The 72,089-nt window shown below is 42.4% G+C and overlaps 1 pseudogene; it reads left to right on the top strand.

Moving 5' to 3' along the window:
• Window positions 1-15,194: 15,194 nt before the first annotated feature.
• LOC148119957 (uncharacterized) lies at window positions 15,195-68,545 on the top strand (annotated as a pseudogene).
• The last annotated feature ends 3,544 nt before the right edge of the window (window positions 68,546-72,089 follow it).

Below are 72,089 nucleotides of genomic sequence, written 5' to 3'. Positions count from 1 at the left end.
AATGTCAGAGGTATACGTTGGTGGTAGAGTGCTTGTCTTCCATGTATAAAACTCTGACTTCAATCTTTAGTGCTCTTTTTAAAACATACTCCTTAAATATGTAATAAAAAATTAAATAATACATGTACTAATTACCATGTATTATTACCCTGTTTGTACATTCAGGGGAAGATTTAACATTAGTAACAGGGGATATGAACTCATATTTAAAAATAAATGTCTTGATTGCAGCATTGTGGCCAGCCTTGTGATGGATGATGATCTCACACTGTGTTTGTCTCAAGAGACACTTGACAGAGAACTTGCACAGGAGCAGAAATGTGGTCCCCACTTGCCTCTGCAGTTTCCTGTCTGTGCTAAGTGCCATCTTCAATCCCGAGCTGCATCTCGGAACCCTTTAAGCCATTTGCCCATTTCGTGCATGTTGAGTGAGACATAACCGTAGTAATATAATCTGCAAATCCACTTCATCAGGCAAATGTTCAGAAAACAGCACACTCGAAACCAGCAGAGCAGGGCTCCTGCTGTTAGCCACCAGGAAGCCTCTGTTCATGCCTCAGGATGGTAAGCCCTGTGTGACAAATGGACCATGATATGGTCTGTGGGGGGCGGGAGCGGGAATGTAGCTTCCCTCCAGATAAACTCCAGTGAATGTTTTATTCACTTTTAGGTTATAAATAAATAAAAGAGAAATTTTACTGTTTTCTACCATCTGACAGCTCATTTGGCATGACTCCACTCCTTCTAGAGGCCTGGTGATAGATACCAATGGCTTACACTCTGCCAGTAGCTGGGTTCCCTGGCACTTTTTTCCTCTCCCATCTCCTTACAGCTGGAGAAACTGAACTCCAGTTCACTGCTTAGCATGATACAGAGACCTTGCACCACACTCTTGCATCTTCCCAGCTTTATCCTTTCGCTTTCTCTCTCTCTCTCTCTCTCTCTCTCTCTCTCTCTCTCTCTCTCTCTCTCTTTCTCTCTCTCTCACTCGCAAAAAGGACCCCCCCATCTCCTTTCCCGCATGCAAGCACTGCTCCACCAGGCCAGAGTCGTTCAGGTCTTTGCAGTTTCTCTGGTCTTTGCAGGGACTGTCTTAGTTTTGTGCTGCCTTCCTGTGAGTCTACCTCCTGACCTTCAATCAAATCCTCCCACTCTGTAGCCCAGCCTCCACCAACTCAAGATAAAATGGCAGTCACCACTTCTTTTGCCAGCCAATTATTTCAACACTCACCTTTCCCTTGAGACTTCATCACAACCTGGAAATATCTTCCAATGAATCTAAAGGGCTTAACAAACTCTGAAAGCATCAACCCACTGCCTCATCAAGCATAGTGATGGAGAATCAGATTTTCCCTCCTGTTACATTGCCTGGCCTTGTTCCACTGTCTGAAACCTTGAGCATTCGCCTCTGAGAACACAGTCGATAGCCCCATAAAAACATGTACACTCTGCTGAGGTGCTCAGACTGGCCCAAGAGGCTCCACAGGTACCACACTTAGACCCTAATACCCCTTATGTCCAAACACAACTTAATTCCTCAAAGGCTGGTGTTCCCAAAAGACTTCCAAGTTTAGTCGCACCGTAGCTCAAATCAGACAACCGTCAAAAATACTTGGCTGAAATCTGATCAATGGGATAGTGGTTCATTTGAGGAGGTAATTAGCTATTCTTGCTAGCACTACTGCTTTCCTAACCACCACAGATTCTCCAGCAACTCGCCACATCCACTCTGCTAAGTCACCACAGAGCACTGATCATCTTTAAGACTGATGGGAGCTCTTGATTGCATCAGACTGGGCTTCCAAACAAAATACGCAGAGAGGTCAGCTTAACAACAGGAATATGCTTCCTCACATTCTGAAGGTGAGGAGGTCAAGACTGTGGTGCTTGTACATTCATTTTCTGGGAGCCTCTCCCTCTGTCTGTGGAGACACGTACACATGGACTCCTCTCTGGGCGTGTAGAGCAGTCTCTGGGATCTCTTCCTCTCCGAAGAACAGCAGTTTGATCAGATTAGGGCTCTGCCCTGCTGATGCCATTGAGTTCTTCTTTCCTAAAAGCCTCAGTTCTACATATGCTTATTCTGAGAATGAAAGGCTCAACATAAGAAGGGGACAATCCAATCCTAGCAGCCATCAATAGCTCCATCAACTTCCGCTTATACTGAGAGTAAATTCAACTCACTAGACTGAGTCAAAGAGGAACTAATCTTCCAGAGGTCCGCAGGCCCACCTCAAGTGTGTAAGCTTCCCTGGACACCCTCACCATGCAACCCACGAGGAATTGGATGCTTCAGTTTCCATTTGGCCATAGCATTTATTTCACACTGTAGCCTTCACTACATCCCCACAAAAGTTCATGCTGGTCGAGTCTTGACCCAATGACATTAAAGTACAAATGTTTTTTTGGAAATGAGGTTTTCCTGAAGATAATCAAGTTATAGCAAGGCCATGTGAGTAGTTCTTAGTCCAATATGACTAGTGTCCCCAGAAGAGGAAGTAACAAGGACGCAGGTGTGTACAGGGTGAAAACAGGGCACTGGGAGAAGACAATCATCTGGAAGCAGACAGAGAGATGACATGAACCTGGCAATACCTCGACCTCAAATGTCAAGCTTCCAAAGCTGGAAGGGGGGGAAGCTGCACTGTAAGGGGAAAAGCCATCTAAACCATGTCACATACTTAATGCAAGCTTAGAAAAACAGATCAATCCTTTAGGGAGCGTCTGTAATAATGGGTACCACTCACTGTTAGACTTACACTTAGACTGTTCTAAGTGTTCCTGGCATCTGTTGATGAAGCAGGGAACAAAGCAAGGGATGGGCAGAGGGGAGGAGAACTGATGGAACTCTTCCTTGTTCCTGTAACTTGTCATCCTTTAAGTCCATCGTCTGAGTTTTTAAAGCTACATTCAACTCTTGCTAGAAGGGAGTTCTTGGAAATTTATCTTATCATCACATTTCATCTTTAGCTTCTCGTGACAATTTGAATAAGGTGAGCAGAGCTGGCTGAGGGCTTGCTCGGAGAACTGTGGCAGAAGCACAGAGGGTCAGCGACAGCCTGGTGTCAGACAGAGTCCTACAGAAACATAGCACAACTTCATACTCCTGACAGTCACCGGGGATTTATTTAAGAAGAAATAGATGAAATTATTTTAGTAATGCATATTTTATTTCACAGTTTTAACATATCAAAAATCTTAGGTATTTTACACTGTTTAGCACACTGTCTTCAAAATCAAATGTATCTAATGTCGTTCTGACTGGCCTCAGTTTAACTGTTCAGTAATGACACATCACTAGAGGCTGCTGTATTGAACAGTTCCGGTGCTGGTGCTTTATGATTTCAGAATTAGAAAGACATGAGTTTGTGTCTTGCCCCATCAATGCTTTCCTTCCATTCTGCATTTCTCTAATGCTGGCAATGTCACTGTCTCCCAAGCCTAACACGAAGGTCCAGTAAAAATTTCCAGGCAAAGTGTCTGACACTTTGGCAGCATAATCACCAGGTGCTAAGCTCTGGGTCATGTGACTTACATGGTAAATACTCAGTAAATTGGAGCATACATTTTTAACAACCAGAACTGACACAGTTTCTGTCTGGTAAATAATATTCTTCTAGGTCATTTTTTTAACTATAAAATGAGAAAATGAATGGGTGCCCTCACTAAAAATAAAAATAGCCTTCTGATCAATCTGCATGATGCCTCACAATAGCCATGTCACTTTGGCTTATAGCATAGACCACATCAGTAGAGACAGAGGACCTCGGCCTTCTCTCATTGACATGTGCTTTCTGATTATTGACTTCAACACTCCCCTTGGAAGAGAAATTGTTCTGAGCATCCAAATTCCCAAACTGCCTGAGTCCTATGCCGCCTTTTATTTTTTAAGAGAGAGAAGATTCTCCAGATTCATTCAGCCACTATTTCTGAATTATGAGTTCATAAAAAGAGAGACACCTTTTCTGTGAGATCTCATAATTCACCCTCATATAACACAGGCAATAAATGAGAGTGGATGGCTCCCTGTAAAATATGTGCAATAGATATATTACTGTATCTACTTTATACTTCCATGTTGGCATGCAATGAGCTCCCCTACACCTGCTGATAGTAAATTGCATAACCTTAGCCATATCAGAACATTAAATAACAAGGCACAAATCGTTGTCACAATATGTGATGCCTTATAACTCTTTTCAGTTTGGGATCTCAAAGCCCTTTAACAAAAACAAATTGATTAGCTCAATATTTGTATGTTATTCTAATACACTGTTGGAAATCATATGTGGTGCTTAATTCTAAGCATCAACTTGATGAGTTCTAAAATTAAAAAAAAAAAATAGCCTCTGGGCATGTCTACGAGAGATTATCTAAACCAGGTTAACAGAACAGGGCACAGCTGTCCTAAGTGTGGGCAGCAATCACAGACAATAAAGATTCAATGGGCTGAGACCATAGACAGCATAGAATGAGGCTACTTGAGAAGAAACATTCACCTTTCCCTGCTTCCTGACAGCAGATGCAATAGGATAAGCTACGTCAAGCTTCTGCTACCATGGCCCAGGATCCATGGGCCAAAATCAGTCCTTCTCCCTTAAGTGACTTTTGTTGAGCATTTTTATCACAGATACGAGGAAAGTAACTAATATATTATAGCACAAATGTCAGATAATTTGTCATTCACAGTCATCTTCTTCAAGATTCGAAGCCTGGGAAACAGTGGCTCTCAACAGGAAGTGGCCAGGTTTGTCTGAGTATACTTCATCTACAGATAGCCTTGATAGACTCAGCTAGAGCAGAGAACAACAGCACTGTCCTCTCCTGGGTGTAGACCAGGGCTGCTGGTGAGCATTCTTCAGTGACCAGGACAGCACGCTTAATGAAAAATTATATGGTACAAAAGGCCAATAGTGCCAATTTCAAGAAACCCTAATCCAAAGAAAAATGTCCCTCCTCCAAGGAGGGCTGGGGATCTCTTTGTTTTCCACTTTGCTGATGGTTTTTCCCCAGTGCATGAGCAAAGTAAGGAAAAGTGAACTCCCACCTCAGTTCCTACTGAGAAGAAACCTAATCAGATCAAAGTGTCGACTCATTAACTAGGACATGGTGATTGCAAAGAGCTAACGTGCAGATAGCAGGTCCCTGGATAAAATGATCCCAAAATCAACAAGTAAAGGAGGGAATACTTCTCTTTCCCGCACCATTCACCAGCACCCAAAAAGGAAGGAAGGAAGGAAGGAAGGAAGGAAGGAAGGAAGGAAGGAAGGAAGGAAGGAAGGAAGAAAGGAAGAAAGGAAGGAAAAGGGAAAGGGGAAAGGAAGGGAAGGGAAGAGAAGGGAAGAAGGGAAGAAGGGAAGAAAGGAAGAAAGGAAGGAAGGAAGAAAGGAAGGAAGGAAGGAAGGAAGGAAGGAAGGAAGGAAGGAAGAAAAAAGAAAGAGAGAAAGAAAGAAAGAAAACTGTGACTCCCTGACTCCACCTAGGAAATAGTTTCACTCCGCTTCCATGTGGCATCCCTGAGAACAGACAAGGATCTCAAAACCTGTGTTAGTGTCAAGTGAAAATGAGTGGCAGCAGTTGGGCGGGGCTGATGGAGGACTAGCAAGTCTTTGCCGAGGTCCTGACCCCTGGGAGGCCTCTATCTGGCAGAGTGGAGAGTGTTGGTATGGATGTGGATGTCTGCATGCGTGTGTGAGTTTCTGATTTCTTCCTGTGTGTCAGATTTGCTCAACATCCTGCTAGAGGATGTGGAAGTTTCTTTCTCATGTAGTAGCAAATCACTCACCTCCCACGCACTTTTCAGCATTCCTCTTTGATTACATGAGGAAATGCATGACTTGCTTTGGAAGCAGACTGTAAAGAAAAAATACAGTAGTAGCAGGAGACTTCAGTTATTTAGAAAATGGAAACCTTTCTGAAATAAAAAACAGAGTATGTGTCAAGTGCGGTGGCACATGACTTTCATCCTAGTACTTGGGAGGTAGAAGCAGGTGGATCTCTATGAATTTGGGGCTGCCGTGGTCTACAAAGTGAGTTCAAGAACAGCTAGGGCTGTTACACAGAGAAACCATGTCTCTCTGTATATTTGAGATTATTACTCTGAAGATAAGGGAAACTACTAAAGAAACATCTATCCTGAACTGAATTCTGATCAATGAATAAATAGAAAGCAACTGGCAGAAACTATGGGTAGTACTGCAGTGCTGGGGAATTATCCTATCAAATATACATATACAGAATTAGAAGGTAGGACCCACATATGAGAAAGAGCATATGCTATCTGTCTTTCTGATCTGAAGTTTTATCATTTAATCTATTTTCCAGCCCCATCCATTTTACTGTAAACTTTATAATTTCATTTTTTTAGAGCTGAATAAAATTATGTTATGTGAAAATAATTTTAAATGTTGACAATGGAATAATACACAGTTTTACTTTGCAAGGAAATAAGTCAAGGTAAGTATATCTCAGAAACAATATGGAACAAAAAAGGAAAAAGTGAATAAATAAGATTTCATCCAAATTAAAAGCTTTGAGATCCAATAATTCCACTAGTGTGTATATATCCAAAGAAAATGAAATGAGCTTGTCACCTACCTGTATGCCCATACTTAGAGCAGAGCAATTCACTAAATTCAAGATTTAATCCAAAGTTTAGAATAAAATGTCCATCAATGAATGGATAAATGGAAGATAGAAAGATAGACAGACAGACAGACAGACAGACAGACAGACAAATAGATAGATAGGGTGCTGGCTAGTTTTATGTCAAATTGACACTAGCTAGAAAGTCCATTGAGGGGGGAGCATCAATTAAGAAAATGCCTCCGTAAGATCAGGCTGCAGGCAAGCCTAAAGGGCAATTTCAGAAAAATGAAAATCAAAAGCATAATGGCGTACATTTCATATGCTCTACACCAGTTCTAATAAAGAGTCAGATAGCAAATGCTGGCGTGGGTATTGAAAAGTTGAATCCCTTACACACTGTTGGTGAGAATCTCAAAATGGCCGCTCCTTCTGATAAACACAGCATCCAAGAGACCCAGCAATTCCACTCCTATATATGTACTAAAGAATAGTAAGAACACACATTTATACAAAACCTTCACTGTGTGGCCCTGGGAACGTTAATTACCACACCGAAACACAGACACACCGTCTATCAGCTGATAGTGACCAATGCAGCAAAGAGCCATCCAAACACAAAAAGAAGTGAATTATTAGTCTATGGTACAAGATAATCCTAAAAGCATTAGGACAGTGACGACAATTACAAAAGACAGCATAGTATATGATTCTCTCCATATGTATAACCCTACATGGGCAAATCTGTACAGGCACAATAGTTGCACAGAGCAAGGAAAAAATGGGACAGGAATGCTAGTCACAGCAGAATGTCTTCAGAGAGTAATTGTCTGTTCTAAAGTTGATTGTAAATATATAAGAACCACTGAGTCGATTGAAAAATGTGCAACACATCTCAAAACATGGAGAGAAATAATTTAGTTAAATACATTGTGGTTTATTTCTGGATTGATTCTCAAAACAGAAAAGGAGCATTACTGGGGAAAATAGCAAACTGTAAATAAAACCTGAAAATTAATAAGTAGTCATAATAGTTTGTGTCTTGACTTTGACAAATATTCACAATAATGTAAGCTGGAAACAGTTAAAGGAAATCAACTAAACGTTAAATCAGTTCGAAATAAACATTTTAACACTAAGTAAAAGAGCATAGTGATAATTCCATCATAATAATGTTGAAGAGATGTTTATAAACAGAGAAAACCACAATGTCTTATTTGTAATACATGCAAGGAACGGGGTAAGAAAATATTCCTGAGCAGGATAAACCAGATTGGGGACAGTGACCATCTCTGGGAAGGAGGACAGTGGGAGGGAAGTAGAAATCACTGTAATAGATGCCTCTCCAATCAAATTCTCTAGCAGTACAGCAAAATGCTAACATGAGCTAAACTAGTCACACAAAGTCGGATATTTAGTGCTGCTTGTCACGTGGCTTAGCATGTTTGAAATCTTGTTATTTTGTAGGACGGTGTGGATTAGGAATCATCTGAACACGTCTGTACCTCAAGTAGCAATGTCTGTGGAGTAAAAGGCATGCTAAAACTGTTGGTTCTGTGGTCAAGGCAACACACATGACTAGGATTTGTTTAGCCAAGGTAGCACATGACTGCCCCTGCCTGAGTGGTCACTCACTGACAGAAAGTGTACGGGGAGTTTTCAATCAGTACCACCAGTCAGCTCCGTCCTGCCAGTCACTCCCAAATAACCACACAGAGACTTAATATTAATTATAAATGCTCTGCTGATAGCTTCGGTTTGTTACTAACTAGCTCATGCAATTTAAACTAACCCATATTTCTTATGAACACTCTGCCACATGGCGGTACCTTTTTTTCCACATGGTAAGTTTCATCTTGTTTCTCTCTTGCGACTCCTGAGCTCCTCCCTCCTTCCTATGCTCTCTTTTTGTCTGCAAATCCTGTCTAAACTCTACCTGTCTAGCTATTGGCCAATCAGCTCTTTTAATAACCAATGAGAGTAATACCATTTACGTTGTACATGGATTGCTCCACAGCAAGGAAGAGCGTGGAATTTGTCATAACAGACCACTTAGCTGTTTGGTTAGCCCATCAGTGCTTAAACTTCTATTATCTTGGCCAGAATAGCAAACCTCTTTACCTTTAATTATTCATAGTGGCTAAATGGGGATGATCATAGTGTCTCTCACACAGTGGAGTTCAAACAAGGTGATCTCTTAGACTAATAATGCACCCTTCTGAGGATAACTGGCAACATCTGGAGATATCTGGGTTTACCACACTGTGAAGAACAGGGTTGTCTCCGGCATTTAATAAGCAAAGACCAAGGATACTGCTGAACATTTTACAACCCCCTCCACACAACAAAGAATTGCTCTTTGTTCATCACTCTGGTTGAGAAGCCCTAACATGAAACCTTTAACACAGCACCTGGTGCTCAGACAGCACTGGGAGGCTGGCTGTGATGTTACTGTTTTCATTAAAGTCGGAATGTAAGCCCAGGAGAGAGCAAACTATAACAGCACCTAGACTGACCTCCTAGTAAGGATTTAAGCAGGCCCAACACAATGTGCCCTGTAGCCAAATGGCTTGAGTGCTTTTAAAAACAGACAAGATGTTTTCTCTCTTTTGTTTCTGACTCCAAGCAGCTAGCTCTTCCCTTCCTCTCTGCAGCCATTTCTTATTTCTCTTGTGTAGCTGTGTTAATTAACCCTGGCATGATTTCAGGCACCAGTGATAGAGAAGAGCATACACCTTCAAAGATAAAGCTATATCCTTATCAAGCCTCTCTGCATAGTCCAAGAAAAGAGCCTTCACAGGAAGTCACTCCGGGCAAATGCAGCAAATCATCCATTCTTAACCTTGAGTTGCTCTCAAAAAAAAAAAAAAAAAAAGTTGAAAAGGAAAGGAAGGCAGAGACAAGACCAAGAGACCAAGAGAAGCCAGGTAAATTCTATGACCACTTATAAGGTCTGCACATAAGTGTGTCCTCTTTCACGCCCTGTATCTGAACTGCTGAGCTAGTGCACAGTAGGACTACCAAACATCACATTTAAAGGATATGGAGGTAGGGATTCTGAATCAAATGGTTCCACTATTTTTATAAAGAGAAATTCTTCTATATACAGCAACAAATCTTACAAACACCTTTATAAACCAAAAAGGACAAGCCAGGTGGAGTGATACATACCTGCAATCCCATAGTGGCAATCCAGAACTCAGGTAGCTGAGCCCAGAGACTACAAGTTCAAGGACAGCTGGAGCTATGTACCCACATAGAGAAGGTGTTAAATGATGAAAATGGAAAGATTCATGATCCTAAGAGAAAATGTCCATCTCTTGCTCCCTGCCTTCTCTCGCAGACCACAGCAAGAACCTGCCCACCAGGCTTGAGTCTATGAATTTTGATTAAGTAATTTTCCACTAAGAAACATTCATAAAATATGCGCTTTAAACACAAGCTGCAGGATCACCTTCATTGCCAAGCATCTTTGGATTCTGTGACACACATTGTCCCTCTATGTCTCCCTTCTCATTTCTAGAGCTGGGTGCTGGGAAAGGATCCCTGGAGAAAGGCCACATCAACTGTGACTCTTATGGAGCAGAACAGAATTTCCAATGAGTGTACACAGGGCAGAGGTTGGATACACACAGCAAGGGGAACGCCACAATTCTACTCACAATGAGAAAAGTAGAGAAGGGCAGAGTGGGGAATTCGAATGGAGCTGAGGTCAAGTCTAAGGTGAGCGCTGTTAACTGCTTCTCTCCAGCTACAAGTTTTCCCCACTCTCTGAAGTGAAGGCAAGCTGGCGACCTTGGGGTGTTTGTTAGGTTTCGTCAAGATTGCCATCCAGGATGCTGGGAAACGGGGAGTCAGTTTTCTTCAGCAATGCGATTCCTGAACGGCTACGCAGCTCCCAGAGATCCCCCCACACCCAGGTACATACTGAAAGCACAAAGGAACTCAGTAGGTTTTTGGGGTGGTTTGAAAGAAAGTAGACCCTAAAGCGAGTGGCATGATTAGGAGGTGTGGCTTGTTGGAGAGGGTGTGGCCTTGTTGGAGGAAGTGTGTCACGGTGGGGGGTGGACTTTGAGGTCTCTTTTGCACAAATTTTCTCCCAGTATTTCACTGAGATTATTTCCTGTTGTCTTCCCATCAAGAAGGAGCCAGCACCATGCCATGCTCTCAGCTACTTCTCCAGCACCCTATCTGCCTGCCCAATGTTTCCTGCCCTAACGATATGGACTGAACCTCTGAATCTGTTAGCTGCCACCTCAATTAAATGTTTTTCCTTTATAAGAGTTGCCATGGTCATGGTGTCTCTTCACAGCAACAGAAACCCTAACTAAATAGTTTTAAAAAACACACACACACAAACACGCATGATATTGGGAGGAAGAGGTAGAAGGGTAGGAAAGAACTAGGAAGAAGGAATGGAGATTTGATCAAAACACATTATATGAATTATGAAATTCTCAAACAATAAAAAAAAAACATTGCCATCAAATCAAGCAAGTAAGTCAGAGGTTGCTCCTTACTTCTGGAGTAAGATTAGAAGAGACTCGTGATGCCTGCATTCCTCTCTCTACCGACTCATGGATATCTTAGATAGATCTGATGATCCAGATCTCCTGTCTCTGCCCCCCTCTGATCTCTCCCTCCTGACTTCTCTCTTCCATGAAACCTCTATACTATCTTAATAACCATTCTTGGGTACCAACTTAACTACATCTGAAATTAATTCAAATGCAAATAATTGGCCTCACCTGTGAGGGGTTTGTATCAAGGAGGGAGCCACTTGTTTGTCCTGACCTTTTTCTTTTTTTTTTTTTTTTTGGTTTTGTTTGTTTGTTTGCTTGCTTGCTTGATTTTTTTTGTTTTTCAAGGCAGGGTTTCTCTGTGTAACAGCCCTGTCTGTCCTGGAACTAGCTCTTGTAGACCAGGCTGGCTTTGAACTCACAGAGGTTGCCTGCCTCTTCCTCCTGTGTGCTAGGATTAAAAGCATGTACCACCACTGCCCAGCATGGGGGTTTTTTATTAATTAAATTATTTGAAGTGGGAGTATGCACTTCTAATCCATATCTTGGAGATGTAAGATACCTTTCATGCAAATCTTTTGAGGTGGGCTACTCCTTCTGCTGCAGCCTACATAGAGGACATGGAAGAAGGAAGATTGCTTTTTCTTTGCCTGTTTGCTCTTACTCTCACTATCAAGTCCACTCCTTCACTGATATTAGAGCCTAATTCTTTAGGATTTTGGTGCATATTGAAGACAAGCTGAGACGTTTAACCTCATGGATCAAACAACTACTGGATTCTTGGCCCTTTTGTTGGCAGACAATCATTGTTGGACCATAACCTGTAAGCCATTCTAGTAAATCCCATATAAGTATAGTCTTTCTATGAGTTCTATTTCTCTAAAGGACCATGACTAATACAGATAGGAGAAGATGAAAAGAAAGGAGGACAGGAAAATATGTGATGTGAAGATAGGGAAAACTGGAACTCTGTGCTCCATTAGTGGACTATAAAATCCTGAATGCCCTCTGGAAACCTATGGTAACTCCACTAACAATAAAACCAGAATTGTTACATTATCCAGCAATTCCTTTTCTGAATATATGCACAAAAGAAATAAAACAGGAAAATAAACATACACTGAATGTCATTTACAATAACCATAACCCAAGTGTGTCCAACAAAAAATATATGAAACAATGTATATGGATACAACAGGGCATTGTTTAGCTCAAGAAGAAGAAGAAGGAGGAGAAGGAGGGGGAGGGGAAGGAAGAAGAAGAAGAAGAAGAAGAAGAAGAAGAAGAAGAAGAGAGGAGGAGGAGGAGGAGGAGGAGGAGGAGGAGGAGGAGGAGGAGGAAGAAGAGAAGGAGGAGGAGGGAGGAGGAGGAAGATGATGATGATTCTGATATAAAACGTGGCATGAATGAACCACAAAGACAATGTGCTAAGTGAAACAGGCCAGTGGCAGATGGGACAACTTCTGTATGGCTCTGCTAAGAAGACCTCATTCATGGTCTACAGTGACCACATTCATGGGGACAGATGTAGAATGGCAGTTGCCAGAAGTCAAAAATGGAGAAACAGGTAGTTTTTGTATAGTGAGCAGAGGAATTCAGCTTTACAAGGTGAATGGAGCTCTGGTATAAATACTCTTTAACAGCATAGCGATGTGACTGTCCTTCATACTATGAAATTTTGACCTGAGGGTCAAAATGACAAAGCTCTTAACCTGTGTACTTGATCACAATTGTAAAAGGGTTTTAGGGCTGGGGAGGTGTCTCAGTGGGTAGAGCACTTGCCACACTCAAGACCAGCAGAGTCCTGACACCTGGAGCCTGCACATAAAATCCCAACATAACACAAGCAACTATAATCCCTGCACCTACAGGAAATGGGAGGCAAAGGCCTAAGGTCCAGAAGTTTCCAGGTCACCAGCCTGGCATACGCCAGCAGCTAAGAGACCATCTAGAACAAGACAGACAGCAGAGACCAGTACCCCAAGTTTCCTCTGCCCTCCACCTATGCACCACAGGGAGGGCATGCACATGTGCTCACACACAGATTCTGAGACGAAGACATGGGAAAAGTTGTTAGTTGAGTAATAATTCAAAGTAACATAAGATGCAGCAAGTCTCAAGTCATCCATTCTGTCCTTGTGTCACTATCATCACCCAAAGTCAGGGACAAAATGTCCTGTGTCTCTTGTCACCCTCCTCATTCAGCTCCGAGTTGTGAGCTGTTGTCATCTCCAGGAGCGAGTGTTCCCCACTGCAGCCTCCTGCTGTGTAGACACCGTGCGCATATGCCAAGCTTGTAACCTTCAGAAGCATCAGACACCCTGAGGAAGTGTAGGGCGTAACACTGAAGGGCACCATCACCTTTGCATTCACCCACGGGCGCGCTTGTAGACTCCTCCCTCCTGCTTTCCAATTAACCTCTTAACCTGCCGAAGTTAGGGGACAAATTTACTCAAGCTCCAGGTAGAGAATGATACACCTGTTTAATTAGACATTTTATCTGTTGCCTTCAGTGAGTTTATCCCGGCGGAGAAGAGCTGTTAACCTAATCACATTTCCCCAATCACAACCACGCACAGAATTTAAGTGGTTTGGGCACGTAAATCTAAGGAAAGGGGAAATCTAATCTGTAAGTTACAGGTCTATAAATACCCACTGTTCCTTTCAATCAGCAAAGGAGGGAAAGGGCTGAAGGTCAGCTGAGCTACCGCTGCCAGGTCATGCTTAGAGTGACAGGGTTTGTGACATTCTCCCCAGCACACTCCACACTCTCCTTCCTGAGCCTGCGCCATGCTGCTGTATTCCTACACAATGTCTGAGCACTGAGACAGTTGGAACCCCTCCTTAGACTCTGTCGCTGTCAGAAGGGCCCTTGCAGACACTCTCTGCACTGTTACGTGCAAAGCCCAGAAGCAGCCTGCTCCTTTCCAAAAAGCCAGACACACTCATCACAGTACTCGGGCCAGGATGCAGAGACCCAGTGAATACCCAGCATCATCTTCTACCTCACAGTCCACCCCCTTACCACACATCACACCCTTCCCCTGTGTACTTCCAAGAGCATCTAGTAATAGTCCCCTGTGTGAGCCAATCCACAACAGCCGTTGGTCCACTCACTGCCATCTTCATGACTTTCTTCTCAGCCATTGGCCTGGCTGCTTGTTTATAGATCTTACTGGACTCACAAACATGTCCCACGTTGGGCATGATGCTTGAGTTCCAGAGGTACCAAAGAACCAGATGTAATAAATCCAAGACTGTAGAATGAACAACAATTCCTTTTCCCACTTTGAGCATAGAAAGAATACAGCACCCGCTGTGTTAAATACCTGTTTCATGATCATGGAGAGATCACCACCTTCTTGGATTGCCCTCAGTAGAGATGGAGAAATGGGCACGGACCATGTGCTTCCCTCAAAATCGGGAAGCATCTCTGATCACAGAAGAGCAGACGCTTGGTGTGAAGGATGTAGGGTCACCAGAGAGGCCCATTGTTGCTGGGGGTGGGGGGTCTAGTTACCACTCATCAGCCCAAAATCAGACAGGCCAAGCAATTGCTTTTCTGGGGTTCATTTCAAAAGAGCTGATTTCTTAAGATAATTAATAGTTAGAGAGAGTTAGTGTCCAGAGAATAGGAAAGGGAGAGAGGGAGAGAGACAGAAACAGAGAGAGATAAAGAAAAATAGACACAGAAACAGAAGAGGGAGAGAGAGAGAGAGAGAGAGAGAGAGAGAGAGAGAGAGAGAGAAGAGGCTTCTAAAAAGCCCACACTAGGTGCTAACTCACTGGCCTGAATCAAATCCTAGTGATCAAAGGGAACCCCTGAGAGTGAGCTCACACAGTTAACCAGAAAGTCAGAACTTAAGGCCTATATTACAGCCTTCACTCATCATTCATTTAATGCTTCATTTTCAGTTCCCCCTTAGTCAATATACTGTGCAGCTTAAATGAGATGAGTGGAACTTGGGAGATTAAACTGATGCAGTCGGCTAGCAAAGCTTTCAGAAGTTTAATAGGATGATCATAGGAAATAAACTGGCCTATGTACAGTCAGGCTGTACCAAGCCTGTATGGTCCAAAGCATGCAGCATGTCGGACTCCGGGGACATGGGTAAGTTTAGAAAACCACTGTGCTGTGTCTCACTCTCGTCTCACTATACGGCCAGCTTTCCCAGAGCCGCCCAGAGTTCCTCATGAATCTGATGTGGGGGCTATATGCTTACTTGTTCATGCCTTTACTTTGGCGGAGCAACTTTCAAGACTGGCTTTTCCTCTCTCAAATCACTTCAAGTTCGTCTGACTCATTTTTTCTGAATTAGCAAACAGATAATTCTTAGTGAGAGAACTACTTTGGTTTTTTTTTTTTTTTGGTTTTTTTTTTTTTAAGTGAGTCATTTGTGAACGACCTTTAATCTTGGAATGGTGCACAGGACCAGTGTCAAAGACATGGATTCCCTTCCAACTGCCCATCTTACAGGCCGAACATCTTGTAAGAAGTTACTTCACTGAAGTCAAATTATGCAGTCATTCATGCAGCAAATATTCACTGCACACCTGGCATAGCAAAGAAGGTATCCCATGGGAGGGCACACAGCTCTACAAAACAGAGTCCCCATGGAGACCAAAGCGCAAAGCTCAGTGTCTGATGTGTTCTCAAAGTCAAAGACAAGTAAAGTACAGCAGAACTGCGAGGAGAAATCTCTTAGATGAAGATAGATTCCCAAAGGACCTATTGAAGGCAGCCCAGTTGAGCAGGACTTTGAAGGATACATAGATTATACATAGGACACAAAGGAGTGGAAGACCAAAGGGAAGCCTCCAGCAAGATGGCATAAGATAAAACACCTTCAGGACGTGCGGGCCTATCTGACAGGCTAACTGCACAGCAGGGAAACCTCTCAGACTCAGGTTGAGAGGCTGAGGTCATTCTCCCAGTAGGTCTCTGCTCTCCGGAAGCACACAAAAGTCAGGGCATGGTGGAGCAAGCCTCTAGTCCCAGAATTCAGAAGGCTGAGGCAGGAGGACTGTGAATTTAAGGCTAGCTTGGTCTACATAGAGAGACACTGTCTCAAACAAACAAACCAAACCAAAGCAAAGCAAAACAAGGCAAAGAAGAGAAGAGGAGACCTGTCAGAAGACTAACACATGAACAAGCATCGTGACTATATGGAGGAGGCAGCTGGCTGAAACAAGAACATAATGTGTTTATGGAACATAAACAAAAGAAATTTCCTGCTTGGGATTAAAGAAGATATTAAAGATGCCTGGGCTGCCACAAAAGCATCAAGGATGGTGACAATAAAGACCTTAAGAACTCAAGGTCTACTCTGCACGGTGGAACATGTCTGTAATCCCAGCATTTGGAACACAAAGGCACGAGAATCAGGAGGTCAAGATCATCCTTGTGCAAGTTTGTAGCCAGTCTCAAAGCAGGAAGAAAATGTCAGGACAGGGAACTCAGATCTAACCCAGCAGGAGAGTATTAGTCTAATATGCACAGAGTCCTGGGTTCAATCCCCCAGGGCTGCAAAGCCTGTAAATAAAGCTGAAATAAAAAACTAAAACTATAAAGATTCTGCAAGTAAATGGTAAGAAATATTTTTTTAAAAAGTTCTAAAGCCCTACGTGGTGACGCACATCCTGTACTCTAGCACTTGGGAGAATGTCTAGACACATGGCAACCAAAGACCCAGATGGATGTGAGCAGGTGTGCAGATGCCCAAAGACTCTCACACTCAGGGCTGGAGAGATGGCTCAGTCGCACAAGTTCAAAGACCTGAGTTTCAATCCTCAACCCCCACATGAAAGCTTGGTGGAGTAGTGTTGCAGGAGGAGCAGGCTGCTTGTCGTCCAGGCCACCCGGCTAGATTAGCCCCAAAATAATCGCACAGAAACTGTATTCATTTAAACATTGCCTGGCCCATTAGCTCTAACTTCTTATTGGCTAATTCTTCTATCTTAATTTAACCCATTTTTGTTAATCTGTGTATTATCACGTGCCTGTGTCTTACCAGCAAGATTCTAACCAGCATCAGTCTCAGGCAGGAGCTTCATGGCATCTGCCACTCTGCCCTTCTTCCCAGCATTCAGTTCTGTCTACTCCACCTACCTAATTTCTGTCCTATCAATTAGGCCAAGGCAGTTTCTTTATTCAACCAATGAAAGCAATACATAAACAGAGGGACCTCCTATACCAGAGCAGTGCATGAGGACAAGCAGATGCCAGGAGAACACGACCAGTGAGTCTCGTCAGTTGGTGAGCTCCAGCTTCACTGACAAGACCGTCTGGAGAAAGGTAGGGTGGAAATTCATGGATGAAGACACCTGCCCTTGACCTCTGGCCTTCACATACCTGCACAAGAGTGACTTGGCAGACTCTGACTTGCTACACACAGCACCCACGTGTGCACACTGGAAACATACTGCACTCTGTCACACTCACGTGACACACACGTCATTCTCCTTGGTTTCTCCTTAAGGTAGGAGATTTGTGTGGTGTCATATGTGTGCATATGCAAGTGTGTATGGTGTGTGTATGGTATGTATGGGGTGTATGGTGTGTGTGTGTGTGTGTGTGTGTGTGTGTGTATGCTTGCTTTGTTTTCACTCTGAGAAAAGCATCTCCTAAACAACCTAGATGATGTCTATCTAATTGTAAGACGTTGTTCCAGAGAAGCTAGCTGAAACAAAGACGGGGTTTGTGTGTTCTTGAATCTCCAGGAAATCGGCATACTGCATGTCCCAAACATGTCCCATGAATCCCAAAACACTTCAGCAGATGAGCTATGCTTTCAAACTGTTCTATATCTCCGCTGGTTCGTACCCGAAGACTTGATTGGTCCATACCTGGAAAACTTGTTCCTTTGAAATAAATCTGTTTACACTCACCATGGTAACTGATGGAAATGACACCTAATTTACAGATTTGTTTTCCTGTCAGAGAGGGGTTCCATTTTTTCCTAACACAGACCTAGAAATGAGGCATTCAACCAAGGAAGCCTACAGTGTCTGAGCATCTGCTACTCACCGAGTACCTTGGGATAGCCTTGGGATAATGGCACCTTATCATCACACCTACTTCCCAGGGAGAGTGATGCTGTGCTCTGCACTGAACCACTTTGGTTCAGACACTTTTGGTCTCTCAGAAAGAGAGACCTCATCTCTCAGGGCCTCCGTGTTCCCAAGTGTAAAATGAGATCATGTTACCAGAGAGGCTCCCCAGGAGATGGAGGTGAGGGTGAGGAAAGCTAAGGCCTCTAAAAACCAAGTTCCCACTTTCTAGGATAAATACAAGAGGACACATGTGCTGAGCGTCCAAGAAAAGAACAGTAAGACCACAGCTGGAATCTTGGATCTGCTCCTCTACCACCTACAACTGTGTGTGAGCGTGTGAGCCCCTATATGCCTCCAAACTCACCGCACAATAGAGAAACTGCCTACATTAGTTACCTACGAGCTCACGATGGTTTCAACATGGAAAGTGAGTGTAAAACTTGGATAGGAACTATTCTTTACAAAGTCAAGTTGGGGTGAGGATGTAAGTTCAAATTCTAAGAGAATCTTAGAAAATGAGTGTGATATACTTATTTTTAAAAAAATCAAATGGCAAAAGTTGCTCTGATCTGGGATTTAGAGGGAATTTCAGAGATAAAATGTACTTTTGCTCTTAAACTAGACCGTGCCCATGCTTTTATATCCAGTTCACAGATGTGTGAAAGGAAGTCCCACATTGGTTCAAGAAGAGCAGAGAGGCTGCTGAGATGTTAGACATGAGCCCTGTGTACAGCTTGGCAACTGGAAGCACATAGCGGTTTTATAAATGTAGGGTTCATCCCTAGAAAACAATTTAAGCCACAGAAAAACAACATTCATATCAGCATACATTTGTATAGATACTGTGAAGTATGAAATCAAAATACTCCAATAGAATTCATCTTGGAAATGTGCTCTTGGGAGAACTTTTCAACAGACCAAATAAAGCATTTTAAATTAAGAGGGTGTGGTGGCTTTTATTGGTTGCCAGCTTAACTGCATCTGGAATTAACTAAAATCCAAGCAGCTGGGTTAGTACACTTGTGGGGGATCCTTTTTCTTAATTAAATATTTTAATTTAATTTTATCTAATTAAATAATTAAATATTTTGAAGTGGGAAGATCACCTTTAATCCAGATCTTTTGAGTTTGGAAGATCCATCTTTAATCTGGGCCACACCTCCTGCTGGAAGCCTGCATAAAGGACATGGAAGAATGAAGCTTGCTCCTGTTGCCTGCTTTCCCTTGTTCTTACTGGCAAGTCCCTCCACTGGCAACAGAGCCTAATTTTTTCAGGATTCCTGTGTATGCTGAAGACCAGCTGAGACACCCAGCCTCATGAACTGAACAACTACTGTGTTCTTCGACTTTGTTGGTAGACCACCATTGTTGGACTAACTGGGCCACAACCTGTTAGCCACTCTAATAAATTCCTCTCTGTGTGTGTGTGTGTGTGTGTGTGTGTGTGTGTGTGTGTGTGTGTATTCATTCTGACATTCCTGTTCCTCTAGAGAACCTTGACTGATACAGAGGGCAAAGAGGAACAAGGGTATGCTCAGTGGTAGAACAGCTGCCTAGCAGGTATGAATCCATGCTTAATCATCAGCATTACAGAAAATAAATACCTGAAAGGTTTGGAAAATATGCTAAAATTCAAACAAAAGATAGCATGTTTTTTCTGGAAAATCTCTCTGAAGTAACAACAAGTTTATGCTATTCGTTGTTTTCAGGATTTTCAAACTGTTCAAAATTCCCATGTTTCTGCCAGCGTAGACAGGGAAGGTTCACAAGATCTCAGTCCTACACAGAGATCTACACACTGCCAAGACGTGCTGAGAGTGGGAGAGACGGTCTTCTCCAGGGAAGAGCACACCAGTTGGTTATCCAATACCAAATGGTCAGCCCTGAGGATGTGGGTGCCTTTGCATTCTTCAGACTGAGCCAGTTATGCTTGAAAATATATGTGTTTAAATATATACACATATGTGTGTGGCAACAATTAAAATTCATCAAGTCATAAATTTGAAAGTGAGCAAGTTGGGATGTACGGGGTGCTTTGGAGGGAGAAAAGGGAGGGGGTAATGATGTGATTGTGTTATATTATAAAAGAAAATGGTGGGGAAAGGAAGTCAGATGTCTCGAAAATATTTCCTTGAGATTTTAATGTTTACAAATACCATGGAAAGTCTGTGGATTGTACAAGCTGGGAGAAGCCTCTGTCCTTGATGGCTGCCTTCAGTGAGCTATTGTTCTTTTCATCAGTCTCAGTGGATAGATCTAGCCTCTAAATAATTTTTTTCTCCTACAAAATAGGAATGATAAATAGTAATTACTAATAATTCTAGGACAGAGGAAGATATTATATTCAGTGTTAGAAGCAATGCCCTGAGAGCAAGTGCTTAATAAATCTTATTTAATGATCATTATTGCTATAATTATCATTATTATAAAGTCTTCTTAATTTCTTATATCTGAATGTCACTTCCTTGATATGCTGCATAACGGTCAATGAGTTCTGTTTGTTAGATTAAAAAAACCATGTTTTCCTTACTTCTATGGAAAATACATTTCTCTGATTTCTTACGAATTTACTTACAAACATTTTTAAGAAATAGTATCATTCTACCAGAGCATTTGCTTGCTTTAAAAAAGAATATGAAATGCTCTCCCTCTTGAACTGACTCAATGCATTTTTATTACCAGTGCTTGCACTAAAATAGAAAGAACTCTTATTGGGTATGAGAGAAAGGTATGGGAAAATCAGAAGCAATAAGTTCGAGATCAAGAAATCAGTACATCCAGGACAAAGTAACTAAGGGAAGTCAGTGACTGACAAGCCAGAAGGATCCTACAGGACATCCCAGATCCTGGCTGCTTCAAAGGTAGTCTGTTGACAAGAAACATTAATATTGTCTGCAAACGTGCTAGAAATGCAGAAGACACTCAAATTTGACCTCTCATTACAACTCATGCATACACGTGCACACATCTCCTCACACCATATGTACAAAATAAATTTTAAAATGCAGAATATGAGGCCCCTGAGACCCATAGAATCACTCTATGATCCCAATGCATATCAAAGTTTACAAAGCACCACTGTGGACAATTTTTTAACACACCAGTACTTGGATCCTGACATCCCATGCTCACCCACAGTCCCAAGTATTCAGTATGCTGAAGAAGGACCCCTTGAGCCCAGGAATTTGGAGCCACCAATCAAACATAATGAGATCCCATGTTAAAGAATAAATTGATGTCCAAGGGCTAGGGAGATGACTCAGTGGGTAAAGCACTTGCCACACAACATTGAGAACCTGAGGTCAAATTGCAAGAGCCCATGTAAAGCCAGGCATGGTGGTGTGCATCTGTAACACCCGGAATGGTGGTACATATCTGTAACACCCGGTATGGTGGTGGGCATCTGTACCACCCAGCATGGTGGTGCGCATCTGTAACACTGGGCATGTTGGTACCCATTTAACTTAGTTTTTCCTGCCTAGCTCTGTTGCCCTATAGCTCTGCTATAGACCCAAAGCAGTTCTTTTATTAACCAATTATATTCACAGCATACAGAGGGGAACCCCACATCAGCACAGGAAACGTCAACTTTGTCTAAATGACTCCACAGAGGAAGAAAACGACAAAGAAAATAAGAGGAAGAATGCCCAATGGAAAAAGGGATCCTAGGTCAGCAAGCACGGTCTCACAGTCCTAGACCAGAGATGGGAGCAAGGAAGGGGGTAGAAAGCAGAGGAAGAAACTGAAGTTCATAGTAATGTTACAACCATAGAGAAAGGGCATCACTTAGAAATACAAAGAAATAGCAAAGTGAAAAACGTTAAAGCCACTGCTGGTGTGGCCCTGAAAGAGAAGAAAGGGGATGTGATTTCTACCTGGACAAAAGCTTAATGCCCAGAGTCTATTATTGTTCAAAATAGGCGTGAGTGCAGGGTCTCTTCAAGTCAGTAAGATACAAAGAGAGTCAAGTTAAAGTGGAGCTTTGTTGACTATCTACAGAGTGAACAGATTCAGAAAGAAAGGGAATCTTAGCTGCCAGCGCCGTATTTGTAATGATGATGTGAATGGAACCCTGGAAAAGACAAACTGTGTGACCGCATTCCCAAAAGTCATCCCTTTGTGCAAGAATATCTCAATCGTTGCAGGGCTGGTTCAACATACGCAAATCTATCAATGTAATCCATCATATAAATCAACTGAAAGAAAAAAAACATATGATCATCTCACTGGATGCTGAAAAAGCATTTGACAAAATTCAACACCCATTTATGATAAAGGTGTTGGAGAGACTGGGGATACAAGGATCATACCTAAATATAATAAAAGCAATATACATCAAGCCGACAGCTAACATCAAACTGAATGGAGAGAAACTCAAAGCCTTTCCACTAAAATCAGGAATGTGACAAGGCTATCCACTCTCTCCATACCTCTTCAATATAGTGCTTGAAGTTCTAGCAATAGCAATAAGACAACATAAGGAGATCAAGGGGATTCGTATTGGAAAGGATGAAGTTAAACTTTCGTTATTTGCTGACGATATGATAGTATACATAAGTGACCCCAAAAACTCTACCAAAGAACTCCTACAGCTGATAAACACCTTTAGTAACGTGGCAGGATACAAGATCAACTCCAAAAAATCAGTGGCCCTCCTATACACAAAGGATAAAGAAGCAGAGAGGGAAATCAGAGAAACATCACCTTTCATGATAGCCACAAATAGCATAAAATACCTTGGGGTTACTCTAACCAAGGAAGTGAAAGAACTATTTGACAAGAACTTTAAGTCTTTGAAGAAAGAAATTGAGGAGGATACCAGAAAATGGAAAGACCTCCCCTGCTCTTGGATTGGGAGAATCAACATAGTTAAAATGGCAATTCTACCAAAAGCAATCTATAGATTCAATGCAATCCCCATCAAAATCCCATCAAACTTCTTCACAGACCTTGAGAGAACAATAATCAAGTTTATATGGCAAAACAAAAAACCCAGGATAGCCAAAACAATCTTATACAATAAAAGAACTTCAGGAGGCATTACCATCCCTGACTTCAAACTCTATTACAGAGCTACAATATTGAAAACAGCTTGGTATTGGCATAAGAACAGAGAAGTCGACCTATGGAATCGAATAGAAGACCCAGATATTAACCCACAAACCTATGAACACCTAATTTTCAACAAGGGAGCTAAAGGTATACAATGGAAGAAGGAAAGCATCTTTAACAAATGGTGCTGGCATAACTGGATGTCAACCTGTAAAAGAATGAAAGTAGATCCATATCTATCACCATGCACAAAAATCAAGTCCAAATGGATTAAAGACATCAACATTAATCCGTCCACTTTGAACCTGATAGAAGAGAAAGTGGGAAGTAGTCTACAAGATATAGGCACAGGAGCCCTCTTCCTAAGTAGGACCCCAGTAGCACAGACAATAAGAGAAACAATGAAAAAATGGGATCTACTGAAACTGAGAAGCTTCTGTAAAGCAAAGGACACTGTCAGTAAGACAAAAAGGCTGCCTTCTGACTGGGAGAAGATCTTCACCAACCCCTCATCAGACAAAGGTCTGATCTCCAAAATATACAAAGAACTCAAGAAACTAGACACTAAAACTCTAATTAACCCAATTAAAAAATGGGGTACTGAACTGAATAGAGAATTCACAACAGATGAACTTCGAATGGCCAGAAGACACTTAAGGTCATGCTCAACCTCCTTAGCGATCAGGGAAATGCAAATCAAAACCACTTTGAGATACCATCTTACACTTGTCAGAATAGCTAAAGTTAAAAACACCAACGATAGCCTATGCTGGAGAGGATGTGGGGTGAGGGGAACACTCATCCATTGTTGGTGGGAATGCAAACTTGTGCAGCCATTGTGGAAATCAGTGTGGCGGTTTCTTAGGAAACTGGGAGTCAACCTCCCTCAGGACCCAGCAATTCCACTCTTGGGAATATACCCTAGAGATTCCCTAACATACTACAAAAGCATTTGTTCAACTATGTTCATAGCAGCACTATTTGTAATAGCCAGAACCTGGAAACAGCCTAGGTGGCCCTCAATAGAAGAATGGTTAAAAAGGTGTGGAACATATACACATTAGAGTTTTACTCAGCGGTAAAAAACAATGACATCTTGAATTTTGCATGCAAATGGATGGAAATAGAAAACGCTTTACTGAGTGAGGTAAGCCAGACCCAAAAAGAGGAATACGGTATGTATTCACTCATAAGTGGATTCTAACCATAATTAAAGGTCTTTGAGCCTATTATTCGTGATCCTAGAGAAGCTAAATAAGAAGATGAACCTGATGAAGATTATTTAGCTATCCGCCAGGATGTAGGAAATAGACAAGAGTCCCAGGTAACCTCGGGTGCATGGGTGGGGGGGGAGGGTTGTTGGAAGGAGAGAGGATTAGAGAGAAGGGAGTAGGGGAGGAATGGGGAAAGCTCGGTGGACCGGGATGGGGGGGAGGGAGGAAGGATGAATATGGGATCAGGGAAGAATATATTTCAAATAAGGGAATCATTTTAGGGCTTACAGGAGACTTGATTATAAAGGGGATCCCAGGTCCAAGGAGAGATCCCCAGATTGTTCTCTGGACAGAGGAGAGGGTGCCTGAACCGGCCTTGGCCCATAACCACACTGATGAATATTTTGCTTATCACCTTAGATCCTTCATCTGGCGAAGGATGGCGATACAGACGGAGACCCACATTGGAGCACCGGACTGAGCCCCCCAAGGTCCAAATGAGGAGCAGAAGGACGAAGAAAATGAAAAAGGAAATAAGGACTGCGAGGGATGCTATCACCCACTGATACAAGGGGACTGATCTAATGAGAGTTTACCAAGGCCAGTTGGACTGGGACTGAACGAGGAGGTGATCTAACCAGATTCTCTGAATTTGGCCGGATTCTCTGAATGTGGCTGGCCCGAAGTCTTTCTGAAAAGCCATTGACTATGACACTGGGACTTGTTTCCTCTGCATATACTGGATTTTTGGGATCCAGTCTGTTTGGATATTCACCTTCCTGGACCTGGAGGGAGGGGGGAGGAACTTGAACTTCCCACAGGGCAGGAAACCCTGACTGCCCTAAGGGACGAAGAGGGAGGAGGAGAGGGAGTGGGGGGAGTGGGAGGGTGTTGGGAAGAGGGGCAGAAATAGAAACTTTTATAATTTAATAAAATTACTTTCAAAAAAAGAATATCTCAATCGTGTGTTTTTAAAAATGTATATATGAAGTCATCAAAAATTAAACAAGTCTCTGTATTGAGTTTAGGAAGACCCAACAAATAGAAAGCAGGCTGCTGGCCTATTTAAAATTAAATGCATTCCTTCTCTTGGTTAACTAGCAGTACCTAGTCAAGGGGCATCTGGACAGAAGGGGACCTATAAATACTACTTAAATAACTTTTTATTTATTAATTTGGACATCTTGGGGGCTTTAATGTCCTGATATGTGAAATAAAAGTACTTCTCAGTACCTGGGACATTACAAGCCCTTAATAGTAGCTCCTGTTGATTTATGGGAACACGCAAATAAGTGTCATTTAACCACAGACACACATCTGGGATATACACACCAGAAAAGAGAGTGAATTGGTAAGATTTTTTTGTATTTTACGAGAGAAACCCTAGAGGTTATGAAGCACAATTCATAATGCAAGGCTTTTTAAAAATAATAGTAAAACTGAAATAAGTCACTACAGTATGAGACAGTTTGTAAAATTCAAGGTGGTCTGCACTCATATTAGACAGGTAAAGAAAACGGTAAGAGGAGGGATGCGAGGTGATGAGCCCCAGTCTTTGGAGTTTAGGCAGTAGTGGTACATATTAAGATGGATTCGATTAATGGCAAGGAGTCACATTTGCTTGTTATGTGCATTTGCCATTAAAAATTTCAAATAATGCTGTAAATATGCAAGACAAAAAGTCAAAGTGCCAGTCCTGAATTAGGAAAAGTCAGGCTTGAAGCAAGAACTTCTCCCTGGGAGGAGAGGGAGTGGGAGGAGTGGGAGGGTGTTGGGAGGAGGGGCGGAAATGGAAACTTTTATAATTTAATAAAATTACTTTCTCATAAAAAAAAAAGAACTTCTCCCTGATACTTTGGAGAGTGTTCAATCCATAATGATCGTCATATTAATCAAATCAGGTACCTGAGGGGAATGCAAACATCAGGAGTTATTAAATATCCCAAGGTCATCCCAAGGGTAGGGGAGGTTAAGAAGCAGAACCTTTGGCAATGGTCTTCTTTGAGTGGGGGGGGGGGTCCTCAAGCCAGCAGCCCCACTACTGCTTGGGAATGTGCTCAAGGTGCAGATTCTTGGCTTCCCATTCCAGACACTGAATCCAGATCCCTGTACTCTGATACCAGCAATCTGTGCTCCAAACGTCACTCAATTAATTCAGTGTGGCTTTGGTACAGAACCACATCCCTGGTGTTTAGGAGAGGTAGTTCAAGATGCATCAACCACAATCATCCGGATTGATAAAATATTTCACAGTTTAGGAATATTACTTCTAGGATAAACATATGTAATTAGAACGCAATTCTATTGTGTTTTTCATTTTTCTTTTAATATGTAGGGATAAATTTCGCCTGTTCATATATGAAAACATGGTAGATCTGAAGACTTCTCTGTTCACTCTTGGGTACCATCTCTCAAGGCAGAAGTTACACAAGAGAACTCCTGAGCAACTTTTCTAAAACCTTGACAGGTACATGAAGACTTTGCTTGGTCTAGCAGACTGACAAACAGTCAGGAAAAGAGGAAGTGGCGGGAGGCAGGGAAGTTGATTTGTGACCAGTCACATCATCTCTCCTGTCCTGATGGGAAGATATTTGGAGTAAAACTCCCCTGGGTGCTGTCTTGGGCTCCCCGGAGACTACAGTTCAGGACCTCTGATTAGCCATGCTCCCACAGAAAAGGCCTTGCCTTAAATTCTAAAGAAAACTAATCTTGCTTTAAGGCCAACTACTCATCCCCAGGAACCTTAGGTGTAGTCATCCCTCAGGATCAATGGGGCTGAGTTTAAAAAGTTCCTGAACAACCCAAAAAGAGGAATATGGTATGTATTCACTCATAAGTGGATTCTAGCCATAATTAAAGGTCTTTGAGCCTATTATTCATGATCCTAGAGAAGCTAAATAAGAAAGTGAACCTGAAGAAAATCATGTAGTTATCCGCCTGGAGATTGGAAATAGACAAGAGTGCCAGGTAACCTCGGGTGCATGGGGGGGTGGGGGAGTTGTTGGAAGGGGAGAGGGTTAGAGAGAAGGGAGTAGGGGAGGAATGGGGAAAGCTCGGGGGACTGGGATGGGGGGGGGAAGAGGAAGGATGGATATGGGATCAGGGAAGTATATATCTCAACTAAGGGAGTCATTTTAGGGTTTACAAGAGACTTGATTATAAAGGGAATCCCAGGTCCAAGGAGAGATCCCCAGATTGTTCTCTGGACAGAGGAGAGGGTGCCTGAACCGGCCTTGGTCCACAACCATACTGATGAATATTTTGCATTTCACCATAGAACCCTCATCTGGCAATGGATGGAGATAGAGACAGAGACCCACATTGGAACACCGGACTGAGCCCCCCAAGGTCCAAATGAGGAGCAGAAGGACGAAGAAAATGAAAAAGGAAATCAGCCCGCGAGGGGTGCCATCACCCACTGATACAAGGGGACTGATCTAATGAGCGTTCACCAAAGCCAGTTGGACCGTGACTGAACGAGGAGGTGATCCAACCAGATTCTCTGAATGTGGCCGGATTCTCTGAATGTGGCTGGCCCAGAGCCTTTCTGAAAAGCCATTGACTATGACACTGGGACTTGTTTCCTCTGCATATACTGGATTTTTGGGATCCAGTCTGTTTGGATACTCACCTTCCTGGACCTGGAGGGAGGGGGGAGGAACTTGAACTTCCCACAGGGCAGGAAACCCTGACTGCTCTTTGGGATGGAGAGGAAGGAGGAGAGGGAGTGGGGGGAGTGGGAGGGTGTTGGGAGGAGGGGCGGAAATGGAAACTTTTATAATTTAATAAACTTTGAATAAAAAAAATAAAAAAAGAAAGAAAATAATAAAAAAAGTTCCTGAACATAACAAGATCCTCGGATGCCCCAGTCCCTTTTGAATATGGCAAAGCATCTGAAAGTCAGCAAAACACAGCCCCCATGTGTTTCATTCATACCATCTCTAAGGTGCTTCACACCATTTCTCTAAGGTGCTTCACGCCATCTCTAAGGTGCTTCACACCATCTCTAAGGAGCTTCACACCATCTCTAAGGTGCTTCACACCATCTCTAAGGAGCTTCACATCATCTCTAAGGCGCTTCACACCATCTCTCTAAGGTGCTTCACACCATCTCCAGATCACTCGCAATACCTAATGCCACTTAATATGTCAGCAGTTGGGTTTCAGTAAATAAAAATGAGAAAAGTCTAGATGGACACATGTATCTTCCCCCAACATTTTAGGTCCACTAGTATTGAAACTACTGGTGCAAAACTCACGGATACTGAGGGCTGACGATACACTACTGGGTATTCAGGCAAGCTATCTATTCCCCAGACCTCTTTGTCTTCCCAGGCATCCTCAAGTCTGTGTCCTCAACTGCAGGGACATACACAAGCTCTCCGAATATACCCCTTCAAGCCACCTGTTCCCACTGGACCTACAGAGAGGAGAGGGAGCAGGGCAACAGTTCTCTCAAAAAAAAAACAATAATAATAATTTCCTTACGCACCTCCTAGCACCCTCTCACTTCTCAACTCGTTTTCTTATGTTTAAGTAGAAAAATTCAAAAGCCTTAAAGTGGTTTACAGAAAGTTTCTTTGTAAAGTTGTGATGGAGTAGGAAGGAAGGTACACGTATTGAAACACGGCGCCTAAATAAAAATGGTCTCTCTCTAGATCCTCTTACATGCAGGGGTTCTGGTGGTTTTCTGAACAGCCTGATGAGTCCTCACTGTTGTTCAAAGCCAAGATATGAAACAGAGCGAGGCAAAGACTTGGATCTTCCAAGTATATGCTGTGCTCTTTCAGCAATCCCCATGATATGGACTGATCTCACTGAGAGAGCAGCGAGAACCTGTGAGACAGAATCACAGGCTAAAGGGGCCAGAACCAACCACCCACCTCAAGGCGCTAAGGAACCAGGAAGAGAACTTCCAAAAGCACAGCCAAAAACCACAAAATGCCCATAAAATCTTATCTTGGGTTTCTCTCACTTTAAAAAATTAATACCACCTGAAGCAAATATATTCACTCTTTTGACTACAGTGATGGTCTCCCAGACTGAACATATGTTAAAACGGATCAAGTTGTCACTTTGAAATATATATGGGTTTTGTATATGCCAACTATACTTAATAAAGTTGTCTAAAAGAAATTAAGAAGAATATGATATGCCAGGTTCTGAGTTCAGTCTCTAGTACCATGGAGGGAAAAAAACAAATGGCAAAACCAAAATGAACTACCGAGTTATAGCAGACTATCCAGGAAACATAATCAGAGGTAGAAACGCTCTGCAATAATAAAGGGGTTTAAAGGTGAGAGTAGAACTAGACAGTAGGAGAAGAATGCACAAGACCTTGGGTTCAATGCCCAGCACTGCTCCCCAAAAGGAAAAAAAACAAGAGCATGACAAAGCAAACAGAAAGGAAAGTACACTTGAGGGCTAGTGTTCCCGAGATATTAACATTCCGTGTCCGTGGGCATTTTATTGTCCTTGTTAGGCGGTAATAAGAGAGTCATAAATATTTAACTATGAAATGGATTTCACAGTAAAATTCTTGTAAAGATCAAATGAAATGAAGTATATGTTATCAATTTGAAAGGCATGCTATGCTAGATCAATGTAAGTGCTCATTAATAATGGAAAATGGTATCTCCGATTAACTCAGAGTTCCCCCAGCAGACACCTTCTTCCTTTCATAACTGGGTATCATGTGCTTCCCTCTTATCTGCAGTCTAAAAGCTTTTCAAAGAGCTGACAAACAGACGTGGACCTATAAGCCACCTGCCACAGAGTCCTTAGTCCTGACTCCCAGCTGGGGTGCCCCCAACATCTGTCAGCGGCAAGATACCTCCATGATGGAAATGGGAGCTGGTGGCAAATTTGTAAGACACTGCATCCGGGTTGTAGAACTTCTCTGGTCTTCTGAAACATGGGAGACGGGATTCCATGCCCATGCAATAATAGCACCTGGAGGAGATGGTCTTAACCTTTCAGGTTAACCTTGCTAGGCCTTTGCCTTCCCTTTCAGTGTAAGGGAAGGGATGAAGGGATGAAACTGTTCAAGTGCATTTCCAAAGATCCCTTTAAGGCCTTCAGGTCAAAAGCAGGTACCTGTGCCTGCCTCCTTCTAGACAGGCGGTGCTCACTGGAGAGTCACGATGCTTGTCTGGCACCCAGAGGCCACACTTGGCATTGGCTCAGCAGAGGAGGAGGCCATGCCTGCCTGTGTCTCTACATGCTCTATGTACTGTCTGACAAAGATCAAGGACTTAAGTTTTGTGCCACAAATGAAAGAGAGAGAAGGGAGGGGAGAGTAAGGGAGGGGAGGGAGGGCCTACCAAGCCTTTCAGCGAGCTCGATCACAGCTCGCTGTGCAAAGATGAGCCCATAGTGTAGGGAGCTCGTGTAGTTTCAAGGCATTCTCTCTATGTAGGATACACTCCCGGGAAATCCTGCGGGCTAGTGGAGGACAGCTACACCTGGTGTGGGAGAATTATCTGTATTCTGTCAATCATGTATTTTAATAAAACGCTGATTGGCCAGGCAGGAAGTATAGGCGGGTCAACCAGACAGGAAGTAGAGGCGGGGCAATGAGAACAGGAAAAGGCTAGGAAGGAGGAAGCCCATTCCTCCATTCCTGCCCAGACCACAGAGAAGCAAGATGTATCCTGCCCTGCTGGAAAAGGTACTGAGCCACATGGCCAACACAGACAAGAATTATGGGTTACCGTAAGATGTAAGAATTAGTTAATGAGAAGACTGAGCTAATGGGTCAATCAGTTTATGGCCTGATGTAGACTCTGTGTGAATTTCTTTGGGATTTGCCAGCTGTGGGGTACCAGGCGGGACAGAAGCGCCAACAAGCTAGCCGGCCTTAATGTTACATACACCCCTGAAAAGTACTGCCCCAGTCAGTTTCTACATGGTGGAAACTGAACTCCCTGGGAGGAGAAAGGCAGGCCTCTCTTGAGCCTCAAGGATCTCCAGAGTCATATAGTGCATCTCTGTCTATGAGAGAATGCTGGTGAACCTGTCTTCCTTTTGTTTTATAAAGTACTCGACAAAAGAATAACTTACATAGAAAGGGTTTCTTTTAGCTCCCAATTCCAGGTCACTGCCCACAATTGTGGTGAAGTCAAGGCAAGAACCTGAAACAACCAGTCACGTGAGCAGACAAGAACAGATAGAATGAATGTGTACACACACGTGTGGTACTTAGCTAGCTTTCTCTGCTCTTCGACAGTCTAGGCCCCAAACCAGGGAGTGATGCCACAAACTTTCAGGCTGGGTCTTTTCACATCAATTATCATAATCAAGGCAGTCTTCCACAGATGTACCCGCCGGCCAATGCTATCTGGACGATCCCTCACTGAGACTCTCTTCCCAGGGTGATGCTAGGTTGTATCAAGTTATCAATAGTTCAAGGCCCAACCTGTGCAGGTCTTTTGTAGTCACCATAACTGCTGTGCTCTGAGACAGTGGTGGTTATATTCATCTCATGAGAATAGGCTTCCTGAAGACAGGAAGGGAAGGAGGGAGGGAGGGAGGGAGGGAGGGAGGGAGGGAGGGAGGGAGGGAGGGAGGGAGGGAGGGATGAAAAATGAGTGAAAGAAAGGGAAAGGGATTTTTATAATTCTTACTGATCTTTCTCTTCTTCCTGCTGGGGACAAAATGAAACAGCCATTTTGCAATCAAGAGGACAAAAGTTCCTTGTCATCCATGCGGGGGAAAGATGAAGTCTGCATCCAAATACCATTGTGGATACATTGCATCACTTTCAAGCTGCCTCCTTGACAGACTTCCTTTTGCATGAGAAAAAAAAAAAAGTCTTCCTCGGGTCATCACCATCAGGTTTCTGTTTTATCTGGCAGATGTAATTACAATAGATGAATCCAAACCCCAGCTGGGTAAGTGCACACAAGCTCTCCTGGAAGCCAGTCCACTAAGAGGAAAATAGCAGCAATGTTCTCCTGAGGGTACACTCACAGAAAGGGGAGCTGCTGTTCTGGGTTGTGGTTTCCCATCCTCATGAGTAAGTGGGTAAAAATGAAGCCAGACAAGGCAGTTAGACCCTCCTTGGGTGTCCCTAAAACCATGGTCATGGAACCAGGCATGCATCTGACAGCAAGAGTCCCACCTGGTGGGGTGGAGCTGCAATAGGAGGACAGATTTTTGGGGAGGAATTGAGAAGAACAAAACACATATTAGAACCACCAGACAGACACCCAACAGACTGACAGCTATACTTCAGACTCAGTCAATGGGGCAAAATGGGAAGATAACAGCAAGAGATGGTAGGTTGCCGTGAGTTATGACCAGGAGCCTTTGTATTCCAGCAATAACTTCCAGCATAGAGACAAAAGTAAGATCAGTAACAGTTACTGAGCTTTCAGGACAATGCTCTCAAGGGCACTGAGCTGGTGTTTGGAGAATCAGACACCAGGAAATATGGCTGATACTCAGGGCTGCCCAGCAAGCACACATACATCCCCATGCTTCTTTGATACTTCATCCTCACAAAAGAGCCCATCATCCACTACGGAAGCGAACGTGACGACTCCCACCTTCCTGCCTTCCCTTCACTTGGAAATGAACATATAATCTATGCAGACTAAGGAGCAGTCTGAACATGGCATTGTTGCTTAGTAGAGAGATGTGAACAACTGGTATCTGGACCAGTCAGAACGTTGTTGTTTAAAAAAAAGAATCCTTTCAGGAGGAAAGATTTTTGGCCCAGTTCAGAGCCGTGGTACGTTGTGTTCATTACTTTGGGCCTAGAGTAAGACAGAATACCACAGGACTGGGGCATGTGACAGAGGCCGTGACACTTCGTGAGAGCAAAGAAGCTGAGAGAAGCCAACAAAGAGGCGAGAGACAAAGCCCATTTCTCTGGAGCATGCCTCCAATAACCTGCTTCTTCCAAGGAGGCCTCACCTCCTGAGGTTCCCACCACCACCCAAAATAACACCCCCCTCTGGGGACCTTGGAACACACGAGCCTGTGGGGGACATCGCATATCCAAGCTGTAACAATAGCCCAGATCACGCTGTGCGCACTCGTGATCATAAAGGGAGGTTGTTAAAATGCAGAGGAGGAGAAAACGGGCAAATGGTGTCCTTGGATCTTAATGACACGGTGGAGCCACTGCACCAAACTGAAACTACCTGCCTCCTCATACCGCTAAAATAAAATAATGAATGTCTTTAGGCTCCTGTCACTTCTAGTTGTGTTTCCTATTACTCACGGTACCAGAAAGCGTCTCTGCTGATACAGAGGAGATGGAAGAGAGCCCCAGGAGCCCCGACCCTCTTAGGAGGGAGTGGAGATTGACTCTCGCCTTTTCCTTCCCAGGTTCACACACTTAGAAACCTAGAAAGAGCCATCCATGCTCAGAAATTGAAGGCTTTCTTCCTTTAATGATACACCATCATAGACCAATCTATCACTTTCCCAGTCCCTTTTCTGCAGCTGTCAAGAACACAAGCAATGTAAAAATGACAACAGCACCTCAGGCACAGTCACCAGAGAGGATTCACTCAGCGCCGTGGTCAAAGAATGCTGAGACAGTTTCCACGTGAGCTGTAGGGAGAAGGAATGTCCCTGTCTCTGCAATAAACACACATAGCAGATCTTAGTAGGAAAATTAGCATGCATCTTGTGAGGTTTCGAACCCAGGACAAACAGCTGAGGTGCTTATTTAATATACCAAAGTAGACCTAGCCACCCATTTCTCCCAGCATCCCTCAGTTCCTATCTGTTACAGGGTGTGGTGTGGCTGGCATGCCCCGCCCTCTACCCTGAACTCTCCTTGCTCAGGGGCTGGGCTTTCCTTCCCCCAGAGGCTCTTTCTAGTATAATCCAGATATTAAGCTCACCCACCCCTTTTTTACCTTTGGCCTCCTGGCTACTGCACCTGGCCCCCTCTCCCCAAACGGCTCAGCTAAGCTGGGTCATGTCCAATCTGGGCTCTCCCAGATGTCTCTGGCCATGCCTCTACCTACATTCTCCCTTTTATCTATGTTAAATTTTCTCTTCCACCATACCGAGCAGTCAAGCCCTTTCCTTTATTTTTGCAATATTTTTTCATTCACATTTAAAAAGTAACATTCTATAAGTAGACTAACTTTAAAGGAAGAAGGAGCTAAAAGGAATATTTTTTTCGAATGTATCCATTTAGTGGCATATTACATATGTTCATTTTTTATCCTGACAAAAATTCTGTATTGATGAGCTTTTCATTAATCAAAATACTAAGGTAATCTATTTAAAGGCCAAGTATTTGTTTTGGTTCACAGTTTCCAAGACCTCAGTCTATGGTCACACCGTGTTGCTTTGAGCCTGCGCACAGCACATTACTACACGAAGAAAACACGTGGTAGAGGAAATATGGCCACCTCATAGTGACCAGGAAACAAGGAGAGAGGATGGAGGATGGAGACTGCAATATCCTCTTCAAGAGAATGGTCTCCAGTGACCTAATTTTCTCCAGCTAGGTCCCACTTAAGGCTCATCTCCCAACAAAGCTAACACTCACTGACCAAGCCTTTAACATGTGGGCTTTGAAGGACATTCAAGACCTAAAACACAGCAAATCTTACACATGAACACACTCTTTGCAGCAAGTTAAGAGAGGCAAATGACGGGTTAGGGGGTGGAAGATAATGACTCATTAGTAAGGAGTGCTTTGTAGGCTTCTCTGGGCTGAACCGTCTCTGGGTGGACATGGTTGAGCATTGTCTCCAGCAGTTAATTTCTATGCTACCTAATAAGAAAGAGAAGAGGGATGTCTGTGTAATTTTATGTCCTTCTTTTAGGGAAATGGAAGTGAGAGACAAAGAGATTTTCTTGGATCTGCTTTTTCTCATTTGCCTTCAGATCAAAACAATCCTCATGCCAAGTGGTGAATCTGGGGGCCACTCCCCAGTATCACTCAATGCCAGCATTTCTTGCCAGCGAGCTCTACTGAGCATCTCTTTGCTCTGCCACGGGAAATTCACAGAAGGACTTTCCTAACATGTGTGCCTTCTCTGCATAAGCCTCAAATCTCTTTTGTGAAGATAAGACCTTCTACCCGACAGGGTTAAAGGCTGGGTGGGGGTGCATATCCAGAGAGCAGCCCGGAAGTGAGAGACTGCTGAGCTTCCTCCCCACGGAGTTGGGTGAACACTCTACACTCAGGGACTCCTGAAGTTACTCACAGTCTGTGATACTTGATCTTAATCATCAGTTTATCTCTGGGTGTGTCTCTAAGGGTATTTCCAGAGGGTTTAACTCAGGACGTAAGACTCATCTGGAATGTGGATGGTACCATTTCTTTGGCTGGGGTTCCCAGCCTGAATAAAATGGAGAAAGTGGAGTGAGCCCCAACATTCAATGTCTTCCTTTCCTAACAATGACAGCAATGTGGCAGCTTGTCTCAGGATCTTACTGTGGTGCCTGCCTTACCATGATGGATCATGCCCTCAAACTGGGAGCCAAAGTAAGCTGTCTCTTTTTTTAAGCTAATTTTATCTGTTCTATTTTTGTCACTGGAACAATGGTAAGCGTAACTAACAAACCATCACAAGGCCCGTTCACCATCCTCACTCACGCATCCTTCACGCATGAGTCTCCTTCTCCAAGGCTGCTTACTCTTGATATTCCTAGGAAATGCAGACAGAATGAATGACTCCTTCCCCAGACACTTGCTGTGAGCCATGTAGCCCTAGAAACAGGAGTTGCTGGCGGTTTCATGGGGAGAAGAAGAAATCAGAGCAGAAGTACCTGAAGCTCATTGATTTCGTTACGTCAGAAAGATACATTTCATGGTTTAAAATAGCAAAGATTTAAATATTCAAAACAAAAATAAAAATTACTGCGTTGTCACCCTTGGAGGTGAAATGTGTCAAGGTCTTGTTAAGGCTTCATGTTACATGTTGTCTACAAGTACATAAAAAGACACAAGTTTAGATAGAGGTACGGCTATAAACGCAATGTGCCTTGGGATCCAGCTGCCCCTACCCTGTACTCCCAGACACTAGAAGACTGAGTCAGAAAATACAAGTGGGTCACACCTCTGTGAATCTATGAAAGTGACCAGACACTTTCCAGAATGAAGCTTGGAGCAACCAAGCCCTGATCCCATGATGTTAGACACATCAAGATTTTAAAAGAAAAGATGCAGCTCTCATCTTCAAGAAAATGACAAAGGAGCAGAGAAGACCACACTTTCAGATAACAAATTTGGCAAAGCAGCGTTTTGTTTCGTAAATCTTATAACTCAAGTAAAGCCATAGGAACAAGATGGAAATGTTCAGAGAAATTCATGGAGAAGTTGACTTCAAAGTCAAAGAAGACGGAGGAGTGGCAGTCCATCCAGGAAGGAACAAAGCCTACAGAAAGCTCTGGAGATGGGACCAAATGTATTCAGGAACTGCTGAGTCTTGTTTGGCTAAGAGCAAAATGGTTACAATGGACTGAATCCCCTTAAATATCCAGATTGAGTATTCAGTTGAGAATACTCAATCTGGATATTCAATAATCCCAACCCTATATTGAAACCCTGGAAGCAGAGCTGTCAGGGGATAATTAATGAAGACAGAGCTCTCAAGATTAATTAATGTTATTATAAGAAGAAATGAGAGATCCGGTTTACCCCTTTTCTGCCATATGCCTATTCAGCGCGAGGATGGTTATGAATGGTTATGCCACTTGTTCCAGGAAATTGGCTAGGTTTCTAGTATGAGATATGATTTCTTCCCTGTTGAGTAGGCTTTAAAGCTACTTAGGCAGCTCTTGGTTACCACCAAGACAGAGTGCCGTTTGTGGCACCTTTCCTGACCTCTTGCTGTGCTGACCTTTGTTGTGGTTCATACAAGTCGCAGTGGAGTGGGACTGTTAACTGCTTGTCTCCCTTAACATCGTCCATAGTGTTTTCTGGGATCATGGAAGCTCGAAGGCAGGAAGGAGACTTTCAGGTCAGATCCAGCTCAACTAACTTGAAAATTACTGCATTGAATCCTTTGTCCTAAGGGTGCCATGTCTTCAGTATTCAGTAGAATAAGGAATTATCCTCCTGAAAAGCAAGCAAGGGCTACATCAATGGGTTATATTCCGATTCTATACATCCTTCTCCTGGGTCTAGCCCAGGAAATGGATGGAACTAGAAAAGACTGTATTGAGTGAGGTAAGCCAGACCCAGAAAGACAAATGTGGCATGTTCTCTCTCATCAGAGGCCTCTATCTCTAAATCTTTAGATGTGACTACACATCCTGGAATGAGTGTAGAAACCAGGAAAGTTAAAAGGTGCCATTGCCAGAGTACAGGGAGCACTAGAGGTGGGACTCGCACGGGACAACTGATCTGAGAGGAAGAATGGAGACGTAGAGGGCTCTCATTAGGGGGGAGGGGAGATAAATTAGAAGAACGGGGAAAAGGGTAAAATAACAGTAAGAATGTTTGGAAAAGTCAGAAGGAATCATACTATTAACTATTTACCTAAAATGCCTAGAAAACACGTAAGTCAGTGTATGAATACAAGCAGAGAGATAGAAAATAAAACTGTGCCATCTGAGCTGACACTGCTCCCTCCAAGAGTCAAAGACCATCTAACAAAAACCCTAAAACCAAACCTGAAAAGTCCTCTTTTGAGTTGTTGGTAAGGGTTGTACCAAAGACTCCCAAAATACTTCAGGCTTTAGCTATTGCCCCTGGTTTTCCTCTCCTCCACCCCAGCCCCTTATACTGGTAGAAAATAAATCTCTATTGCTGAAGACACTATAAACTTCAGGCTCAGAACAAAGAGGCCCCCTACGCTGGAACTAACCTGAAAGTCTCCTCACTGGACTAGTTTTCATGGTACCAGAATACATGATGCAAGTTTCCAAAGGGGGAAGCAGCCAACAGCCCTTTCCAGTTATGATGCCTATAAACCAGCAGCAGCACGTCATAGCAATTCTAAGGGTGCAGGAGTGGCAGGCATACAATAACAGTAACCAACAATTCTCTATTTGGACTTTAGACCTTCTCAGCTAGAGGGAAATCATGCATGGTATCAGAAACCTAGCCAACTATCATTACCCAAGGCTAATGAAGTCATAGATCTTGGAGGAGAACCAACCACCACCACTTTACTAAGCCAACGTAATTACTAACTGCATCCTAAATAGTTGTCCTTATACCCATAGGTAAGTGTAGTCCGCACCACTCATCAAAAAAACTTCCCTTTGTAACATACAGAAAACCAAAGCCAAGAAAGATGCTGAATTAAGGATCTCACTCCCAAGGCTACATCTACAATATAGCTCCTATACCTAAGGCTCGGGGAACACTTAGGAAAGGAGGATAAAGGTTTTTAAGAGCCAGAGGATCAGGAGTTAGCTTGCTTTGAGATTGTGTCTCCTAGAAATATTGGAAACTATACCAATAAAATCTTACCAACATGACCACCCAAATATTAACTGAACAGGGACAACACAGTGAACAGTGGAAAGCCCACCAGGCCTCAGCCCTACACAGAAAATTACAGGCAACTAAGAAATGTTGAGAGTGGAAGAAATAGTCTTTCCCAGTGAAGAGCGCACCAATCGATTATCCAGTACCAAATGAGCCACCCTGAAAACGTACACATGAGCAGTATTGTACAGACTGAGAAGGTTGTGGTTATGTATGTAGGAATAGGCATGTATATGCGTGTATGTATGTAACACAATTAATAAAAAAAGGACATGTTTTTTTTTAAAAAGCAAGAATGTAAATGGGAGGGTTTGGAGGAAAGAAAGGGAAGAAGAAATGTGATTATATAAGAAATCTAAAAAGTAAAAGAAATAATTTTAAATAGTCTATATTATTTTGGAAGTCATTTGAATCACCCTGACCAACCATTCATTCTAAAGGATCTTTCTCATGCCTGACAGAGAGATTTGTGTTAGTCTACAGTCTTTATGAGCAGCATTGTCAGCCGAGGTGGCATACCTTCCTTTCATATATATTATATGTACTCTATATAATTTTAGCTAAATATAAAATTATATGTTTGCTTGAGGCTTTATTTGGCCCCCTCCTTTTGTGCTTCTTTTTCTTCCCTCCCCGGATTCCCCGTTTTTCCGTTTCCCAGTTCATATCACCTGTACCCTACTATTCATCTGTCACCACACACACACACACACACTCACACACATACACACGCTCACACACCACACACACTCACACAATCACTCTCTCTCTCACTCTCTCTCTCTCTCACACACACACACAACATACATACACACACTCACACTCACGCACACTCACACACACACCACATTCATTCACATACTCACACTCACACACACACACTCGATCTCTCTCTCTCTCTCTCTCTCTCTCTCTCTCTCTCTCACACACACACACACACACACACACACACACACACACACACACCGATGGTCCCTTTCTATTCTGGTGTGATGACTCCATGCTGTATGCTCACACCCAAGGATCTGAAAGCTCGGAACCACAGGTAAGAGAGAGCATTCCATTGTGTTGCTATTTTCCCTATTTCTATTCCTTCTGTTTCTACTCTCTCCGTTTTTTTTATTCTGTCTCATTCCATTTCTACTGAAAACAAAGCAGAAAGTAGGATTTCTCTTTCTAACATGGTGTATAACTTTATAATAGACACCGCCGATTTCCTGAGAATTTGATAAATGGACTTGAACTCCCAGACCAGAATCACACAAGAGGGTTGTGTCTAAGACTCTGGAGACCCAACCTGAGCCCCTCAGAGCTTCCTGGCCCAGGTCTCTTCCTCATTACCCTCACCATTCGACCTGGATCAAGAGGGGTTTTCACTCTGATGGTGCCACTATGTCAGATAAGTAACTTTTTTATCTCAATATAGTTTTTATTTCTGAGATTATAACACAATTAAAACATTTCTCCCTTCATTTTCCTCCATCTGAACCTTCCCATATATCCATCCTTGTTCTCTTTCAAATTCATGACCTCTTTTTAAACTAATTGTTGTTATACATGTGTATATGTATGCATATACATATATTCCTGAATATAACGGGCCCAACATGTATAATGTTACTCACAGATGTTTTCAGGGATGGCCATTTGGTATTAGATAACTAATCGATATACTCTTCCCTGAGAAAGACTATTTCTACAGCTCTCAACAATCCTTGCTTGCCTGTAGCTCTTGATAGAGTTGAGAGCCCATTGGGGCTTTTTCCTGTTGGTATTAAATTGTCTGCTGTTATTGTCTTTGTTCAGCCCATGCTTAAGCTGTCATCACCTTGGCGAGACTTTACAGGTGTCCTTCTGACGTCACTGGGAGATGTACTCCTACAACAAACTCTTTTATCTTCTGGCTCTTACACTCTTTCTGTCCCCTAAAGATTTCGGTACAAGGGATGTAAATATGTCTAGGGTAATTAGATTCCATGTAAAAGAGTCTAAGGAAGCAGTGGTGGTTAGGAAGCCCCTCAAACTCTGACATCACTTAAACCTAGTCCATGAGTTATAAAGCAGCGCAAAAGATGTGAGAAAAGATTCCGCTTAGCAAAATGAGTTGTACACCAGTCTAGAAAGCTGGGCATGGTGTCACACTGGGAGACTGAGGTGGGAGAATCTCCAGTTCAAAGCCAGCATGGGCTACACACTCAGACTCTGTCTCAAAATTCAAAATAACTGTAAAACTGCTAACATGGTTACTAAAATGATTGCACTGATTTTAAATAAATAATTAAACCAGACACAGAAGGAAAATGTAGTAAAACTCTTTTTGTATGGGGTAATTGACCTGGAATAGTCAATTCACAGGAAAGGAAAGGAAAGTGTTGATAGAATGGAAACTGCTGGGGCAGGAAGTGAGGAGAATGGTGAGTTTCTGTTTAGTGAGTTTAGAGTTTCGTTTTGGGGAGGTGAGCATTCTGGAGGTGAAAGGTGAGGACGGTTTGTAGCGGTGTGAATGTGTTTACTGCCACATACACATCAGAGTGGGAGGATGATGTGCTTTGTGGTAAGTATAGTTTGCTCTCATACAAAAATACGCTAGTTCTCCATGCCTACATAGAGATATGTAAGAATCAGGTAACTCTTCTGACTTCTGCCGCCAGCACTGCATATATGCAGGGCATAAATATACATGAAGGGCATAAACATGCATGCAGGGCATAGATATACATGCAGGCAAGACACTTAAACAGCATATTAATAGATATATTTTTTTAAACAGAGAGAGTGAATCAGGCAAGCCCATGCCTAATATGTTTGTGGAAAGAGACCCCTCACCCTTTAGCGACTCCAACACACACTTGTGTACATATTTCAATTCCGTGTGAGTACAATGACTATGAGGGCTATGACAGCCAGGCAGGGCTTGGGGGTTGAACTTAAAGGTCGTCAGAAATCTTGACATACATTGAAGCAACACTTTTATGAAACACAAGAAAGAGACCTCCTCTAAGCTTATGGGATACATCATATGACTGGTTTATGTTTCTGGATCTGGCAAACCTTGTCAAAGACTGGGTTTCATTGTAACACCCACTAGGAGCCAGGCTACATAGGAGTTCCCCATCCTAGCTGCCACAGGCTACAGGTCTCTGACTCAAAGAGCCTGACAATTATCGAACAGGCCCAGTTTGCCTAAGCCACTCATCAAGTTGTGAAAAAAGCTAGGGCTTGGCCTCCAGCCCAGAATTACAGCAAACAGACAGCAGCTCAGGCCTCTGCCCTGGCCCCAGAAAAGCAGACAGATGCCCAAGGGCTCACACACACAGAGAATGGTTGTGACAACTGCCCGAGGACACACATGCATGTGTACACACACACACAAATGGTTTTGACTTTGAGAAAAGCCACAAAGTTGATGTGGGAGGTGATGTATGCTGTGAATATGTTTTCTTGTCATTGGTTAATGAATAAAGAATCTACCTTAGCCTGTGATAGGATAGAGTAGAGCTAGGTGGGGAAAACTAAACTGAATGCTGGGAAAAAGAAGGCGGAGTCAAGAAGATGCTCTGTAGCCACAGCCAGAGCCTGCACACTGAAACTTTGCCGGTAGGCCATGAGCCTCATGGTAAATATAAAATAATAGAAATGAGTTAAATTAAGATGTAAACGTTAGCCAATAAGAAGCTAGAGCTAATGGGCCAAGCAGTGATTTAATTAATACAGTTTCTGTGTGATTATTTCGGGGCTGAGCAGTCAGGAACAAATAAGCAGCCTCCCACTACACAGAGTGAATAGAGTCCCTCTTTGATCTCCACACAGATTCAATAAAGGAAACTGAAGTCATATAAAACCCATCTGCTGGGCTATGGAAAAGGGAAAGTAACAGCTGTCTAGGATATGTACACAAGCAAGGCAAATGTATACCACAATAGGAATCAATCTATTCCTTATAGACAAGGAGAATCATAAAGCTACTAATCCCCACATTTCTAGAGTATTAGCTCCTAAGAGAGCAAGTTGTGACATTTCAGTTGTCAACACCACTCCAATGGCTCAGTGCACCCCAGACACTAGTTAGCTCTTGCTGCTTCTGGAAGAAGTTTAATATATTCAATGTACTAGACAATTAATTCCAGGAGCATACAAAAATGAGGGTGTCGTGGTCATTTTTGTTGTCATTGTTGTTCTCTGTAAGAATTCATAACTACTAAAAGGATAGCAGAAACAAAAAAAATGATGGCTGAAATGGTTTTTATCCAGTGAAACTTTTAACAGACAGCAATTAATTAGAAGAAATTCCCACACTGAGGGCAAATTCAACGACGCCAATAGGTATCCTACAGTTCAACTCAACTGTAGTACTCCTAGCTGTCAAGAGCATCAGACACCACATACTTAAGGACTCAGTCCCACAAGGTTGCCTCTAACTCAGGTGCCAGTTACACATAGATTTCCGGGTCACCTACATTTAGCTATGAAGTTATAGGTTCCCTCCTTTGTTGCGTTCAATAATTTGCCAGAGTTGAGCTAGGTAGTCAGTTAGCACCTTCCTCACTTGAATTAACTTGTTTTAAAGAATACAATTCAGAGTGGACCAAATAGATGTATCTGAACCTCTCTGCCCTCTCCAGGGGCACACCCTCCAGAACTTCCTGTGTCACACACATCTGGATTGTTCGGGTGTTTTCTGGAGCGTAATCCTCAGCCACTCACTTCTTCTTCAAAGAGATCGTGAGTGTGTGTGTGTGTGTGTGTGTGTGTGTGTGTCTAAAAAAAATTCAATCTTCTAACCACCTGGTCTTCTTGGTGACTAGCCCCATCCTGAGATACCTGGGTCCCTATCCTAAGTTACTTCATTAGCATAAACCAAAGTGTAATGGAAAGGTACTCGCTATAAAAAATATTTTAAAAGGCATAAAACAAACAAACACTTATCACTTAGGAAATTCCAAGGATTTTAGGAGCTCTGTGCCAGAGACAAAGACATTATTGTTGTTATTGTTGTTGTTGCTGTTGTTGTTGTTGTTATACCACAGTAGTAGAAAAATCAAGATGAGATCCAGGTTGAGACAAAAGAGGTAATGTGTAAGAAAAGCCCTCAGTCAGGAGACCATGACTGAATCTTGGAAGATGACAGTTGTCCACTGGAGAGACAGCTGGAGAAATGGCAAAGGGACAAAGGACAAGAGAGTCCAGCACATTCCACTAAGGAATGCAGAGCTCACAAGACTTTTTCAGGAACTCCTGATTGGTCCCTGTTTCTTCTGTGTCTCCATCCTTCATTCAGTGCTACAAGAATTATTTTTAAATATTCATCAAATCTCTAGCCCTCTGAAAGCTCCCTACCCAACATAAATTTATTCCAAATTCTCTGGTTGGTCCACAAGGCTCTGCTTAATGAATCTCCCTGTCCACTTACTTCTCTATAAGAAAATAACATTTCCCCATTCTGGTGGCTTCATTCAGACATGGTGCTCCATGACTGTCCCTCAGGCACACCACACTCCTCTTTATCTCTGGGTCTTGTTTCCTGGGATGTTTGTGGTTTACAACAGAGTTCCTTGTAGACAGTGCAAGGAAGTTTGGAAGAAACATAATAAAGGGGTTAACAGTGTGGTTTCTGGTGTCAGATTGCCTAGCTCCAAGATCTTCCTCTTGTTAGCTGAGAGAAATCATGATTCCCTGAGAGTCATTCTCCTCAGGTAAGATGAGGGCACTAACAAAAACAGTGCTTAGGGGGCTGGAGAGGTGGCTCAGTGGTTAAGAGCATTGCCTGCTCTTCCAAAGGTCCTGAGTTCAATTCCCAGCAACCACATGGTGGCTCACAACCATCTGTAATGAGGTCTGGTGCCCTCTTCTGACCTGCAGGCATATACACATTCAGAAAGAATATTGAATACACAATAAATAAATAAATAAATAAATAAATAAATAAATATTTAAAAAAAAACAGTGCTTATATCACAGGATTATTGAAAGTCACACGGGTTTCTTTATACAAGCAGACAGTATGGTGTTGGCACATAGTACCAACGTTAGAGTTCTTTCTTTTTTGTAAGGAGGAAAGCTATGAGGGAGTAAGACAGTAAGGAAATCAAGTTTTCCTTTGGCCAAATCTGTGATCAGAGGTGAAGGGGTCACCTTCACTAGCAAGGAGATTTTTATAATCCTTTATTCAGCAGACTCCAATAGTGGACAGTGTGCTAGTTAGTGAGAAAGTGATTGCTAGTGCCTGTGTTTGGATATAACTTCAAGAGCCCAGCCTGAGCTTTGCTTGGCAATTAAAAGAACCATCCATTCAAAATCTTCCCCTCCATCAGAAATCTTCCCCTCTGAGAAGAATTGGCTGAACTCCAAGCCTGAGTCTTCCTTAATTACATAGTGAGTTGAAAAGAATTGAAGATAAGGTTTGTCACACATTTCCTGGTGACTGCATGCTGTGTATATGCAGAAAAGAGAAAGCTATAAACCAAAAGTCAAACTCTTTCTCCCTCACTCCACCAAGTCTCAGCTCCCCAAATGTAGTCCTTGTTAACAGATTATGTGTTATTTCTTTAAAAAAAAATAAAATTAAAACTGATCTTGCACATATCTATATTTTGCACATGTGTGCTTTCATATTTTTATACAAATGAGGTCATGAAAGTTTTTAAATGTTAACCCTTAATTCTTTGGCACCCATCCTAACAAGATGTATAGTCTAAACAATCTCCCCTTAGATATGCGCCATTCACTATGAACTCAAGTCCAAACTCAGTATGGTAGAAATGGTGCTACGCCAACCACTTAGCCAGGACTTAGGAAACTTGAAGGTTTACTTCCTGCATTTTGAGATACTTATTCTTGGAACCCCGCCACCATGCCATGAGGAAGCCAAACAGCCATATAAAGAGAACATATCCAAACCAAAAGTCAACATCAGCTGCCAAGCATGAGGTGGAAAGCCCTCAGATGTGTCCAGCCCCAGACATCAGGTCACCTTGAGGTAATCCTAGGTGACTCAGGTGTGACAAACACAAGCTGTCCCTGCCAAGTTCTTACATCTCGCAGCTGTGTGAGGAAAAATTAATGAGTGCCATAATTTGAAGTCACTGAATCTGAATGTTCTTTATACAGCTACAGGTATTACTTTTGTAATTTTAGCAAAGTATTATTTTTAAGATCATCTATAACATATTCAAATCTAAATTTTAAGAGCCTAGCCCTCCGTATTACGAATGTGTCCTTTCAAATCAACCAACAACACACTGATGGACATTTAATTTGTTTCCAGTCTTTTGCCAGTGCAAATAACTGTTAATCACTTTAGCATGCTTTAGAATCAAAAAGCAACAAGAATTTTACATTTTGAAAGATAGCACAGAATTAGATATTGCTCACCAAAACAATAAAGGTTTCATTGACTTATATTCCTGCCTATTTTCTATATATTCAACACTGAGTTTTTAAGAGTTTTATACTTGACCAGAGGGGTGGTGGTGCAGCTTTTGATCCCAGAATTTGGGAGACAAAAGTAGGCAGATCTCTGTGAGTTCGAGGCCAACCTGGTCGACAAAGTGAGTTCCAGAACAGCCAGGACTGTTACACATAAAAACCCTGTCTCTCTTGGCAATCTGGATGATTATTTTTCAATATCTCTAATGTTTTGTTAGTCCTTCAATTGTAGTTAAAAGTGTCCCAGTTGAAATTTTCTGTAAAATGGGCTAGTAAGGAGGCTAAGTGGGTAAAGGCAATTGCCTCTAAGACTGATGGCTTTTTTTTTCTTTTTTGGTTTTTCGAGACAGGGTTTCTCTGTAGCTTTGGAGCCTGTCCTAAAACTAGCTATTGTGGACCAGGCTGGCCTTGAACTCACAAAGATCTGTCTGCCTCTGCCTCCTGAGTGCTGGGATTAAAGGCATGCGCCACCACGACCTGGCGACTGATGACTTGAGTTCAATCCCAAGAACCAACATGGTAGATACAGAAAATTGACTTAGGAGAGTCACTCTCTGATGCTCACACATGCACTATGATGTATGCACACTCCCGCACATACATATACATGCAACCAAAACTTAAGTGTTAAACAATTTAAATTCTCTATAAAAGCACAAAACAAATTCAGTTTTAATCATGGAAGAGAAAATCCAACATCATACAGATAGGATATTTTAGTGAGTCCCCCCCTCCAAAATAATTGTGGATATTCTCCTCCAATACTACACCAAAACTTCATGCCAAATATATTCTTTGGGACATGTGGCTCTTAAATAATGGACAACTTTTGTGTGTCTCTGTGTGGTACTGGGGGCTAAACCTGGAACCTCATCCATACGAGGCAAGTACTCAGCCACTGAGCTATATCCCCAACTCACAACAATGTGTTCAGTCATGCTCATAGTGACCAAAGAGCTAAAGTCAAACTACGGTCTCTGGTAAAGGCTCTTTCTGTTTGGTGGATCACAAAGCACCTTCTCATTATGACATTACATGACTTTCCCATTGAGCAAATCAGAAAGCAAAAGAAAGAGAAGAGACATATCCTTAAAGATTGCTGCTGATGTTGAATCCGACATCCAAATCACAAAACTTTCACAATTGTTATATCAGTATCCACTGAACTATCATGATGTTGTAAGACTATGCTTTGTTCATTCAAAACAATGTTTTCCAAACCTGTGTGAATAATTTAACATTGACATGCTTTATTATATACAAACACATGCATGTGTACACATGTGTGCGTGCACACACATTCATTTAGATCATTCCCATTCTAACCATAAAAGTCTTTTATGTCTGTTGAGGTTGTTAATATCACTGTGGAATCTGTGAGATTCTTTAAATTTTGATTGTTGCTTAGGAGTCAAATTTTATAATTGATAAAAAAACACTTTTTTCCATCAATAAATTTTATAAGCAGTTATACATACTGTGTATATGTATACTGTTATTCCTTATGCTCTGGTCCGTTTAAGGACTAACCACGCCCACTCCCAGCCACTTCTGACCTCCCTGTCGCCATCTTAACTCTCTCTCTTCTGTCCCCCATCTCTTGGCGTGTGCACATGTGTCTTTGTCTCTCTCTATGTTTCTCCCCATGCTTCCCTGTTTTCCTCTTTTTTAAGTAATAAATGTCTCTCTCTTCTTTAAGTAATAAATATTTAGCTTATTTTTAGCCTTACATCTATTTACTATGTCCTATGAGCCTTTTATCCACTGTACCCACCCGCATGACTCGCCCGCCGCATGGCGGGACCAGCCTGCCACCCTGGAGATCTTGCAGGGACCCACAGCTGTCCTTGTCGGACTAGCGGCTGCTCTGCAAGCCTGCCAGGGAACACACCCGCCTTTTAAAGAACAATATATGCTATGTATTGTCAACTCGACAAAATCACCTCTTGCCAGGAAAGAGGTGTATGAACTGAAGAAATATAAGTAAAGAATATAAAGAAGCATAAAAGTAATAAGACAGAAAACAGAAAGTATCGGGAGGGCATTCGTGACTGTAATCCTGAAATTCACCCAGGTATATTTTTCCACAGCTTTTATACCCAACATAAATGGGGGGGGGAGTAACAAAAGACTTTATCAACATAATAAAAAGGATAACTCACACAGTCAATGGCTTTATCACTCTGAGACATCAAATCATTAGCATTCTGTTGTCTAGGTAGCAAAGGTGCTCTTGGGCACGTATTCTGAAGACCACCCTTCCCTAGGTGACCTCATAGTTACAAAAGGAGCAGAAGTACATTTGCATATCCTGACCACCTGTCAGGAGGGCATGGACTTATTAGAATGAGCTATCTTAATTTCAAAAGAACCAAGCAATCCCCTCCTGAGTTAGGGCCTGCAACTATACTTGTCAAATCTCCAAACTCTCTGACCAGTAGACAAGGTAGAAAAAGGCCAGGATTTTTCAGCCTCCACAATTCCTCTCTTCTCATTAATTTTAATAAAGCCTGTGCTTCTGCAACAGGACAAATGTTTGCATCTGCCTTAGGTAAACACTTTCCCTTTTCCCAGACTTATCCATCTTCGGTACATATATTATAAAGCATACATGTCAATGTCTTAGGAGCCTGGGAGGAAAAAGGATCAAACCCATCAATGACTGCTACCTCTATAAACAGAGGATTAAGGGATAAAAATACTTTTGGACTCTATGTCACTGAGCCAATTTTTTTGTCAAAAGGGTTCATCAGAAAATAGATAATGTTTGTGAATAATTATGTTTCTAATGACTACAGTCTCCTAGTTAAAGAGGAGGAGGATCACCAGGGTTGGGGATGTCCTCTTCAGTTGTTTTAGAGTGCTTTTTAACAATTTTTTACTGTATCAAAATCTAAATTTTTTATCAAATATGTTAAATCCAAGTATTCATAGGAAATGTCAAACTTTTCTTAACATCTTATGGTGAACTAAAGCAGTTACAAATATTAAACAGTCAGTACCATAACTCTAGAATGGAAATTAATGATAAACCCACAATTTGTCATATCACAATTCTCCTAAATCAATCCATTCTAATCAAAAGACATGAAAAGGTTTTTCTGCTGGATGAGAGTCCGACGGCCTTGCTGCTTTTAAGCAATTGTCTAGTCCCTGAGTAGTGGCTAAAACCCTTAGGCTGCCCTCCTCATATTTGAAGAGGACTTCACACTCCTTGTAACAAGTCCTTTTTCCCCTGACAGGAAAGTTTAGGTCTCCATTCTCAGGTCCAATATTTCGACATAGATTGAATACCATACTGTCAAAAATGAGTTCTGTGTCCCAAAGAGTAGAACAGTCAAAAGTTCAGTATGTGTTTCTGATCCAGCTCCAAGGTAAACAGGACTCACTAGGTCTGGGAGTCAGTACAGGAAGTCCAGCAAGAGGCTGTAAAACACCAGTCATCACCACAATCTTCTTTCCCTTGTCAGACTGCAGCAAGCTGTTGTTAGGAACATAGATTCAGGTAACTCTTTCCTCAGCCTGCAGCATGATGGTACAAGAAGTCAGGTTCATGGGTTCAAGTTCTGCTTCTTGTATGAAGACATCAGCATCTGCAATGACTTTAGGGCTGATACTCCTCTGTGGGAGAATTAGCAGCTACCATGTCATTGGGGATGGCTCTTCTCTGCTGTATATGCAGTCATCTCATACCGGTCTGTTTTTCTCCTGCAAAAAAAAAGCACAAACACATCCTTGACCCCAAATTAATATAGAGATGGATATTTTCCACAATCCAGTGATGTGGGAATCCCCTCTGTATGCTGTGAATACCATTGGTAAATAAAGACACTGCTTTGGCCTGTTGATAGGCAAAACTTGGGTAGGCAGGGAAAACTAAACTGAACGCTGGGAGAAAGGAGGCAGAGTCAGAGAGAAGCCATGTGGCCCCGCTGGAGACAGATGCAGGAACTTTACCCGGTAAGCCACAGCCCGCATGGTGATACACAGATTAATAGAGATGGGTTAGTTTAGGATATGAGTTAGCCAGTAGCATGCTTAAGCTATTGGTCAAACAGTATTACAAATAATATGGTTTCTGTAAAATTATTTTAGGGCTGGGCAGTTGGGAAACAAACAAGTGGCTCTTCTTACAACAATCCAGTGAAAGGATTTTTTTTTCACCTTGCCTTAGCAAAGGTAACCCTGGTGCCATTATGCCAAAACCTGTCCACAGCAGATTGCTTATGGGCATACATAAAAGGTGCATGACTTAAGGCATTATGTGCTGATTTTTAATTCTCCTGTTTTTGTCCTTTTAACTTGTTTTCAAGGAGCTCTGGGCACACTTCATAATTCCTTTTCGCTTTTTCACCTTAACACATGCAGCTTTTCCTTTGGAAGAACCATCTGTAAAATTTAACATAACATCTTTTAAGGGATCTTTTGCTACAACTTTAGGAAAAATAAAGGAAATGGGCCTGCATTTTTAGCCTCTACAGTGTATCTGAGTGTGTTTATATACAGTTGAAACAGTTATCACTGAAAAGTTTCTGTGCCCCATAAACCCCTCCACTGATGCCATAATCCAGATCAGACCAAATCAAACCAAATTAGAAAAAGCCCAGGTTTAATGGATACCAACACTCCTGAGTGGCCTTCCAGCCCTCCAGAAAGAGGAGACTGGGAAGGAAGACCAGAAAACAACGCGTTTGCTCTCTGGGAGGCAGTTTGAATGCCCTGTGGGAGTGGTCTTGAGCATCTCTGGGGAGCAGTCATCACTTGGCAGGTTTTCTTGGAAGTGGAGTATGGACTGAGGCAACTCCCAGGGGAGGGGGCTTGGGATGGAACTTCCACTCAAACATTCCACACTCTTTGAATATATGGATGCCAGGGACTGGGGTGAAACCTTAACCCAAACATTCCAGACTCTTCCGGTATGTGAATGTCAGGGGCTGGGGTGACACTTCTAACCAAACAATCACTGTGAAACAATCAATATCCACATCATCTCAATAGTTACCTGCTATATTTTGGATGAGCAGCAAAACCTTAAAAAGCCCATGTTAAAGACTTTTCCCCAGCTTGTCTTTGGGAGGTGGTGGAAACTCAGAGGTGGGGACTAGTGAGAGTTCTTTAGATACTGGAAGAGTGTTCCAAAGGGAGACAATGCAGGTCTGGTCTCGTCCTCTTCTCTTCCCCTTCCCAGCCAGGAGGTGAGCAGTTCTGTTCTACCAAGTGTTTGCCACCATTGCCATGTGGCAGTCCAACAAGGGCCCTGAAAACAATGGGCCCACCTGATCACACACTGTTGACCATGGGTAACATACATCCTTTTCTCCTTCCTGGGCCAAGAGTAAATGTCATCATTTAGGAAAATGTTTAATATGAGCCTCGTATTGTACATCATCCTGCACGTCTGCTACTGTAGACCCTTTGGCCTACATCCTTCCCCATTCCCTTCTCCCACCCAAGTTGCCCCTGATAGCCACCCTTTTGTGCTCTATCTCTTTCTGCATGTTTGACTGTGTTTCAGAGTCTGTGAGGTCATGTAAACCCTTCTCTTCTTGTCTGGTTTATTTAATTTAGCATCACCTCCTATAGTCTCACCCACGTTGTAGCAAATAGCAGAGTATCCTCCAATTTTAGGTTGAATAGCATTTACTTTACTCACCAATTCCAGCTTTTCTAACAAGAGACAGAGAAGGGAGAGAGGGTAGGGGGAGCTAGGAGTGGAGGGAAGGGAAACTGTATTCAGATTACGATGTATGAGAAAAGGACCTATGTTTAATAAAAATGGGAAAAGTCAGAGTTACAATTGACGTAGCTTTATCAAGCAGTCCTCACTGTAGTAACCTCAAACAAATTTCAAATTGTGATGTTGAAAAAAAAACAATAAAATAAAATACCACAGACAAGGTTAACTTAAGGAAAAATGAGTTTATTTGTACTTTGGCTTGCATAGGGAGAGTCTATAATGGTGGAGAGATGTAGCAGTAGCTGACCAGGCAAGAAGCTGAGAGATCACATCTCAACCCTTCAAAGGAAGCAGAAAGAGCAAACGAGAAGTGGAGTGAGGTTAAGAATTCTCAAAGCAAGCCCACAGTTGCCTGTTTCCTCCAGCATGCCTCCAAGTCCTAAAGTTCTATAACCTCCTCCAACTAGGGAATAAATGTGCAAATACATTAACATATAGGCGGACTTTTCTTATTCAAACCATCACAGCCTGCCCTCGGGGATAACCCAATCTAGTTGTACCTAAACCGCCTATCCAACTTTAGGTTGCTGTGAGTACCCTGACGTAACTCCTGTGTAGTCATATCTGAGTTCTGTTCTCCTTCCTGCTGTGAGCAATAAGCAATCTTGCCTTTTGAATGAAAGGGGGAAGACAGAGAGGAAGCCTGTGTGATTCTACTATTTTCTCGGAAGTAGTCAAGATCCACAGGAGCAAAGAGTGGGATGGTATCAGATGAGGAACTGTGAGAAAAGGTTGGGAGCCCCTGAGCTTCAGTTATGCAGGATAAAAACCTTCCAGGGATCAGCTGGACAACAACACACCCAGAGTTAACGGGAATGTACTGCACACTGGGAATTTTATTCATAGAGCACACCTCATGTTCTGGCTTTCTTTAAGCACAGGAAACCTGCACATAGCCAAGGACTGGTGCTCTCATATCCCTTTATTTCCTTCTCACTGGCTTCTATCTGGAAAAGTTTCCAGGGTGTGATTAATGACAGCCCGGGAAATACTGGTCCCAAATCCCAGACCGCATTTATAAAGCTCAGGTAACCACAAAGCTGCCAATACATAAATAACTTCTGCATTCAGTATTAATTATCATGAAAGACCCATATGTTCAAATAAAAGTACAAATCTCATTTCTTATAAAAACCTAGGTTTCAGGACCATAGACCATCAAGGCCTGGAGATCAAATTGACCAAGTTCTTCTTAGAGACAAGGGCCAAGACACTGGAACTTGCCCAGGGTCACCCAGCCAATGAAAGACAAAAACACAGGCTTTTTAAACTCAAGGCCAAGGCTTCCTCTGCATTACCTCACTACCTTCCTGCACCCCAAGGACCTCAGCTTCCCACCAGCTCACATGGATTATTGTAACATTGCTGCCATCTCAGAGAGAAGCGAACAAAAACCTAGATGAGGAGATGGAAGACGGGTGTCAACGAAGACAGATATGTCATGAAAAATGAAAAAGAAAAAGTCAAAAGAGAATAAAATAGAGAAAAAAACATTCAAAATAGACACTTGCAGAGGTAAGTTTCCGGCTATGTTAGCGCCGTGAGTGGTGCTGGGATGGTTTCCAGAATTGCTTTAGGCCTGGGTGGAGAGCAGAAACTATTTTCTTTATCTGTTGAAAGTGAAATCATGTTTCAGGTTAGGAAGCAATGGTTCTGATTAAGTCGCTAAAAAATATTAAGAAATGGCAATGTTGGTCAAAGTCAGCCAGCCTATCTGGGGCAACTCAGGAAATGGGGATTAAAAAGAATATCTAGAATGTACTAGATTTACTCATCGATAAATGTGTTTATTTATTTGGGGGTACATGAAGGTCATCATTTTACGTCACTTCTAAAGAAGACTCCTGTCATCCTCCTGCCTTCCTCCATGTGATGACCACATCCATGCCTAAGTTCCTTTAGTTTGGGGCTTCTACAAACATACCCCAATTCTTGGTTTTCCCTTTTCTTTCAGTCATTCAGCTTTATTCACCATCCAAGATAAAATGAACTAGAAAATTCTGTTTTCACCTCACATCCGTTTTCCTCATTGGTGTATGTCTTTGGTATGATGCCCTGGCTACACGCAAGTGCAAGCCCATATATATATGTATATATGTATACAGCTATACATATATATAATAATGTATTTATCATTTCCTACTGCAAGCTCTAAGAAAGCACAACCAGGAACAATAAAATGTTGCTGACAGGATTGCCCTAGACCCTGCATCTACTATCAGAAAGGATAAGAAGATTCACACTGTAGTCCCTAGAGTCTACCGAGCAGTAGCGAGACACACGTGCACAGCCCCAAAACAGGGTAGTATGACATATACATGACTGGTACAGATTTTTGCAGACTTCTACAAGCGGTGAAATGCAAGAAGACTCAAGGGCGGGAATAGGTGAGGATTCATGAATTAATCACTATGAGAGATTTTCAAGGATTGGAAAGATTGTACTAAGTAGAAATAGAAGAGAAAGTCTCCTTTTGTCACATGCACATAAATTAGATGGGTTGTAATACAGTTGGTCCCTCTAGGAATAGACAGAGATAAGGGTGGTAATGTCTATTTCCATCCATGAAAAACCAGTGCAAATTGGGAGAGTCCCTGATTGGAAACTCAAGCAACCCAAGGTGCTGAGTGAGAGAACAGAATATGCTTTAGTAGAAGCTAAGTCCCTGTTGCGGAGACCCCAGAGTCTGTTGGGTCTACATTGCTAGATTGAAAAAAATGGAGAGTAAGAAATAATGTGATTGCCTGAGGTGTAGAGAATCAGATGGAGTGAGTGGAGGATGGTGACGGGTGGCTGTTTACCACTTACCACAGCAGGAACCAGAAGAAAGGGCAAGGACGGCTGATAGTCTTAATTATCAGTCCTAATTCCTGGGCTTGCTGGGGGAGATAAGGAGCTATTGGTTCCACTAAGGTTGGGTTTGACCAAAGAATAGCTACAGTATCTATCAGAGTACTTGTAATGCAAGCCCTAAGGAAGTGTGAATTTCTAAGTTTATCTTATAATTATTTGTTATGTTATGTATATGTTAAGACCCCTATGTCTTATGTAACAATAGGATAAGCATCCAAAGCTCCAGAGATGGCTGCTTGCAGTGATGTCTGGCCTGTGAATCAGCTCCTTTATGATTCTTCAGCCATATCCTTTAGAAGTACAAGACAGATGGCTACAATGACTTCAGGTACCACGTGGTCACATGACATCATCCAAAACAAAAAAAGAATATGAAAGCACCTCTACCAGTCTTGGAAAAAGAAAACTTTATGAAAGCCACCTTTTATTCCCACTTTCAAGTCATCTTCCTACCAGCCATAGTTGGTTCACAAGCTGACATCAGACCCGCAACTGACATCAGAACAGGGCTCCAGGGCTGAGCAAGGCACTGAAAGGGACTGAGTTTTAGAAAAATAATTCTAGAGGCAAAGGTCAGAAAAGTCTTAAAAAATTATTGGCCGGTTTAGTTTAGAACATGAATTGTGCTGTTAGAGATACTTTGGGGACTCTAAGGACATCATTAGTCTAACCCACAAAATAGGAACATCTAATCAGAACATCAAAAATAAGCAGTATTCACCTAGTACTTGACAATGAGTCAAAAAAAAAAAAAGTAGATTCTAGACCAGCTTTTGTATTAAGTGTCTGCAGCATACAAACTTGATGGAGGAGGGTTAACTGTCTATGTGTTACTTTTATTGGTTAATAAAGAAACTGCCTTGGCTTTTGATAGGACAGCAGCTTAGATAGGTGGAGTAGACAGAACAGAATGCTGGGAGAAAAAAGACAATGAGGCAGCCACCATGACTCTCCTCTCCGAGACAGCTGCAGGTTAGAATCCTCCTGGTAAGCCACCACCTCGTGGTGCTACACAGATTATTAAAAATGGGTTAGATCAATATGTAAGAGTTAGCTAATAAGAGGCTACAGATAATGGGCCAAGCAGTGTTTAAAAGAATACAGTTTCCATGTAATTATTTCAGGGGTAAAGCTAGATGGGAGGCGGGCGGCGGGAAGCGGCCCACCGCTCCTTCTACACAAACTCACCACCCTTCTCTGAACCTCCATTTCCTCACCTGAAAAACAATGTTCCTAGAGTATGACAGCCCCCTCCACAAGCGTCCCTCCTCCATCAAACAAGAGTAGCTCTTTGTGAGGATATCAACTCAAGCAGATGCTGTCTATATGCACTTTAAGTGGAGAGGGCTGGCTGAGTCATTTCCACTTTGCTACCAGCTGAGTATGGCTGTTTTCCCCCAAACATCTGCACCATTATTAGTGGTGTCCATCTTTCCGAACACAATGAGCTTTATTATAATTAATGATGATTGTCGCTATTGAACCTAACAACGTTTGTCTCATACCGATTATTTGTTTAATGTCTCATCAGCTCTCTTTCTCACAACACATATCCATTTATCTTTAAAATCGAGAAAGAAGGCCCCATCCTGAGAGTAAGGCCCTCAGAATACTAGTGCCGTCCGGCATCATGACGGGCAAATCACTTTTTATGTCTGCATCTCGGAGTGGGCAAAAGAGTAGATTCAGTTGTATTTGTAGTTCCCAAACATGAATGATCCTTAAAATCACATGGGGCTCTTCAAAAGCAGATCCAAGAACTCCTGTCTGAACCCAGAAAACCTGCATGTCTTGGGGAAGGGCTGGCAATGTATACATTGAAAGCTATATGGGAGACTTTAGTGGGCCCACTAAATTCTCTTTAGTTTTAGTCAATTATGTATGTATTCAAGACCTACTGAAGTACATAGAAATGAAATTTTCCTTCCAGGCCTTTCAATGTCTAACACTGGCAAGGAAATATAAACCTGAAGCAGACACTCACTGCAGAGGCTAAGTCCTTCCACATTCACAAGAACTGGCTGCTACAGGACGCCACCTGTTCTATTTGGTTTCCTATTGCTGTGGCAACACTGACCAAAAACCACTTGGAATGGGGTGGAGGTCTGTTTGCCTTATATATACATCCTGATCACAGTCCATCATGAAGGCAAGTCTAGGCAGGATCTCAGGACAGGCACCTAGAGACAGGAACTGAAGCAGGGGCCATGGAGAAGTGCTGGCTACTGACTTATTCACCTTACATTCTTATATCACCCAGGACCACCTCCCCAGAGTGCACCACACACAAATGGTTAGGCCCTCACGCATCAACGGTAGTGAAGAAAATGCTCCACAGGCCTATCTGATGGAGGCATTATTGAAGATCTTTATTTCCAGATGATCCTAGCTTATGTCAAATTGACCAAAAACTAACCAGCACCCTTCCAAAGATGGCAGAGTACCTTCCCAGAGGGAACAGTGCTAGAATTCAAGTTTCAGAACAATCAGAGGGTTAGATGACCAAGAAGTTGAAAAGCACAGGGAAATATCTATAGTTAAGAAACAGATGTAAGCTGCTTGACATAAGTACTGGTATTGGAACTCAGATTCTCTGGCAGTGAAGACCTTAGGCAATCAGTACTCTTAACCACTGAGCCATCTCCCCAGTTCTAACATGACTCAGTGGTTAAGAGCACTGGCTGCTCTTCCAGAGGTCCTGAGTTCAATTCCCAGCAACCACATGGTGGCTCACAACCATCTACAATGAGATCTGATGCCCTCTTCTGGCCTGCAGACATACATGCAGACAGAACACTGTATGTATAATAAATAAATAAACAAATCTTTTTTAAAAAAAAAGAAAAAGAAAGAGACATAGATTTTATGAATATGATACAGAGACAGAAAAGGCAAAGACCAGGGCCAGAAGGAGAGTGAGGTGAGGAGTAGAAAGCATAGGAGCAATGGTGTCTACCTTACATGTCCTACAGATTGTCTTAGCTCCCCCCTGACCTATAGTGTAAGCTCAGAGAACCTCAAACAGCATTGGCTACTGGTATAGGATTGAGACCTGAGGAAGGGGATGCTGCAGAGTCAGATGAGTGAGAAGGACAGTACGCAAGCTTCAACAGAAAAATGTGAGACCCTTCTCAAAGGGCAGAGAGGATGACGTCGGCTGTTCCCAAGCCCCCAGCCCGTCTTACCCACAGCTCTCAGGCTGTTCTGAGCCTGTACTGTAATCTCACATCAACTCATCCTCTTTTGGGGCTGGCCCCAGATGACCAGCTAGATAGTGTGCCGTCGATATGAGCAGGAACTGTGAAGGTGGGAGTCAGCACCACAACACGCCTGTGTCCCGTGATCTGTCTTGTGTTGTTTTCTAAGGAGGAAACTGCTAACAGGTAGCATCTCTTTCTCCATCCGTGCTGTCCTTGTCAGTGACCCAGTTCCCTGGAGGAGTTACTGGCTTTGCAAATGCTACAAAACCCTGCCACAATTGTCCCCAACAGTCTGTTCCCACCCTGCTTCCTCAGACTCCCAGTCTCCTTAGCGAAAACTCATCCCTCCTAATAAAGCAGCCTATAAAAAACAAAATAAAAGATAAGGATGTTTTTAGTTTAGATTGAGAGTGGTCCCTGCGATCACCCACTGATACAAGGGGACTGATCTAATGAGAGTTCACCAAGGCCAGTTGGACTGGGACTGAACAAGCACGTGATCCAACCAGATTCTCTGAATGTGGCCGGATTCTCTGAATGTGGCTGGCCCGGAGTCTTTCTGAAAAGCCATTGACAATGACACTGGGACTTGTTTCCTCTGCATATACTGGATTTTTTGGGATCCAGTCTGTTTGGATACTCACCTTCCTGGACCTGGAGGGAGGGGGGAGGAACTTGAACTTCCCACAGGGCAGGAAACCCTGACTGCTCTTAGGGATGGAGAGGGAGGAGGAGAGGAAGTGGGGGGAGTGGGAGGGTGTTGGGAGGGGGGGCGGAAATGGAAACTTTTATAATTTAATAAACTTTGAAAAAAAAATGTCGAGGAAAAGATATTTTCATGAGAACCTAACAGCCATCTCTCCTAGAGCTTCAAGTTACTCCTTAGGTAGCACAATTTATAAGGTAGCCATCATGAAAATACTCAATACTAGAATAAATATAGAGAAAGAGAAATGCTTACCTGAGGCCATGGAGGCTTTCAGAATATAAAATTCTGGGAAATCCACAGCCCACAGGAGCCCAGTGCGCATGCCTCAGTCCACAGACCCACTTCCTTGAAAGGAAGAGTCAGTGGCAGGAGGAAACCGAGCAGGTTGTTATGGATGGATCAGTGGTTCTCTCCTGGGGAACTTTTTTCCTACCCCAGGAACAACTGCTGAGGTCTGGAGGCATTTCTGATTGTCAAAACTAAAAGTGGGATGCTTGCATGTTTGTAAATGAACACCATGGATGATACTAAGTAACAATACAGGATTTCCCACACACAGAACAAAGAATGATCTGGTCCAGCAAAAGAAGGGAAAGACTAAAATAATCCTTGGGTAGACCATGCAGAGAAAAGCTTTGGAGCCCCGACTGACTTCACTGGTGAAAGTGACAGCTGTCTTTCTTGTAAAAGGGGCAGAAGCCACTGCAGTGACCCAACGCCATCACTGACAAATGACGGGAAAACGTGAGGCTCTGAGAGTTCAATGACTTTTCTGAAGTCACACAGGTTAGCAGACTACACTTGCTTCTTGAAGTCCTACTATTAATTCAATGTTCTTACTCCATGCCCCAGGCTTCCATAATGAAACCTAATCTCTAGTGTGGCTGGAGTCACATGTGTTTCTATGAACAGTGCACCATTGTAGTCCTGTGATATTATAATGGAGCTAAAAAAAAATCCTAATGTCCTGTGACATCATAGCCAGTGTAACAGAATGAGACATGCTACCACACTCTTCACTTGTTCGTGATGAAGCAAACACACTTTGTTGCCTGCTGTGTAAAAAATATTCCTTATACAATTGTGCACGATACTTGATAATGACAATAAATACCTAGGGTGCTGGTTTATGTAGTTTCTTAATTTTCTGCTGTTATTTTACTACATTTTCTCTTTCTCTCTCTCTTCCTCTCTCTCTCTCTCTCTCTCTCTCTCTCTCTCTGTATGTGTATGTGTGTATGTGTGTGTCTAACTGCATTGATACATGCCATGATGCACATGTGGAAATCAGAGACAATTTACAGGAGTCAATTTTTTTTCTACCACTATGTCAAGTAACATGTAAAGGCAGACCTATCAGAATTACACCCAACTTCTCATTGGCAATCATGAAAGCCAGAAGGTCCTGGACAGATGTGCTGCAGACACTAAGAGACCATGGATACAAGCCTAGACTACTATGCCCAGCAAAGCTTCCAATCACCATTGATGGAGAAAACAAGATATTCCATGACAAAGCCAAATTTAAACAATGCCTATCCTCAGATCCAGCCCTACAGAAAGTTCTAGAAGGAAAACTCCAACCCAAGGAAGCTACCTGCACCGACAAAAACACAGGCAACAGATAACCTCACACCAGCAAAACCCAAAGAAGGGAGACACACAAACACTACCACCGAAAAATACCAGCAGTTAACAATCACTAGTCATTAATATCTCTTAATATCAATGGACTCAATTCACCTATAAAAAGGCATAGGCTAAGAGAATGGATACAAAAGCAGGACCCATCCCTCTGCTGTATACAAGGAACACACCTCAACCTCAAAGATAGACATTACATCAGAACAAAGGGTTGGGACAAGATTTTCCAATCAAATGAACCTAAGAAATTAGCAGGTATAGCTATGCTAATACATAACAAAATAGACTTCAAAATAAAATCAGTCAGAAGAGATGGAGAGGGACACTTTCTACTCATCACAGAAACAATCCATCAAGATGAAGTCTCAATCCTGAACATCTATGCCCCTAATACAAGAGCACCCACATATGTAAAAGAAACATTACTAAAGCTTAAATTGAACATCAAACCCCACACACTAATAGTAGGAGGCTTCAACACTCTACTCTCCCCAATGAACAGGTCAACCAGACAGAAACTTAACAGAGAAATAAGAAAACTAACAGATGTCATGACTCAAATAGACTTAGCACACATCTACAGAACATTCTACCCAAACACAGAAGAATATACCTTCTTCTCAGAACCTCATGGAACTTTCTCTAAAATTGATCACATACTCGGTAACAAAGCAAACCTCAACAAATACAAAATATTGGAGTAACCCCCTGTCTTATCGGATCACCGTGGTTTAAAGTTAGAATTTAAGAACACTACTCTCAGAAGCCTACAAACTCATGGAAATTGAACAGTGCTCAACTAAGCCATCCCTGTTTCAAGGAAGGAATAAAGAAAGAAATTAAAGACTTCCTAGAATTCAAGGAAAATGAAGGCACAACATACCCAAACCTATGGGACACTATGAAAGCAGTGCTAAGAGGAAAGTTCATAACACAAAGTGCCTACATAAAGTGGAGAAATTTCACGAGACTTAACAGCACACCTGAAAGCTTTAGAACAAAAAGAAGATTCACCCAGGTGGTAGACAACAGAAACAATCAAGTTGAGGGCTGAAATCAATAAAATAAAAACAAAACAATACAAAGAATCAAAGAAACAAAGAGCTGGTTCTTTGAGAAAATCAACAAGATAAACAAACCCTTATTCGAACTAATCAAAAAGCAGAGAGAACGTCCAAATTAACAAAATCAGAAATGAAAAGAGAGACATGACAACAGATACTGAGGAAAACCAAAGAATCATTAGGTCATACTACAAAAACCTGTATTCCACAAACTTGGAAAATGTAAAAGAAATAAACAATTTTCTGGATAGGTACCACATACCAAAATTAAATCAATACCAGGTGAACAATTTAAATCAATATATAACTGATGGAGAACCTCCTTCAGCCAATGGCTATATCTGTTATATATATATATATATGTGTGTGTGTGTGTGTGTGTGTGTGTGTGTGTGTGTGTGTGTGTACCTTTTGTTGAATATATGTCTATATGAATAATGTTTAGGTTTTATGCAATGAACAACAAAGTTTCCTGCAGTAATCTTTGAAGTTTCCAGGAAGAAGATGGGGCCTCACAACAATGACTCCACCTGGTTAATATGATGTCATGCTGCTGATAGCATTACTAAAGACTAGTTTTGGATATCAGTTGCTCAAGATGGTTCCAACTTGGTTAGCTAAAATGGTGTGCCTTCTTAAAATGCTTGGCCAGAATTCCAAATAAGAACTTCAGGAAAACTTTATCGACTACTCAGAGACTATTTGCAATTATACCAGACAGTAATCTTGAAACTTAACCATTATGTTAGTTTTACAGGATCCCATAGAAAAAATATCACCTCCATATGCCCTCTCTGCTTTTAGTGATATGTCCATTTTACAGTATTAATCCTACCAACCAAAGAAAATAGGAGGCCATTCTGTATTTTTGTATCATCTACAATTTCTTTTGGATTAAACTGAGGTAGAGAGGGAAGGTATATCTGTAATAGGCTATAAAGTCCTTCGGGTATGTGACCAAGTGTGGTAAGGCTTGGGGGGGATCTCTCACACTGATTTCCATAGTGACTGTACCAGTTTATATTCCCACAGGCAGTGAACAAGTGTTTCACTTTTTTCAGTTCTTGGAATATTCTAGATACTAACTTTGTGTCAGATGTATAGCTGTTAAATATTTTTCCATTGAGTAGGCCATCTCTTCACTCAGATAATGATATTCATATTTTTATATCTTCTTCTGTTTCTTTTAGGTTAAATTGAGACTGAGAAAGTGATATCAGAGTAGAGGAAGAAAATTGGGGATAAACAGATAAACACTAAAGACTTCAAAAACCAGTCCTGTGAAATCCTGCTATCATAGTAGCATGTGTGTATGTGTGCATGCATGCATATGTATGAGTTAAAATGAAGTTACCCTATGACAGAGCAGCAATGCCCCACTAGACATCAGATACTCACAAACAAAAAGTGAAGGGCAAGGAATAGGTTACTTACTTCAGAGTTGTTAGCCACCAAGGCTCCACAGACCCCTAAGCAAGGCAGACTATTGCCAATGTCTTAATTACCTTCCAGAACTTGATGGGAAGACACTACTGCCAAAGACATCTCATAGTTGAATCACAGAACTTGGAGAAATCAAGCTGACACTGACCTAGAAGCCTCTTCCCATTTGGCTGGTTTTCACAAGCTGAAAAATCCAATGAAGGAGAAAAGTAGTCGTCAGTCTTACCCGGCTATCAATCCTGTGAGCTACAATAATGACTAGTCTGGCAAGACATACCTATTTGTGCAATACTGCCATAAACATCATTGGAGTAACCAGCCAATTTATGATTAGGTGTAACTCTTTCTTGGTCCACAAGATGAAATTCATACCTAAGCCCTTAGGGCTAGACCCTAAGGGAGAACTTACTACTATTATTTTGCCAACTGGACAGAATTAAACTGGCTTCTGATGACTTATTGCTATACCCAGAGAGTAATGCATCCCTCAACCCTCATCAGAAAAGCTTCCATTTACAGTAAATTGATGTGGGATAATCTTCTTGTATACTGCGAAGATGTGTCTCTGCCTAAAGTACCTTCTGTTTGGTTTAATAAAGAGCTGAATGGCTAATAGGCAGGAGAAAATAGGCAGGACTTCCTGGGAGGCAGAGAGGAATTTCAGAAGAATCTGAGGCACATGGGATGAAGCCAGCAAGACTCTGAGGGAGTCAGGTGTTTAATTTTTTACTTGGTTTGTGTGGCAAAAAGATCCATTCCAAAATAATATTGTCTCTTTGCTTCAAGATTCCTGTAGGAGAAATTCTGGAAGGCAATATAACGAGAATACAACTAAGCTTTGGATTTACCCTGTCCACATGAGCCTCCTGTAATTTTTCTTCAACCATTGTCAGGTTTTTTTTTTCTGCTTTAGCTGTTAATTCTCTGGGACTGTTTAAGTCTTTATCACCATCCAAGGTTTTGTTTAAATGAACTATTAGATCAGGTGTTATCCCAACAGCCGGTAGGCTGGAGATGTCTCCTAATAATCTTTGAAAGACATTAAGAGTTCGTAACCGGTCTCTCCTGATTTGTGCCTTTTGTGTCTTAATCAAATGTATCAACATTCATTGTATGTAAACCCATTCATTCAAAGGCGCTGATCTGATCTTTAAAGGCCCCAGGGTCCTTTTGCATTCTACATTGGCATTCTCATAAGCCAAAGACTCAATTACTATATTTCTTGCTTCTGGATCAGGTATCCCTATTTATACAGTCTTAGTTAGTCTTTGTAAAAAGTCATTAAAGGGTTCTCTCTGACCCATTTTACCCTGATATATGATTCTATTTTCTGACCTGAGTCTTGAACCCTGTCCCAGGCCCTTAGAGCTGCTGTGGCACATATGGATAAAATGTTTTCATCATAAAGAGCTTGTTTCTGAGGATCAGAGTAAAGTCCTTCACCTAGAATTTGATCTAGAGAAACCTCAATTCCTTTTGCTGATTCTTGTTGTTGTAAAAGTCTGGCCTCTTGCTTGAATAGGCATTTGAAATGCCATAAAGGTCTGTTCTCCAAGACAGCTGACGTGAGCTGGTTACAATCTTGAGGGGTGGCCCTGCTGCTAAGAGCCCAGGATTTTAACATCTCTCTAACTAAGGATGAATGTAGTCCATCATTCACAATTGCTTGTTTAAATTCTTTCAGATCATTCATACATATAGGCTCCCATGTATGTTCTTTAATGACCTTAGGGTTTTTGGAGCCAGTTATCTTTTCTGATGTTATTATTGGAAAGGCAGGTATAACTCTGTGTAGACTCAGAGTTTTCGGAGGTAAATGTTGCCTTTCTACCTTTTGCTCCTGTTCATCAGAGTCTATGATTTCCTCAATCTTATTAAATCTGTTCACCATTGCCTTCTGTAAGTCCTGAATCTCCTGTTCAGTATTATGCTCTAAAGCCTTCATTAACGATTCTAAGGCATGGAGCTTGTCCGTCAGAGACACCATTTCCTCCCTGGACATTATCGCCTTCACTGATAATTCTAAGGCATGGAGCTTGTCCGTTAGAAATACCATATCCTCTTTGGACATAATCCTCATGGCATGTACTGTGCCTTCTTGTATGGAAATCCTGTCAATTAATCTATCATACCCTTTTGATAAAGTCCGATTTTCACGTTAAATGGTTTTAATCCTCTCAGCTAATGTTTCAGCACTTATAGTCATGGACTGGAGGTTACGAGTCATTTTGGTTGTCCCCTCTTTGAGAACTTCAAACTCTGATCTAGTCTTCTCCTTGAAAACTCCAAACTCTTTTTTGAGGAGGTTGATGTCAGTTTGAATTGTCCTTAAGGTTTTAGTCTCTGCACTCTGCATTGTGGATTCAATCTGTAGCACAAGACCAATGCAAGCTCAAACCAAACCAATAACATTCGTGCCACTACTGCTTAGCATGGAAGGAGAGTTGAGTCTGAAATTCTATCCCTAGTCACAAAGTTATTGCCAACTGTCAACAGCTGGGGGAACCATTTTTCTCTAGTCCCTAGCGAGCCAACCACAGTCTGGTGAAAGCCGGCACATCCAGGAATATGTGAACAGCACAAATGGGTCTTACGATAAGAGAAAAAAAGACAAATAAAAAAGATGGGTAAGTGGAGGAGGATGAATGTGGCACAAGTTGGCAGTATATGAATATGATCAAAACTCACTAATTAATTAAAATTTTAAATTTTTTTAAAAGGAAGCAATTCAGACATGGAAAAACTGTCATGCATGAAGCTTCTAACCTGCTGTCAAGTTTCTACAACCAGAAGGAGCTGTTGGAGAAAAAAGCCAAAGTCATCAGCAGTCTACCCCACCCGCAAATACTGTGGCCTCCAGCAGTGACTGACTTGGCTAGATAGGCCCACAGTACCATGACGACTATTCTTGGCTGTCAACTTTGACTATATCTTGAAGTAACTCAAACCCAAGAAGCTGGGTACACCTGTGAGGGTTTGTTTTTGTTGTTGTTTGTTTCTTAATTAAATCATTTACAGTGGGAAGAACCATTTTTAATCTGGATCTTTGAGATAGGAAGATTCACCTTTAATTTGACTAGCTAGACAACACCCTGTAAGCCATTCTAATAAATCCCATATATAAAGTATATGTACACACACACACACAATTCATATATATTCATATAGTTTATATACTATAAGTTTTGTTCATCTAGAAAACCCTGAGTAATACAGATTTTGGTACCAGAAGTGGTTCTAGGACAACAGAGGTATGTATAAGGATGAATTTTTTATTTAATTAACCTTTTTCTTTATTTTACATATCAACCACTGATTCCCACCTACCCCTTCCCCATCTGCTCTTCCTCTGTCTCCATTTCAAAAGGGGCAGGCTTCCTATGGGCCTGAACAAAGCATGGCACATCAAGTTAAGGTAGGACCAAGCTCCTCCTCCTGTATAAAGACTGGGCAGGGTAATCCAGCTTGGGGAACAAGTTCCCAAAAGCCAGCTAAGAGCCAGAAATGAAATTTTTAAGAATCTGGAATAGGCTTTCCAATTTACCAACACCTACAGTTACTGAAGCCTCTCCTAGAAGCTCAGAGTCTTGAAAGCCTGTGGCATGAACTATTTTACAAACTTAAGGCGACAAATGCATTTGATTATCCTGATGTACCAATTGTGAGAGAACAGATTCGATGACTCTATATATGAAACTTTCGAGAGTTTGCGGGAAAATCATGATAATAAAGTCACTGGTTTGTTACTCCTGGCATCTCTGGATAAACTGACAAAAGGAAAACAATGTACTCTGTAATAAAAAGTTAACCAACTTCTAGCATCTCAGATGCCTATTTAGTTCTGGAGACAGCACATTCCTCTCTTGAGTGTGTTACTCTGGCCCATATGCCAAGTGACTTGGAAGGTTGCTAGCTTTGAGTGGGGCCTGGCACGGAGAAGGCCCTTCAACAGGTCCAGGCTGCTGTGCAGGCTGCTCTACCATTTGGACCATATGACCCAGCAGACTTCATGGTACCTGAGGTGTCAGTGAGTGACAGGGATGCTGTTTAGAGCTTTAGGCAGAGCCCCCTAGGTGAGTCACAAAAGAGAATTTGGAATTTTGGAACAAGGCTGTACCATCATCTGCAGACAATCATTCTTCCTTTGAGAGACAGCTCTTGGCCTGCTATTGGGCCTCAGTAGAAACTGAACATTTGACACTGGGTCACAAAGTTGCCATAAGTTGCCCAACATGATCTGGGTGTTATCTGGCCCACCAAGTCATAAAATATGACATGCAGAGCAGCAATCCATTGTCAGATGGAGGTGGTATATAAGTGATCAGGCCTGCACGGTTCTGCAGGCACAAGTTACACGAGGACGTTGATCAAATGACAGCATGCACCAACAACCTCATGGGTGGGCCCTGTGACCGGATAACTGAGGAGGGGAAGGCTAAGGACTGGTTTACTGATGGCTCTGCACATTATGCAGACACCACCCAGAAGTGGAGAGCCGTAATGCTATAGTATTTTACAACCCCTTTCTCAAAGAACCCTGAAAGACACCAGCAAGGAGACATCTTCACAGTGGGCAGAACTTCAGGCAGATACTTTGGTCATGTATTTTGTTTGGAAGGAGAAATGGCCAGAAGTGCAATTGTTCACTGATTCATGAGCTATAGCCAGTGGGTTGGCTAGACAGGTCAGGGATTTAGAAAGAGCATGATTGAATTGGTGAGAAAGACATTTGGAGAAGAAGTACATGGCTAGATCCCTCCCAATGGGCAAACGATGTGAAGATACTTAAGTCCCATGTAGACGCTCATCAAAAGATACCTTCAGCAGAAGAGGGGTTTTGCAGACAGTCAGCGCCTCTCCCTAGTCATCGCTGCATTGCCCAATATACCCATGAACAAAGTGGCCATGGTGGCAGAGATGGAGGTTATGCATGGGCAAGACAACATGGACTTCCGCTTACCAAAGCTGACCTGGGTAACTTTTGCTGAGTGCCAGATCTGCCAACAACAGAGACAAACACTAAGACCCAGACACGGCATGATTTTCGGGGTGACCAGCTAGCGACCTGGTGGCAGGTTAGCCTCATTGAACTACTTCCTCCATGGAAGGGATAACACTTGGTCCTTACCGAAGTAGACATTTATTGTGGGTATGGATTTGCCTTTTCTACACATGATGCTTCTGCCAAAACTTCCAGAATGAACTTACAAAATGCCTTGTCTACCATCTGGCATTTCACACAGTATTTCTTCTGAACAAGGAACTCGCTTCACAGATAGAGACGCGTGACAGCGGGCCCACGGTCATGAAATCCACTGCTCTTACTGTGGCCCCACCATCCTCGAGCAGCTGGTCTGATAGAAGGATGAGATGGCCCTTTAAAGACACAGTTATCGCACCAATTAGGTGGCAGTAGCCTGCAGGGCTGGGGCGGAGCTCTCCAGAAGGTAGTATACACTTTGAATTAGTATCCAACATATGGTATAGTTTCTCCCGCCGCCAGGTTCCATGGATCCAGGAAGCAAGGACTGGAAAAGAAAACAGTTCCGCTCACTATCACCCCTTGTGACCCACTAGAAACATTTTTGCTTCCTGATCCTCCAACTTTAAGTTCTTCTGGCCTATAAATTTTGGTTCCAGACCAGAGACACAACAAGCATCCCACTGAACTAGAAGCTCATATTTCTCGTGACCACTGAGGCCATTAAGCCAACGGTCTAAGAAAGAAATAACAGTGTGAAGATGGGGGTTGCTCCAGACTGACTACCAACGGGAAATTGGAGTGCAGGAGCAGGGGGCGACTGGTCACGCTGCATCCGGGTCATGCTCAGCTCACTTTCTCCTTTTCAGTCAGTCTTAGATCATAGCCCATGATATGGCACCACCTACATATCCAGTGGGGTCTTTCCACTTCAGTTAACCCAGCCCAGAAACTCCCTCACAGGCAAACTCAGAGACACGTCTCCTAGGAAATTCTACATCCTGTCCAGCAAACAAAAAATAGTAGCTATCACACGAGCCTCCCACCAGTGTCTGTCGGGTCGTTTCCATGCTGCTGACTTCCATACTTAAATCTGGTCTTCTTTCCTGATCCACGAATATTCTATATGATTCACACCACTAACTTTAAATGAATGAATTCACCAACTAGACTATGAGCAGCCTAAAGGCAAATCCCATATTAATGCTTGTCATTGTCTCTTCAAAGCCACAATAAAGATAGCTAATACCTGTGAAGTGCTAACTGTTTTGAGCATTCAGGAAGCACTTAGGATATCTTATTAACTTAATTATTCCTCAAAACAACCATAAAAAGGGTAAGTACCATTATTATCCCCATTTTATAAATGAGAAAATTACAGTTAATACTAGAAAGAAGACCTATGTGGGCTGGTTTCAAAGCCTCCACTCTCTGCTGTAGGTGGCACTGTAGGTACTGCCTAGTTTGCCTGAAGATACTCAATAAATTATTCTTCTTATTAAAGAAATGAAATCTATACTCTCTTAACCCACAACACTAGCAGGTAGCTGTGCTGGATGGTTTTATATCAACTTGACACAAGCCAGAGTCATCAGAGAGAAGGAGCCTCAGCTGAGGAAATGCCTCCATGAGATCCAGCTGTGAAGCATTTTCTCAATTAGTGATCAATGCAGGAGGACCCAGACCATTGGAAGTGGTGCCGTCCCTGCTGGTTCCAGGTTCTATAAGAAAGCAGGCTGAGCAAGCCATGTGGAGCAAACCAGTAAGCCGCTCACCTCCACGGCCTCTGCATCAGCTCCTGCCTCCAAGTCCCTGCTCTGCTTGAGTTTTTGCCCTGACTTCCTTCAGTGATGAAGAGTGATAGAAAAATGTAAGCCAAATAAACCCTTTCCTCCCTGCCTTGTTTTTTGGTCATAGTGTTTCATGGCAGCAATAGAAACCTTAAGAAAGACAATAGTCAATAAATAAATGAATCAATGAGATTACAACTAGTAAGAATCAAGACATATACCAACTCTGCTTGTACCGTTGGGGCCAAGTAGAAAGGCTGAAGGAAGAGAATCTGCGGCCTTCGCCCTAGTCAGAATTCTCCAAAGAACAGACCCAATAGGTTACTAAGCGAGGAGGGACAGGGACTCATCTTAACAAACTGACTCTTGTGATTACCTACGATGGGAAGTCCAGCATCGACAGGGCAGGCTTACAGACTGGATACCTGGGGAGGAGAGGATGTCCTGCGTCTGGATGCAGACTTTCATCCTTCCTAGATCTCAGGTTTTTAAGACTCTCGACTGCTTAAATGAGACCTGTCCACCTCTACCAGGAAAATCTTTTTTATTCCTTGTGTGCTGGTTTAAATGGGAATTGTATCTCAAAAATACCTTCATGGAAAATATCTAAACTGTTGTTTGAACCAACAAACGAATTGCCTGCTGACATTGAGAGGTAAAGGTGACTATCGTAGATGGCAAATCCAGGCCAGGTAAGAACTGGCCTACTCTATTGAAATCACTCCCTCTCTGCGCTCAATAATAATAATTACCCCACCCATCTGGGACAAGTTACACAGTGACCTGCTTTCTTGTTTACCTTTGATTTCCATGTGTCCTGTCTCTCTCATTACAATGACAACTCTGTTAGGCTGGGAGCATGTTTTGTTTTTGTTTTCGTTAACTATTTTTCCCCCTTCCCCTTACTCAGTAGCAAGCACTCGGCAGTCACCACACATGGAGTTAAAGAACAGTCCTGAGAACTAATGACAGATAAAGCAGGGAAATTCCCGGGGTCAATGACTCAATAGTGTTAGTGAACAAGCTTTGTTCAACTGGCAGAGGTTCTTTATTTTAAGCATAAAACTAAATATGACCCTCTCCTGCCCACACCTGGGCGTAAACTTCCCTTTCTGATTAGGACTTTGAACACTGACAAAGGCGTGTCTGCATCTAGAGGGTCTGAGAGAAAAGCCACCGTGAATGGAGCAGCGAACTGCAGGCAATTTCCAGGCCAGAACATAGCAACCAATCAGAAACTTGATGTGCTAAAGAGGATGCAGACTGCTAGCTACGGAGTTCTCAGTTCATCACTGGCTCCCTGGGAATGAGAATGTTTTCAAGCATGCGTGATGAGCATAGAGCATCTGAATTCAAGGAATGGCAAACCCAAAACAGAACCCTCCCTGCCCCACCTCCACATCTAAAACTCCCCATCTTCACACTGAGCGCCATTCTCCCCAGTTTTTGTTGTTGTTGTTATTATTGTTTTGGTCTTTTGTTTATTTCATTTTTCTGTCTCTTTGTATCTTCACACTATGTGGCAGTTATGTTTGCTTGTCTGGGTCTCTTTCTAAACATTAGATGAAGCTTGTTCATCTTTGAATCTAACAGTGATTCTCAACCTTCCTAATGCTGTGACCCTTTAATACAGTTCCTCATGTTGCAGTAACCCCCAACCATAAAATTATTTTCATTGTTACTTCATAACTGTAATTGTGCTACTGTGATGAATCATAATGTAAATATCTGATGTGCAGGATATCTGATATGTTACCCTTGTGAAAGGGTCATTCAACCCCAAAAGGGTTGCTGCGACCCCACAGGGTGAGAACCGCTGTCCTAACATCTCAGACAATGGCTTGCAAATTCTTGACACTTAAAAATCAAGTGAGAGAAAAATCCTGGGAGAGAAGAACAGGACGTGTGAGCCTTGAGAGCCAAGTGGGGGAAGCAGTGCAGCTGCAAACAGCTGTAGGGCTGACTCCTGTGAGGATGAAGCAGGAAATCAATACTGGCGTTGGCGGAGCCTCTGTCTCAACACCAGAAAGTGCTTTAGAATTCTGTGCACCTTCAAGGACAATACCTAGTCCTGACCTTAAAGCTGTTTTTATTTGTCTTTTTGTTTGTTTAAGCATGCTTGGGCAATAAATTGAGGGCTGGGAGTGCAGCTGAGTAACAGATGCCTTGCCTACTGTGTACAAGACCCTGGAATCAACCCTTCAGCACTGTACAAAATAATTTAATTTTTGCCAACAGGTAAATCTAGATCAAATATTGATTACTTAATGAAAAGGAAAGAAAGAAAAGAGGGAGGAAGGGAGGAGGAGCCACGGAAATGTTATTACGGTTTGGATCTGAAATGCCCCCCAAAGGCCACATGTTAAAAGTTTGGTTGTCAATGAATAGGCTTTTGGCTAG

The sequence above is a fragment of the Myodes glareolus genome, chromosome 13 (assembly GCF_982192425.1).
Source record: "Myodes glareolus chromosome 13, mMyoGla1.1, whole genome shotgun sequence".
Lineage (NCBI taxonomy): Eukaryota > Metazoa > Chordata > Mammalia > Rodentia > Cricetidae > Myodes > Myodes glareolus.
Note: the sequence above shows the minus strand (reverse complement) of the source record. Positions and strands in the feature narration are given on the sequence as shown.